The sequence below is a fragment of the Salmo salar genome, chromosome ssa03 (assembly GCF_905237065.1).
Source record: "Salmo salar chromosome ssa03, Ssal_v3.1, whole genome shotgun sequence".
NCBI classification, from domain to species: domain Eukaryota; kingdom Metazoa; phylum Chordata; class Actinopteri; order Salmoniformes; family Salmonidae; genus Salmo; species Salmo salar.
Window position 1 is genome coordinate 25,774,680 of NC_059444.1, and position 72,089 is coordinate 25,846,768.

The 72,089-nt window shown below is 41.6% G+C and overlaps 1 protein-coding gene across 1 annotated transcript; it reads right to left on the reverse strand.

Moving 5' to 3' along the window:
* Positions 1–30,082: 30,082 nt before the first annotated feature.
* LOC106599349 (cadherin-6) lies at positions 30,083–55,441 on the reverse strand. Its single transcript, XM_014190544.2, has 12 exons — positions 55,298–55,441; positions 46,790–47,125; positions 39,734–40,028; positions 39,398–39,517; positions 38,339–38,512; positions 37,248–37,435; positions 36,799–37,055; positions 35,569–35,705; positions 35,272–35,393; positions 34,497–34,614; positions 33,743–33,994; positions 30,083–32,539 (listed from the first exon to the last, which is right to left on the reverse strand). Exons 2-12 carry the CDS (start codon positions 47,006–47,008, stop codon positions 32,040–32,042), a joined length of 2,382 nt encoding a protein of 793 aa, XP_014046019.1. The 5' UTR covers positions 47,009–47,125; positions 55,298–55,441; the 3' UTR covers positions 30,083–32,039.
* Between the last annotated feature and the right edge of the window lie 16,648 nt (positions 55,442–72,089).

The following is a 72,089-nucleotide window of genomic DNA, read 5'->3' on the forward strand; positions in this document are numbered from 1 at the left end:
GCTGTCGTGTCTTTGGCATCATTAAACTGAAGACTGTTATTTTATCAAATCAATTCTCTTCAATTCTTATTACTTGATTAAACTAATCATGTAACTGTAATTAACTAGGAAGTCGGGGCACCAAGGAAAATATTCAGATTATAAAGTTATAATTTTCCTAATATAACTATCAGATATTTTAATATCTGATCAATTAGTCTTCTAATTAATTAATTATTCTTTACCTCACGTTAGTCTAATTCCAAACGTCGTAAATTGTTAGTTATCTGCATGAACCCAGTCTTCACTATGAATCATCCATACATCAATTGTCTCAATCATTTATTTATTAACTAACTAAATAATCACAGAAATGCACATACAAACAAACAAAGTAGATATGGTTACAAGGAAATGATAGGGGATGTGCCCTAGTGGGCTAAACCGGTATTACGGTTTGGTGGACAAAAGGGAAGTGGGGGTCATGACGTTGGCCTGTGGGTAAGGTTTATGACCCCCCATAAATACCTTTCTCCCTTCCCCTCTCTCTGACCCTACTGAAGGACTGTTGAATAGCCTTTGTTAAATATAGAGAGTCTGGGAGCATCAAACAAATGGGGAAAAGGAACCATATTTTGTTAATAAAACCAGTTGGAAATATGCGTTGGAACTTAATGAGTATGGATGTCAGTTTGGTTGTCATCTGAGACATTATGACTGATGACAGGACGACATAAACTGTACCTGGGAAAGTCTACATATTCTAGTTATCAAATTCACATGGAATTGTTGTGCAAGTTAAATGTTTGATATTGAAACTGTTTGTTAAAAGATTAAATGTAATTTTAGCTTCCAAATGAAAGAATTGGGTTTTCATAAGGAAAGTGCCCTGCTTAATCAGTGGCACCTGTGAAGAGACAGGGGTTATAAACGATGAAACACACCCTTCTCCCCTCGCCACTATATAAGACAATGACACAATGTAACCAGCGTTCCACTATGTGAGGTCTGCAGCCTCTGCGTTAAAAGGACACACATGTCAAGTACAGAACTAAGCCAACCTCGGCGTGAGCTTTGGTTGTGAATGGTATGAACTTTGAACTTATTCACTACAGAAGTGATACTTCCTAGCCGTTGAGTTAGCAGCGGCCGCTGTAGACGTGGGCTAGGAAAGGACGGATGACGGATCCAGTCTAACACACGACGAAGATACCACAACGTATCCAATTTACCACCAGAGACATTCTTCCGAGGACAGGAAGATTTCTGTTGGCCAACCCGGCCTACTATCTACAACCAATCTACCGAAGCGCAGCTCAGAGTAAATATTTATTGCATTTTCCTTTTCCAAATGGGCGGTAATTTAGAATGCATAAAATTCTGTATTTACGATAGCATAGCTGCTGTTTCTTTTGTTCCTCAGTCTTCCCGCTCTTTCATAAAATCCCAACCCCCTTTCTTTGTGTAACAAGCCGCCATGTCGGCTCCGTCCACCAGGGTGGTTTTCTGTATGACATAATTTGCATTCTGTGTATATGTATTTCTGTGTGATTAGTTTAGGTATTTGGTAAATAAATAATTAAACCCAATTTTGCATTGCTGATTCAACTTGTTAGACAGGGTTCGTGCAGATAACCAAGAATTTACAACTTTCATTATGAGACTGAAAATAAGAGGAGGATTAATATTGATGGCTATCGATGTGAAATATTACTACGTTTTTAAGAGTTTCTTCGGAAGATAACGGCTCTATAAACACTCTTCCGTGGTGTCCCGACTTTCTAGTTAATCACATTTACATGATTAGCTAATCAGGTGATATTAATTACAGAGAAAGGATTTTATAGGATAGCATGTCATATCACTTAATCCGGCATAGCCAAAGACACGACATGGGTGTAGACTGAGAAAGGCGGGAATTATGCAAATGAGTCACTACACGCTTGATAATTATATTCATTGAAATGCTAATCCTTTGCACATGAACAATATATATATTTTTACGCTCAGTGTGTCGTCGTGATCTCTGTTGGAATCGTCTGTCTTTCTGTTGGAAAGTTTGTCCGCCTTCTCTCTCTCTCTTCTGTGGTTAGAATGGATAGTTCAGAGTCCCATTCAGAAATGTTCTTATAGAATAGATGTTTCAGCGGTTGTCGGTCCTCGCATTCACAGGTACATCATTTCTAGCTGCAGACTAGTAATTAGTATCGAAGAGTAGCTCTTATTCTGTCGGATCGATAGTCTCAGAGTTTAACCACGTGGTATGGTTAAAAGATTCAGCAACCATTACAACCTTAGCTCCCTCAATGGTCAAGGTTTTCATGGTCTCTACTCAAACCTTAGCTCCCTCTGTGATCGAGGTACTGGTCTACTAGGAAATTCCCAAGGTGGGTGTTATATCCAGAACCGTAGGAATGGGCTGTCCCATGATGCCAGATCAATGTCTGTGCTCAAGGGGCGGACCTATGACTTAGTTAACCCTTTCACATGTACCATCACACGGGTGTGATCGTTCTACAGTGGTCCCTGAAGCGTACGATCACACCCCGTGTGATTAGAACACTCATTTAGAATGCTCTTTTAGAACGGCCAGTTTCGAATGACACAACAATGAGTATTTGAGCTGGCCACACTTTTTTCAGAAACTATTTACACAAATACAGTCCTTACAAAGTTATGTCCAGAATGTGAGCAGTTTATTTTTGGATACAATGTTCAGATATTCACAGAAGTATCTATAGCATAACACAATCATCCTAACCGGAAAAGTGTAGGCTACATTTGTCCTAGCGCTAACTGAGGAAAGATTGACGCAACACAAGCGGTCATATTTTCTAACTCTCGGCGGACATAAACTACACTATGAATTAGCTAATAGCAATTACTATGTATAATTAATCACATCACGGGTGAGCTCACCGTTGATCAAAATAATTGAGTAAAACACTTTCTAGAAATCGAAAGTAATCCGGCGATTAGTTTCAGCGCGCAGCCATGCTTTTTTACCTCACAGAAACCAAAGATAATAAGAGAAGACAAGATTAGTTTGGTCTGTTTATAGTATGCATGTTGAAGGGGTGTGTCGTCTACCATCGTTCACATCCCACATTCACTTCCTGAAGTTCTCAAAAAATGAGTGAACCCTTACTCACCTCATTTTGTTATAGCATCTTTGGTCCGACAGACGATCAAGTGAAACCCAGAATGCATTGTATGTCAACAAACATAGCTCCACACACATAGCTGGAATTAGCTTAGCTCTTCATAATCAGTACAACCTTCAAAACATTATTTTACACATACTATGTGCCCATTACAATCTATGCAAAAATCGAGCCATTCTGAGCCATTCAGTGTTGTTGTTTATGTATGTAGCTAATGAGCTAAGCTGTAGCATTAGCAATGTCTTTCAAAAGGAGACAACTCAGAAATGCAGAAATTCTGGAGATTAAAAAAAAATTCTGACAATGAGTCTGAGTATGAAAGTCAGGAATCAGATTCTGACAGTGACAGAGGACCCCTTGTCTGAGGACCCCTTGTCCACTGACAAAGTCCCAGTTCCCTTTCAAGATGCTGGTGGTGATGGAGGCAGACCGATAGTGGATGAAGTACAGGAGTTCTGTGGTAGCTGGAAGGTTGTCAGCCATTTCACCCCTCCTGGCCCTGCTGTTTGTGTTGATGAGTCCCAGTCTGGAGTGCAACGCCCCTTGCCATTTCCATCTGAGGCAGAGTGCTTCAAGTTGTTTCTGACAGAGGAGTTGGTGGGAGACATAGTAGAGGAGACCAATTGCTATGCCTTGGAGCTACAGGAGAAGAGAGAGCCAGGAATGGGGGGACAACCACAATTAGTGAAATGTATACCTTCCTGGTGACAGTCCTTCTCATGGGGATAGTAAAGAAGAACTCCCTAAGAGAATACTGGAGCAGAGATCCTATGTTTGCAACTCCCTTCTTTGCCCCTTCTTTCCCAAGACTGCTTTCTAGTTCTGCTGCTATGACTGCATTTCATCAACAATGCTACTGCCATCCTAAATGACCCGTTATACAAAATAAGAAATGTTAACAGCTGGCAGTAAAGTGCCATGACAAACGAGACGTCCATGTCCTCTCCACTGTCCATACAGCAACCATGTCGGCCACAGGGAAGGTGGACCACCTGACGGGAGAGAGAAACAAACAAACCAGACAGAGAAACATCAAACCAGACTGCGTGCTTGACTATAACCTCAAAATGGGGGCAGTGGATAAGGCTGACATGATAAACAGCTTTGTGGAATGCACTCAGAAAATGACCAAGTGGTATAAGATATTTTTCCATTTTTCCAGGCTAGCTTCAAAATACAACATGCCAGTACTTCTGACGCATTTACCATTGTTTTTCAGAGCTAATAGAAGAATCTAACTGGCTACATAAGCACGATTGAATATAACACCATAAATGGTGAGTAACATGAGTAACGTTACCTCGCGTGTCCACGGTTATAAGGAATATACACAAATATATTGTGCTCCATACACACAGTGAGCTACAGTAGAAACGGTATAACACAACACACAAACTATTATAACGTAATAAGACACTTACTTTGATAGAAACGCAGTCTGGATTTGAAGATGGGTGTCTGTAGTGATGCCTCTAGCACTGAGACGTACTGCCACTTGGGAGTCATAAGGCCAAGGTAGCTTCAAAATACAACACATGCTAATACTTCCCTGATGCAATTAGCATTGTTTTCCAGAGTTAATAGAAGAATGTAGCTAGCTACATAAGCATTGAGTATAACACCATAAATGTTATGAAATGAGTAACGTTACATCGCGTGTCCGCGGTTATAAGGAATATACACAAAAACATTATGCTACAGTAGAAACGACATAAAACACGACATTCAGAAACTATTATAACGTAATAAGGCACTTACTTTGATAGAAACGCACACATTTCCAAAGTTATTATTGGTAACGAAAACAACTTTGATTGCGATGCAGGCAACAAACATAAAATATGGACACGTGTATGCAGGACGGCGGATGAGTAAATGTCTGCAGACTTGAACTGCACAAACAATTGAGAAGTGTTTTGGGGAATTTTGTCCGGGTCAGAAATGTCCAAAAAATGTATTGGTCCGCAAAAGTAAAAATGACTACTTTTATGTGAATGAATGAGTAGGAACACACCTCAATTCAAACTGTTATTAGAAAATAAAAAACTTGTTAGAAAATTATTTAAAATTGACAAGTTGAAAACAGACTATAAATAAAAACAGTCTGCTTTGTTTTGAGGGCAGCGTATATTAAATGTACTGTTAAGTAACAATCACATTCTGGAATGGAGAGAACGTTCTAACATCACGTGCATAAATAAACTCACGCTGGGGCGACCGTTAGAGATATTTGGAACTCACGCATGAAAGGGTTAAACTCCAAAGGGAATGGGAGTTTCCTTCATTAAACAGTTTAAAATCACATTACATAATTTCACAAAGTTTCATCTTTACTCATTCATTTTATACAACAATTAGATGCAAGCCTCACAACTGAGACTCTTGTATAAACAGAGTTATGGTAATGTGGCTGTATTCTCTCTCATGAGTTTCATTAACATTAAACAAAATGGACTGGTCGTAGCTGGATTCTCCCCCGACCGTGTACACATTCTCCAAAACATGGACATTGTTCAGTTCTCAAGTTCTGTGACGTGGAAGAGGTTCCTTTGTTCTCCTGTGAAACTCACTCTCTCTATACTGCGTGGCCATGAGGAGAGAGACTCTTCTAGGAATTTATGACCTGCGATAACAGAGCCTGGGTGTAGGGGGAAGAGAGAGGTGGTGAGAGAGAGAGAGAGAGAGAGAGAAGGGGATGGTGCTCGCTGTACCCAAAGGGGGCCACGTCATGACACTGCATACTGTCATCTGATGTTAAAAAGGTGGTGCCTGAATCCGAAGAGCCTGTCCTGGAACTGACTGACAAGTTTGTCCTCAGTCGTCGTCACTTCCCTCTTCACTGTGTTGTTGGTCCTCTGTTCTTCAGCTCTCAACTGACTGTTGCGTCAAGGCAAGTTCTTTGTTTGATGGGGGTTTCACAAGGATATGAGTGGTATGGTGGCACTTCTTACAGTCACAACACACACTGGCTTTAGACTTGGTGTTGCACACACTGGCATCTGCCATCTTCTCAAGATTTGTGGACAATAAAATCCCACGGCTGTAAAGGCAATTAGCCATGAATTGGAGAATCTCATGGGTTTTACATCTGCACATCTCAGTCAGCTTTTGTTGGCGCCACAACCCAAAATGGCCTAAATGTGCAGAATGTTTTGGGGGGGAGATTTGAGTCTTGACTTTCTAAAAGGAACTTCCTTTGTAGATTTTTCATTGTGTCTGTCAGCAACCTTTTTTTGCATCTTCTTTTTATTTGGGGTAACAGTTTGTTTCTTCCCTGTAGTCATGCGACTCACATCATCCCTAAAAAATACGATTTTCACACTCTTCTTGGATTCAGCAGTTGCCCGATTTATCTTCGTCCACACAAACACTACAAAGATCTCCATCAAATCCAGCCCTGTTTTTTTTTTTACCGAGAATAGTCTGAGCGAGTCTTTGCAGTTGGTACTTCTTCACTATTTTCCCAATAGTTACTCTTATGCCTCTCCTTTTCTGGTGTTGTGATATTTCGTTCTAATGTCTTCGACTAATGATGAGTACAGGTTATTTTAACCTGTTGGGTCTAGGGGGCAGCATTTGCACGTCTGGATAAAAAAAATGTACCCGATTTAATCTGGTTACTAATCCTACCCAGTAACTAGAATATGCATATACTTATTATATATGGATAGAAAACACTCTAAAGTTTCCAAAACTGTTTGAATGGTGTCTGTGAGTATAACAGAACTCATTTGGCAGGCAAAACCCTGAGACATTTTCTGACAGGAAGTGGATACCTGATGTGTTGTATTGACTTTAAACCTATCCCATTGAAAAACACAGGGGTTTAGGAATATTTTGGCACTTCCTATTGCTTCCACTAGATGTCACCAGCCTTTACAAAGTGTTTTGAGTCTTCTGGAGGGAGATCTGACCGAACAAGAGCCATGGAACGGTGATGTCCCATTAGACACCTGGCGCGCTACTTCATGTTGGGTACCCTCGTTCCAATACGTTATAAAAGACTATGCATTCGTCCACCTTGAATATTATTCATGTTCTGGTTAAAAAAGGCCCTAATGATTTATGCTATACAACGTTTGACATGTTTGAACGAACGGAAATATTTTTTTCCCCTCGTTCATGACGAGAAGTCCGGCTGGCTTACATCATGTGCTAACGAGACGGAGATTTTTGGACATAAATGATGAGCTTTTTTGAACAAAACTACATTCGTTATGGACCTGTGATACCTGGAAGTGACATCTGATGAAGAGAATCAAAGGTAATGGATTATTTACATAGTATTTTCGATTTTAGATCTCCCCAACATGACGTCTAGTCTGTATCGCAACGCGTATTTTTCTGGGCACAGTGCTCAGATTATTGCAAAGTGTGATTTCCCAGTAAGGTTATTTTTAAATCTGGCAAGTTGATTGCGTTCAAAAGATGTAAATCTATAATTCTTTAAATGACAATATAATATTTTACCAATGTTTTCTAATTTTAATTATTTAATTTGTGACGCTGACTTGACTGCCGGTTATTGGAGGGAAACGATTTCCTCAACATCAATGCCATAGTAAAACGCTGTTTTTGTATATAAATATGAACTTGATAGAACTAAAAATGCATGCATTGTCTAACATAATGTCCTAGGAGTGTCATCTGATGGAGATTGTAAAAGGTTAGTGTATCATTTTAGCTGGTTTTATGGTTTTGGTGACCCTGTCTTTGACTTGACAAAACATTACACACAACTCTTGTAAATGTACTGTCCTAACATACTCTAAATTTATGCTTTCGCCGTAAAACCTTTTTGAAATCGTAAAACGTGGTTAGATTAAGGAGATGTTTATCTTTCAAATGGTGTAACATAGTTGTATTTTTGAAAAATTTGAATTTTGACATTTATTTGGATTCAAATTTGCCGCTCTTGAAATGCACCTGCTGTTGATGGAGTGCACCACGGGTGGCACGCTAGCGTCCCACCTAGCCCCAAGAGGTAGTTAGATGGACAGGATGATGTCTCAGCATGGCATTCACTTTTGAGCGAGGATATTTGGAGTTCTCCTTAGTGCGTTGGAATCTTTTTTGCATTTTTCCTTTTCTTCTTGGCTTGAAATTTATTTTAGTATTTTTAGTAATTTCTTTTACTTTTAACCACCAATTGGTAGTTAGAGTCTTGTCCCATCGCTGCAACTCCCCTACGGACTCGGGAGAGGCAAAGGTCAAGAGCCATGCGTCCTCCGAAACACGACCCTGCCAAGCCATACTGCTTCTTGAGACACTGCTTGCTTAACCCGGATGCCAGCCGCACCAATGTGTGGGAGGAAACACCTTCCAGCTGGTGATAGGGGTCAGCTTGCAGGCGCCCAGCCCGCCACAATGGGTCGCTAGAGCACGATTGTACAAGGAAATCCCTGCCAGCCAAACCGTCCCCTAACCCGGACAATTGTGCGCCGCCTTATGGGTCTCCCTGTCATGGCAGGCTGGGTCTGTAGTTACGCCTCAAGCACTGCGATGCAATGCCTTAGACCGCTGCGCCACTCCAGAGGCCGGCTTGAAGTTTCTTGACTTCTTTCATGAGCCTTTTCTTTGTATTGTCTTTCTTTGACCTTGATGTCTTTGCCTAAAACACAGTAAGCACTATTAGTATTATCAGTAAACAAATCCAATATTTATTTATTTTTTATTATTATTATATATTTTTTTTACCTTTATTTGCTTTGCTACTCGGGTGCCTCAATAAATCAATCACCCAATCAGTTAATCAATATGTCAGTTATAAAATCAATCAATCAATAAACCAATCAAACAAACAAACAAATAGCATGCGTATGTTTAGTAATACAGAATAGAGCACAAATATTGTGAAATGTTGTGAACACAACTCAAATAGATCCTGACTAATAAAGCATCAAAGTGCCCTACTTCAAGCTTGCTCTAAGCTTGAGGGCCTTGGCATTGGGTCATGTTCAGGAAGTGGGGGATTGATGGGGGAGGTGTAAAAGATGCCCCGACTGTTGCTCTGGCTTTTACTTCTCTCTTTGTCTCTCTCCATTTTTTCCTTAGAACACACTTCTCTCTCTCTCACTGACATCTGCTATCCTCTTCTTTTTCCCTGTCTCTCTGTCTCTCTCTCTTGCTCAAGGTACTTTTGTCTTCTCTCTGGGTCTGCATCATGGCGTGCTCGGTAACGCCGCTGCATTTCAGCAGCGCTGAGTGGTGGTGCCATTCCTTAACAAATGCATGTAACCATTTAAATGTCTTTGTTTTATTTATGTATGTGTGTATGTGTGTGTGTGTGTGTGTGTGTGTGTGTGTGTGTGTGTGTGTGTGTGTGTGTGTGTGTGTGTGTGTGTGTGTGTGTGTGTGTGTGTGTGTGTGTGTGTGTGTGTGTGTGTGTGTGTAACATTATAGAGTGCTGTGAAACATATTTTCCCCCTTTCAGATTTTTTCAACTTTTGCATATATTTTTATATTGAATGTTATCAGAGGATCAACCGAAACCTAATATTAGATAAAGGGAACCTGAGTTTACAAAATAAATAAATAAATGGATTCTAATTTAATGTATTTAATTAACAAAGTTATGCAACACCCAATTCCCCTATCTGAAGAAGTATTTGCCGCCTTACACTCAATAACTGGTTGTGCCACCTTTAACTGCAATGACTGTGCAGGAATGTTGGCCCACTCTTGCATGCAGAACTGCTCGGCGACATTTGTGGGTTCTCTAGCATGAACTGCTCATTTCAAGTCCTGCCACAACATCTCAATGGGGATTATGTCTGGACTTTGACTATCCAAAACTTCAAATGTTTTGCTTTTTACCCATTTTCATGTAGACTTGATTGTGTGTTTTGGATCATTGTCTTGCTGCATGACCCAGCTGTGCTTCAGCTTCAGCTCACAGACGGATGGCCTGACATTCTCCTGTAGAACTCTCTGAACTCTCAGCAGAATTCTTGGTTCCTTCTATTATGGCAAGACTTCCAGGTCCTGAGGCAGCAAAGCATCCCCAAACCATCACACTACCACCACCATGCTTGACCATTGGTATGAGGTTCTTACTGTGGAATGTGCTTGATTTTCGCCAAACATAAATGGGACCCATCTCATTCAAAAAGTTGACTCAAGTTTGCCAAAAAGCACCTAGAAGCACCTGGATGATCAAATCAAATCAAAGTATATTTGTCACGTGCGCCGAATAAAACAGGTGTAGACCTTACAGTGAAATGCTTACTTACAGGCTCTAACCAACAGTTCAAAAAATGTATTAGGTGAACAATAGGTAAGTAAAGAAATAAAAACAACAGTAAAAAGACAGTGAAAAAGAACAGTAGCGAGGCTATATACAGGCACCGGTTAGTCGGGCTGATTGAGGTAGTATGTACATGTAGATATGGTTAAAGTGTCTATGCATATATGATAAACAGAGAGTAGCAGTAGCATAAAAGAGGGGTTGGCGGGTGATGGGTGGCGGGACACAATGCAGATAGCTCGGTTAGCCAATGTGTGGAGGCACTGGTTGGTCGGGCCAATTGAGGTAGTATGTACATGCATGTATAGTTAAAGTGACTATGCATATATAATAAACAGAGAGTAGCAGCAGTGTAAAAGAGGGGTTGGGGGGGGGGCACACAATGCAAATAATCCAGGTAGCCATTTGATTAACTAACTGTTCAGGAGTCTTATGGCTTGGGGGTAAAATCTGTTGAGAAGCCTTTTTGTCCTAGACTTGGCACTCTGGTACCGCTTGCCATGCGGTAGTAGAGAGAACAGTCTATAACTGAGGTGGCTGGGGTCTTTGACAATTTTTAGGGCCTTCCTCTGACACCGCCTGGTATAGAGGTCCTGGATGGCAGGTAGCTTAGCCCCAGTGATGTTCTGGGACGTACGCGCTACCCTCTGTAGTGCCTTGTGGTCGGAGGCCGTACCAGGCAGTGATGCAACCAGTCAGGATGCTCTCAATGTTGCAGTTGTAGAAACGTTTGAGGATCGGAGGACCCATGGCAAATCTTTTTATTTTCCTGAGGGGGAATAGGCTTTGTCGGGCCCTCTTCACGACTGTCTTGGTGTGTGTGGACCATTCTAGTTTGTTTGTGAGACACCAAGGAACTTGATACTCTCAACCTGCTCCACTACAGCCCCGTCGATGAGAATAGGGGCGTGCTCGGTCCTCCTTTTCCTGTAGTCCACAATCATCTCCTTAGTCTTGGTTACGTTGAGGGATAGGTTGTTATTCTGGCACCACCTGGCCAGGTCTCTGACCTCCTCCCTATAGGCTGTCTCATCGTTGTCAGTGATCAGGCCTACCACTGTTGTGTCGTCTGCAAACTTAATGATGGTGTTAGAGTCATGCCTGGCCATGCAGTCATGGGTGAACAGGGAGTACAGGAGGGGACTGAGCACGCACCCCTGAGGGGCTCCAGTGCTGAGGATCAGCGTGGCAGATGTGTTGCTACCTACCCTCACCACCTCGGGGCGGCCCGTCAGGAAGTCCAGGATCCATTTGCAGAAGGAGGTGTTTAGTCCCAGGATCCTTAGCTTAGTGATGAGCATGAAGACTCTTGGAAGAATGATCTATGGACAGAGTCAAAAGTATAACTTTTTGGACAACATGGGTCCCATTATGCCTGGCGAAAACCAAAACACTGCATTCCACAGTAAGAACCTTATACCAGCGGTCAAGCATGGTGGTGGTGTAGTGTGATGGTTTGGGGATGGTTTGCTGCCTCAGGACCTGGATGACTTCTGCTCTGTATCAGAGAATTCTACAGGAGAATGTCAGGCCCACTCAAATGGCTAAAATGCAACAAATTTGACGTTTTGGAATGGCCTAGTAAAAGTCCAGACCTAATCCCAATTGAGATATTGTGGCAGGAACTGAAACGAGCAGTTCATGCTTGAAAACCCACAAATGTCGCTGAGTTACAGCAGTTCTGCATGGAAGGCTGGGCAAAAATTCCCCCACAGCAACGTGAGAGACGGATCAACAACTCAGGAAGCATTTGAGTCATTGCAGCTAAAGGTGGCACACACCAGTTATTGAATGTCATTTTTCACACGGGGCAATGGGTGTGCATTTTATAAGATGAATGAAACGGTACAAGGGCTCCCGAGTGGCGCATCGGTCTAAGTCACTGCAACTCAGTGCAATAAGCGTCACTGCAGTCCCATAGGGCGGCGTACTGCTGGCCCTAGCGTCGTCTGGGTTTGGCAGGGGTAGACAATCATTGTAAATAAGAATTTGTTCTTAACTGACTTGCCTAGTTAAGTAAGGGTTACATGCACACTACTGTTCAAAAGTTTGGGGTCACTGAGAAATGTGCTTGTTTTTTAATTAAAATAACATCAAATTGATCAGCGATACAGTGTAGACATTCTTAATGTTGTAAATGACGACTGTAGCTGGAAACGGCTGATTTTTAATGGAATATCTACATAGGCGTACAGAGGCCCATTATCAGCAAACATCACTCCAGGTAGTCACCTGGAAATGTGTTACAGGTGACTACCTCATGAAGCTGGTTGAGAGAATGCCAAGAGTTCAAAGCTGTAATCAAGGCAAAGGGTGGCTACTGTAAAGAATCTCAAATATAAAATGAATTTTGATTTGTGTAACACTTTTTTGGTTACTACATGATTCCATATGTGTTATTTCATAGTTTTGATGTCTTCACTATTATTCTACAATGTAGAAAATAATAGTAAAAATAAAGAAAACCCTGGAATGAGTAGATATGTCCAAACGTTACTGGTACTGTATATACAGTGCATTCGGAAAGTATTCAGACTCTTTGACTTTTTCCACATTTTGTTACGTTATAGCCTCATTCTAAAATGTATTAAATGTTTTTTTTTCTTCATCAATCTACACACAATACTCCATAATTACGAGCCTTGTTGGTTAAGCCACAGAAAAAGGAAGCAACCTTCCCACTAGCCATGATTGGCAGATATGTTGAGCGGCCTGGACATGCCGAGTTCGGAGTTCAGATTGGTCTGCCATATAGATGGCTTCTATATGTTTGAGCTGGTCAGTCTGTGTTGGTAATCCTATCGAACGCAGTTATTTTTTAAGTGTGTCGTGTAGTGGAGCTGCATACAGTGGGGGAAAAAAGTATTTGATCCCCTGCTGATTTTGTACGTTTGCCCACTGACAAAGAAATGGTCAGTCTATAATTTTAATGATAGGTTTATTTGAATAGTGAGAGACAGAATAATAACAAAAAAATCCATAAAAACGCATGTCAAAAATGTTATAAATTGATTTGCATTTTAATGAGGGAAATAAGTATTTGACTCCTCTGCAAAACATGACTTAGTACTTGGTGGCAAAACCCTTGTTGGCAATCACAGAGGTCAGTCGTTTCTTGTAGTTGTCCACCAGGTTCACACACATCTCAGGAGGGATTTTGTCCCACTCCTCTTTGCAGATCTTCTCCAAGTCATTACGGTTTCAAGGCTGACGTTTGGCAACTCGAACCTTCAGCTCCCTCCACAGATTTTCTATGGGATTAAGGTCTGGAGACTGGCTAGGCCACTCCAGGACCTTAATGTGCTTCTTCTTGAGCCACTCCTTTGTTGCCTTGGCCGTGTGTTTTGGGTCATTGTCATGCTGGAATACCCATCCACGACCCATTTTCAATGTCCTGGCTGAGGGAAGGAGGTTCTCACCCACGATTTGACGGTACATGGCCCCGTCCATCGTCCCTTTGATGCGGTGAAGTTGTCCTTGTCCTTAGCATAAAAACACCCCCAAAGCATGTTTCCACCTCCTTGTTTGACGGTGGGGATGGTGTTCTTGGGGTCATAGGCAGCATTCCTCCTCCTCCAAACACGGCAGGTTGAGTTGATGCCAAAGAGCTCCATTTTGGTCTCATCTGACCACAACACTTTCACCTAGTTGTCCTCTGAATCATTCAGATGTTCATTGGCAAACTTCAGACGGGCATGTATATGTGCTTTCTTGAGCAGGGGGACCTCACGGGCGCTGCAGGATTTCAGTCCTTCACGGCGTAGTGTGTTACCAATTGTTTTCTTGGTGACTATAGTCCCAGCTGCCTTGACATCATTGACAAGATCCTCCCATGTAGTTCTGGGCTGATTCCTCACCGTTCTCATGATCATTGCAACTCCACGAGGTGAGATCTTGCATGGAGCCCCAGGCCATTGCTTCTGTGGACAGGTGTCTTTTATACAGGTAACAAGCTGAGATTAGGAGCACTCCCTTTAAGAGTGTGCTCCTAATCTCAGCTCGTTACCTGTATAAAAGACACCTGGCAGCCAGAAATCTTTCTGATTGAGAGGGGTTCAAATACTTATTTCCCTCATTAAAATGCAAATCAATTTAGAACATTTTTGACATGCGTTTTTGTGGATTTTTTGGTTGTTATTCTGTCTCTCACTGTTCAAATAAACCTACCATTAAAATTATAGACTGATCATTTCTTTGTCAGTGGGCAAACGTCCAAAAATCAGCAAGGGATCAAATACTTTTTTCCCTCACTGTAAGTGTTGCTCTCCACTTACGGGAGGATCAATTTTTGAACTCAGTGGAATTAGAGTGTGATAGCTAAAGAGATGGAGAAAACACCTGTCTCTGGATTACATCTTCAAACTAGGGGCAACCGTGGCATGGCATCAGTGACAGGGAGTCGCGTCCATCATGCATGATGATGTATATGGGTAGGATAGTCTAGCATTAGCTAGCTACATTTTCTGATATTACACGTTTCCAATTTTGACAGAAAATGGTTTCATTTTAAGCTAAAGTGTACTGCTAGTTAGCTGGCTGACTCCCTAGCTAACATTACTGTATGTGCATGACATTATTATTTGTATCCCAGAACCATTTGCTTTGCTAGTTAGAGCCTAATGTTAGCTAGCTAACATTGAACCTGGTTGGTTAGCTCCCAGCAGATTCATGCAGGGTAGTAGCAACATGATTTGGCACTATGTTCATTGTTGTTTAACTCGCTAACGTTAGCTGGCTGGCTTGTTAGCTAACATTACGTGACGTGTGATCTTACACGTTGTTTACCTAGCTACATGTCTTAAGCTAAAGTGTACTGTTAGCTAGCTAGCTAACGTTAGGCGGCTGGCTCCCTAGCTAATGTTACATGTATGAGGTTATGTTAGCTAGCTTACATTGAATCTGGTTGGTTAGCTCCCAGTAGATTCATGCAGGGTAGTAACGACATGATTTGGCCCTCTGTTCATTGTTGTTTAACTAGCTAACGTTAGCTGGCTGGCTCATTAGCTAACGTTACTTGACATGTGTGATCTTACACATTGTTTACCTAGCTAGCTACATGTCTTAAGCTAAAGTGTACAACACACGTTGAATATGGCCGCTGTCAGTAAACGTAGGCAAAAAATCGTAATGAAATTGTTGCCAGCTCATTGTCTAGAGGTAAACAAATCATTGGCCAGAGCGTCAAGTGTGCGCTCTGAATGCTCCGAGAGCGAAACGAGATGGGTGGGGCTAAAGCTTAAGAGGGTGTGAATGATGCTGAATGGGTGTAGACAAAGAAGAGCTCTTCACAAGATACCAAAACATTCAAAGGCCATTTTCTCAAAGTGAGTTTACAAGTTTATCAAGTTTCAAAGCAGAATAACTTTCCCATTGTTTCTCAAATGCAGTGTATGGTATACCATTTTCTAGCTCCGAGATACTTGAATCCAATTTATTTTTGCTACATAAGACCGAATCCAGGTGGTGAGTCACATTTACATATGTATTCAGACACATTGTTGAAGCACCTTTGGCATTGATTACAGCCTCAAGTCTTCTTGGGTATGACACAACAAGCTTGGCACACATGTATTTGGGGAGTTTCTCCCATTCTTCTCTGCATAGCCTCTCAAGCTCTGTCAGGTTGGATGGGGAGTGTCGCTGCACAGCTATTTTCAGGTATCTCCAGAGATGTTCGATCGGGTTCACGTCCAGGCTCTGGCTGGGCCCCTCAAGGACATTGAGATTCCTGCGTTGTCTTGGCTGTGTGCTTAGAGTCGTTGGAAGGTGAACCTATGCCCCAGTCTGAGGTCCTGAGCACTCTGGAGCAGGTTTTCATCAAGGATCTCTCTGTAATTTGCTCTGTTCATCTTTCCCTCGATCCTGATTAGTCTTCCAGGCCCTGCCACCGAAAAACATCCCCACAGCATGATGCTGCCACCACCATGCTTCACCGTAGGGATAATGCCAGGTTTCCTTCCGACGTGACACTTGGCATTCAGGCCAAAGAGTTCAATCTTGGTTTCATCAGACCAGAAAATCTTGTTTCCCATGGTCTGAGAGTACTTTAGCTGCCTTTTGGCAAACTCCAAGCAGGCTGTCATGTGCCTTTACTGGGGAGTGGCTTCCGTTTGGCCACTCTACTATAAAGGCCTGATTGGTGGAGTTCTGCAGAGATGGTTGTCCTTATGGAAGGTTCTCCCATCTCCACAGAGGAACTGGAGCTCTGTCAGTGTGACCATCGGCCCTTCTCCCCCGATTGCTCAGTTTGGCCGGGCGGCCAGTTCTAGGAAGATTCTTAGTGGTTCCAAACTTCTTCCATTTAAGAATGATGGAGGCCACTGTGGGGACCTTAAATGCTCCAGAAGTTTTTTGGTACCCTTCTCCAGATCTGTGCCTCGACACAATCCTGCCTCGGAGCTCTACGGACAATTCCTTCGACCTCATGGCTTGGTTTTTGCTCTGGCATGCACTGTCAACAGTGGGACCTTTTATAGACAGATGTGGGCCTTTCCAAATCATGTCCAATCACTTGAATTTACCACAGGTGGACTCCAATCAAGTAGTAGAAACATCTCAAGGATCAATAGAAACAGAATGCACCTGAGTTCAATTTCGTGTCTCGTAGCAAATGTTCTAAATACTTATGTAAATAAGCATTTCTGTTTTTGATTATTAATACATTAGCAAAAATGTCTAAATACCTGTTTTCACTTTGTTATTATGGGCTATTGTCTGTAGATTGAGGGGGAAAAAAACAATTGAATCAATATTATAATACGTCTGTAAAGTAACAACATTTGGAAAAAGTCAAGGGTTCTGAATATTTTCCGAATGCACTGTACTCCTGAAACAGTAGGGCTATAATTAATGTTTGCAGTGCAGCTTGCAATTTCTCCCAGCAGTGACTAAAGTTAGCTGAAGTTGGTAGTGGCTGTTTTAAGAAAAAAAAAAATTTCTCCTGGCCCATAGACTACTTTCAGGGTGAGGAACCATCTAACATTAATGAGAGTACACGGTCTCTGTACCATTCCTACTGAAGGGAATAATTCAGTGGCAAATCTAAATGTGAGACAGTGTTCGTCACCCAGCTAGCACATTTGGTTCCTTGGATGTTGTGGGAACGTACATTTTTCATTTCGCATTGGTTCTGGGAACGAAGCCATACATTTCCTGACCGGTAAAACTTATATTTTCAAACATTCTGAGGACGGAAGTGAACATTTTTCCTGTTCTAGGAACGTTAATGTTTAGATTGCAGGGAGGTTCTGAGAACGTTTTAGGATGGTTCCCTGAAAGTTTTCCTGGGAGATTTTATTAACGTTCTGAGAATGGAAATTATAGGTATTTGGAAGTTTTTGAATAAGTTTCTAAACTTTCATTGAATGTTTCAATAACACTTTTAATAACACTGCTAGTTTAGTTTGGGTGAAGGGTGCAATATACAGAAATCCCTCTGCCATTTCCTGGTTGCTAAAATTTGAATAGTTTTCCTAATCACTTTATGCGACTAAACAAGCAAGTGCAGAGAATCATTATACTATTTAAACCGCTGTGAAATATGTTTTCAATATCCCAAAATATTGTATTTTCAGCTGTTTGAAGCTGTGGATTAAACTGAAAGTAAAAGATGTAAAAACAACACTTAAGAATGGGAATCATAGAAATAGCACACATAAAACAGATCTACAACTTCTTAGACTTCCTTTCAATGAGAATGACAGATCTTTAACTCACATTTCTATGTGAATTTGGTCAAGTCGCCCAAAAAGTTACATATTGCAGCTTTAACTGTTTTGAACTCCAAGCACAGACAGAAATTCAATTTCTTAGGCATTAATCATGCAAACACATTTCTGTTTTATTGTGGCACACTGTCTCGAACGTATGCTCTTTTGTTGTCAAACCATGAAATTAGTCTACTGCACCACCAGGATGGAGCTAGCATGTCATGGTTTTTTAACTCATACAAAGGTGTTCACTTTAGTCTATTCAAACAAACTCCATTTCAAAGGAAACAAGCACTCATTAAGATCAGGTGTAGCCAATTAGTGGGCCATGAGAACCATGAGGAAACCTGCAGAAAATGTTATGCTTCTGTACTGAAATTCCCACAGAAGAACATTGTTTCTTAAAATTCTCTGAAAGTTCTGAGAACATGTCTTTCAATAGAACCGTGAAGAAACCTGCAGAAAAAGTTATGCTGAAGCACTGAAATCCCCACCTAAGAAACATATGGTTCTCAGAATATGATGTGCTAGCTTGGTATCCTGTACCATTCCCACAACATTGTTGGAAGGTTGTATGCAAAAGAACACTAGGACAACCACACTCTCACCAAGCTCTATGTGCTAGCTGGGCAACTTCGCGTGGCATTAAGGAGCTCTCTCTAGGCAGTCCGTTTCATCTTATCCTCGCCCGAACGCTTTCTTCTCCACACTTGTCTGAACTATTGAACCTTTTATAGACCTTTGTTCTCCGCAAAGCATATTCACTACATTGTACTCTGCTAAGTAATTCATTTCCATTTCTGTCTGGAACATGAAAGTGGGAAAAAGTTAATTCTTGCTTCTTTTTTATGTCCCTAATTTCCATATGCGGTTGATGTATGGATTATGGTGTGCTATGTGCTCTCATGCAGTAGATGGTGGTGTTCTGTGTGCCATTCTAAGTTTTTCTCAAATAAAGAGAGCAGAAAAAGCATTATTTGATTCAATGAATGTTATTATTTTCAGTGCTCTGTGAACAGCGCTCATGTATCGGATTTGTGGTGGACTATCAGAGTGGATAAAAGGCTTGAGTTCTACAGTGCAGTCATGTGCGTTCTCCTGGACTCAGTTGTAGAAATAGCAGCATATAGAACTGTACTTGGGTCATTCTTGGTGGTTAATTTTGACAGGATACAGCGTCACAGAACATTCACTAATCTCTCCACCACAGGACATTGAATTATCTGCTGAAGGACACTCTTGGTGAGGACACATCCTGTCAACTGGTTTAATAAACCGTCACAAACACAATGCACCCAACTTCGTCATCATGCTGCATGTTAAATTGACACTTCAATACTATGAGTATTGGAAATTAATTTTAATTTAATTTACAACCCAACTGCCCTCAATGTTAGTCCTAGTCAAAGCAACAGTAGGCAGTGTGATGGTGGGATATATGAGAAAAGAGTGAATTTGGCACAATATTTTCCTGAGATTAACATAATTCTAGAAAAAAGAATAATAATCATTATTTGACCGGTCATGGCTTAATATAATTTCAGAAGAAAAATGTGCTTTAAGATGCTTCTTTCACTGTAGTGCACAGTATCATCAACAGCAATTGCATCCCTATTTCATACTACAGTATCAATATGTGCGGAGGATGGGTGATCCTGCAATCTCAACATAACGTCACCCCCAGGGGTAAGTGCCCCAGGGTAGTCCGGCCCTGTCTTTAAAGCATCGTTAAGTCATGCAGTGGGGAAGATTGGAGACGTCGTACCCTTGTAAACAGCTGTTTAGCCTCTGGCTACATCACCCTTGGCTATCTGCTCTGGTGGAAGTTATTTCTATTCTCTGTATGTGCAGAGAGCTAAACTGTTGAATTCTCCTATTCTTCTCTTGCAATAGTCTAGGCTGCATTATTCATTTTCAAATAGATTCTCAGGAAGACTAGTAAGTGTTTTTAGATGGCAGTGGTACTATACAAGATGTGTTAGATAGGCTATATTTTTTACCATAATATGAGCTCTTATTCTTTCCTGTTCAAGATAGTTTAGGCCTATATTGATCAAGTGCTCTCTTGTGATCTCTCTAGCTCAGTGCTCAATATAGACATCTATAGGAAATATTCATATTCAATCATGTTTTTATACAGCTACATAACTGTCCGCAATTGTTATATCAAGTTAATACAGTATCTGTGATAATGTCCTTGAACAAGACATTTCGTATCAAGATGGCTGCCCTTCATACATATAGTCTCAGGGATTTGCCGTAGCCTTCCCTCCCTCAACTACACATGAAAGTTCAGACCACAATTTCTCTCATGTTAATGCAGCTAGGCCAGCTGTTTTCATACTGTGCGTTAGGGTGATGGGATGATCGATTGTAAAAAGATGAAAACAGTGGAGCATGTAGAACTGCCAGTTTGGTCCCTGAGGGACATGGGGTGGCACAGCGAAATGCCACACCTAGACAGGTTGCGATTTATGCCACATTGGAGTGTGTGGATGTGTGGATGTATGTGTGTTCCTGTGTCTGTCTGTGTTGTTGTGTCTTTCTTAGTCTTTGTGTATGTACTGGATGTGTACAGCAGAACTGTAAAGATTTGATTAGATTTTTATTTCACCTTTATTTTACCAGGTAAGCTAGTTGAGAACAAGTTCTCATTTACAACTGCGACCTTGCCAAGATAAAGCAAAGCAGTTCGACACATACAACAACACAGAGTTACACATGGAATAAACAAACATTCAGTCAATAATACAGTAGAAAAAGTCTATATACATTGTGTGCAAATGAGGTAAGATAAGGGAGGTAAGACAATAAATAGGCCATGGTGGCGAAGTAATTACAATATAGCAATTAAACACTGGAGTGAATATGCATTGTTATCAGCCCCACTCCCTACCCACCTCCCTCCCAACTCACTGAAGATTGATATGTACCTAGCTGCCCAGCTGGAGCAGATACACCCCATGCTCTGCTCGGGTGACAGATCCAATCCATAACACACAGGGCATAATTTACACTTACAGTATTGACCCATCAGATCCCCCTCAACTGAAGCATGATTAAGGTGTTCAAAGACCAGGGCAGGGCTCTCACAGGGAACAGCTGGGAGGTAATCTTTGTTTGGTCTCTCTCTCTCTCTCTAACCTAATCTGGTGGACTCTCTTTCGCTTTCTTTTTAATTTTCTCTCTTTATCTCCCTCCCTCTCTCTCTCTCCTCTCTCTCTGTCAGTGCCATGTTGGCTCCCAGACAGATAGATTTGTCCCCCTTATATTTCACTGTTCCCAACCCCATGTTGTTCACATTTGAGCTGCCTGTGGAGCTCTCTCCTGTATCGTCAATCAAACACTTCACCCTAATCTTTAGACCATGGATGGGCAGGATTTGAACACAGACATTTTTCACTGCCTACCAAACAACATGACATTTATTTTTCAGTTTTAAGGATCAAAGACAGACATGTAGTTTTAGTCTTTCTTCCGAGGCAGACAGTCATGGTCAGAGGGAAAGGAAGTCTGGGATTGACTATAATACAGGTGTACGATCATCATATGGTCACTCTTTTGTTGATGAGAATTTTCCTGCACTGCAGAAAATGCAGATGAGCTTCATTACCTAAATTCACTAAAAAATCACGCTTAAACACGGTTACTGGATGTTAACAGTATTTCACTTTTCATGGAGCAGACTTTCAGCCAGCTAATAGCCTAGCGGTTAAGAGCTTTCGGCCAGTAAACGGAAAGTTGCTGGTTCGAATCCCTGAGCTTGCAAAGTGGAAAAATGTGCAATTCTTCTCTTGAGCAAAGCTGTTAACCCCCAACAATTCTCTGGGTGCTGATGATGTTAGTTAAGGCAGCCTCCTGCACCTCTCTGATTAAGAGGGGTTGGGTTAAATGTGGAAGACACATTTCAGTTGAATGCATTCAGTTATGCAACTGACTAGAAATCTCCTTAAGCAACAATATGGACTAAGCATTCAAATCATGTTGCTGCAGGATCATTTTGCTGTGAGAAAATAGGTCAAATTAAGGTGCTACACCTATACATACTGCCTCAATGCTCCAGACTCCACTTCAACTCTCCAATCTGCCACCCACTACCCTGTTTCTCTTACTGAGACTGTGTTGAGTGCTGGCACTCACCCATTAAATAAAATTGCAATTCATGTTGCAACCATTTCTATTCTAAAGCATATTCAGAACAGTTTCCAGGCAGCCGACCAACCCCATCATCACACATCACATAGAAATCCATCATTTGCATCTAACTGAAGCACATTTCTTGTCAAAGGGGACCCTTAAGTGGATGCTTTACCATTCCAAGCCACTAGACTCGAGAAATGTATTTTTATGTTATATTACAAATATGCAAATATATGCACGCAACAAATATGACCAATCACTCTAAACTAATAATGAAAGGCACAGGCACTATGTTGATGGAACGTTCCATCTTGGAACTCTGGAGTATTTTGTTTATTTATTTTATTCAACCTTTATTTCACTAGGCAAGTCAGATAAGAACAAATTCTTCTTTTACAATGACGGCCTACCCCGGCCAAACACTCCCCTAACCCGAACGACGCTGGGCCAATTGTGTGCCGCCCTATGGGAGCTCAAAACAACATCTTATACTGTGAATTATACATACAAATAGAAATGTTAATCAAGATTACCATCCTCTCTCTAGATCTCCCAGTCCTTTATCTCTCCTCCGCTCTGCAGCACTTCTTCTTTGACCAGCAGATCACACTGGCCTGTAGCAAGTTTGGGATATCATGAAGAGCATGCAGTTCAAGACGGCAGAATTCAACTGTTATTCTAAATTCTCAAAAAAATGTGCGCTGAGTTCCACTTTGTGAACTAGAATGTGTTGTTTGTGGCACCATGCCTCATGTCCCTCCCTTGGTGTTTGATGGTTGAATGTCCCTCTGTAAGATCAGACCCCCCTTCCTGAAACCTTGATCAGGCTGCCTATCATTCCAGATGAGAATATATCCTGACTTTGATCTGCTTGCTCCTGAGACTCCGTCCACAACTTTGATCTATTCCCTGTTAACGGCACAGACAATTGTAGACGACAGCATCCCTTCCAGGGTAGAGGGAGGAGAAGTGAAGAGACTGAGCCAGCTATGCAGTATAGTAGTATAGAGGGAGGAATGAAAAGAGCAGGAGTAGAATGGAGGTGAATGGTAAACGCTCTCTAGAGTCAGATAAAACTGAGAAAGGGCTAGGTTGTGGTGATAAATTGGCATTCTGCTCCAGCTCCCCCTCAGGTTGATCTCTCTATATCCCTCACATCCATATTCTTTATGGTTTTTTGTCGTGCTGGAGGAGGAACGGCCTACTCATCTTCACTCGGCCTCCATAGGTGAGAATTGGTGGCTCCTCTGAGAATAGAGCTGCATTTCACAACATTCTCTTTACTCTTACTTTCAACCCCTATGAGTTGGCTTGTTGCTATACAAAATGTCTGAAAATAGGAATTTGTCGTTTTGATATTCAAGGAAACAACATGATCTAATTGACAACATTATCTAAATAACACATTTAGTGTAAATTATGCTTAGTTGTGTTTACCCACTTGGTGGAAACAATGTAAAGCAATAGTATTTACTGTACATTCCTAATTAGCAAGCTAGAGTATGACTACCCCTTTGTAAATGAATAGGCCTACTTGTCTCTTTTCATTCATCATTCTGTTGTTAGACCTCTCTCACATCTCTCATTCTATTTTTAATATCCATTAGAAAGACCTGATTGAATGTCTGTATTGTAGATTTTTGAATAGGGTTATTCACCTTTTATTCTCCAAGCAGGTACTCTGTGCTAATCAATCACCTGTCTCTTAAAACTCAACTGAATGGATGTGCAAACGAGAATATAGAGGGATTTTTCATGGTAAAGGGGCTTTTAATCAGGCAAAACATTTTCAGTCCAACATCTTAGAATTCCCCATATGTGGGACCTGCAGCTGGAAAGCATCATAACATGGAACCTATCCAATAACTCCTACGACTCCTCTATCCCAGAGGATAGGAGAGGTATTCTAGATCAAAGTCACCCAGGAATTAAGACTTTGGTTCCACTTCTCTCCCATCACAACCTTCCAACCCAACCCACACTCCCTTCTGGACCTGGAACTTGCCTCATCCCAAAGATTGGGTTTAGCGTTTGCACCCTTCTCCAAAAACAACAGACAAAATATATGTATATATATATTTTTTTTTTGTTGCTCTACCTCCCCACAGCTCAGAGAAAAATGTGGTTACTTTTTGAATGTTCAGATTCATAAATTTTGGGCTGACATTTTTAATGATATCTCTTTCATCTGGGGAGTTTTCATGTTATGTTTTTTAATCTATTATTCTCTCTGTTGCATCACATGCCTCCTAATGATCTTGTTCGTCTTTGGAGAGGGAAAATTCGAATATACTGCCTTATTCAACTAGATTTCATTAGTGAATATGGGACAGTCATATTGATGAAAGGTTTTAATTCCTTGTTGGTCATGGTGGCAAACCAACTATGTTAAATCAACACCTATAGAGACGGGTAGAGATACATTAAAAGTTATATGAATTCTAAAAACATCACATGCCATCAGGATTAGCCAGAAAGAAAGAAGTCTAGGTTCTGAGGCCCTTCTAACCTTTATATATCACATCCTCCATCTTGTCAACAGTTGAAGAGGAGGCCAAAGGATTATGTCCTTGAGAGTTACCCATAATGCCACTGGTCAGGAAGTACCTGATGGCCTACTCTCGACGGCCCTTAAAGGTAAGAACACAAGCATCTTCAGAAGCAGCTGAATAAAGCCCTCCGCGTCCCACGTTGAGGGTCCTCACGGAAGACACTGACTGAAGAGGCCAAGGAGGTCATCAGCTCTCCAGAGTTTTGAGACAGAGAAAAGCTATGTTCGGTCTGGGGGTTTGGTTGAAGTACCTGGAAGAATTCTTAAAGGATGGACAAAGAGGGACTTTAGTTTGGTGCCAATAGGTGTTTGCTGCTTTCTCAGAGAGTGCACGCAGTGAGAGGGAGAAATGTGCTCTGACTTGGGGCCTTGGCATGTATGTTACCACCATTTGAGCGTTTTGCAAAGTTAATTTTAATCCTCCAGTGAATATTTTCCTATCCAGATTATACTAGTTTGGTTTGTTTGAATATTACTAACCATGCCAACAAAAGAAAACAACATTGCTATGTGACTAGTGTCGCTTACCATTAAATCAGGTGTTGTTTTAATGCAAAAAGGGTCATACCACAGTATGCCAATTATGATCAATTTCCATCTCACATTAAAGCTTATGTCAAATTTATGTTTAGAGTGAGTGACCTGCAGTTGGAATGTATGATCGCTAGTCTATTTATACTGGGTCACAAGTAAGTGTAATACATTTTGTTCCCAACAACTAATCCGGCTAAATTAAGCTTTAACACTAGAAAAGCCGAGATGCTAAACAAATTTAACAAATTAAATGTTGATCTATTACCCTTACAGCCAATAGTTGATGGTAGGTGCCTAAAGATGGTTGTAGTGGATTGCTACATTAAGATTTGCCTCCTTTAACAAATGGAGGATAAATTATAAAATAGGTTGCTAGGCAGGTTAAAGAGGGCCCCTACATCTTAATCAATGAAGCTCTTGTCATGAGGATCAGTTAAGTGGCCCTAATGGCCACACATGCTCTAACTTAAAAAGGCCGTGTCTCCTGAAAAAGATTAGCAATCCTGTTTGGGCCCGGCGTTCAATATGTTTTTTTTTAGAATTGTTCTCCCATTGAGAGAGAAGGTTCTATTTGTAGACCAACCATACAGAAAATGTGACACTTTCTCTCCTTACTTTCTCAGAGTTCAGAATCCAATTACAAAATAACTTTGTTACAGTAAATGGGGGTAAAATGTAACTTTATGTATATAAGTTGCTGTGTTTTCCAGTTACACATTAAGCGAGAACAAAAGTAATTCAATCAACAGTGTCTTTCCACGTATTGACTCATTGATTAGCAATTTCATTAATCTGCTAATTGATTAACATGGTTTTTATCAATGAAACATAGTCAGGAATAAGTATAAAAAGGGAAGAGCAGCTTCCAACTTGAGAAATAACTAATGGAAATGGAGTCTCAGCTTTTAGATATCCCTCTGGAATATGGAGTGGGCTGCTCGCTATTCGTGTGGATGCCTTTTGAGGCTGTGACCCCTTCCATATCTCCTCTAAGTACCCTGTGATCTGTGCTCATCCCTTTCTCTTCATTGAATTATACATATAGAGTATAAGTGTGTCATCTGTGCCATTACTGTACTGAGCTAAAATAGCAATAGCATTAGTGTTATTTTGACAGAACTGTTAAGACCAAAAATTCATTTTACTGTGCCACATTCTGGTTTTGTTTGGCAATATCTCTGTATTATCATAGAGAGAGAGAATGTTCTATGCAGACTTAAAGGAAATGAAGAGAAAAACAAAGACACAATGATGTATCAATGCTGAGGACACGTTTCTCTTGTATCATCAAATTAATGAATATTTATGACTAAATAGTAAAAGCCTCAGACTTTGTACTGAGGCCAACAAGGTTACCTTTGTGAAAGATGGTCCGTGGCAAACATGCCAATTATTTCTTTTAGGATTGGTCTATGTGGAAAGTCCATCTTCCAACCCATTGGAGAAAGATGTTAGCACATTTAATGTGTTTAGTTTGATGGCGAAGCCTGATCTGTTCAGACAGAAAATTGTGTTTGCTCAGTGATCTTGAAATAGTTCAAAAGTTGAAGAAGCACCTCCAATGGCACTTCAGTGGTTAATCCACACACACCAAACTATGTTTATATTGATTTGTCCCCGTTTTACCCATTTATTATCTGCTCCGGCACACATTCACAACACAACACAATACATGGCCACCAACCTGCTCTCACACACAGATGAACTTCAAAAGGAGCCCAAGATGGAGTGTTTGCTGCTTCTTAAAATGGTGTAGACAAATACAGTCAGTGTCTCAGGGTTCCCTGGATGTTAACACACTGCAGTCAGTGGCTGCATGTTCGGCTAAACAAGTGCTAAGCCTTGACAGTATTCTTGTCATGCCACTACATGTACACAAATGGGAAGAAAAAAAACACTGCAAAGTGCTCGACAACCCATGCCAGACAATATTCTGAGAACCTAAAGCCATGCGTCCAACCCTGGGAGTTTATAATCTTATTCCACATAGATCTGGGTCCCAGTAACCCTAATCCAGCTTCGCGATGGTTGACTCTATGTCAAAGTTTGAAAGTCTGAAGGTCAACAGAATTGGATTTTACTACACCTCTCTATTTGGAACTCAATCAGTATGTTATGCTTACCAAAACTCAGGATGTTATGCTTACCAAAACACAATGGAAATTCATACCAATCAAAGCTGTTTTGTAACTACTTTCAATGATTTGATAGATTCAGTAACATCTAGGAGACCCAATCTTTTATCAAACGTGACATGCCATCCCGCTCTTCAATTTGGTGTAATCACCAAACCTTACTTGTTTCATTTAATCAGAATGCACAGACAGATTTGATTTTATCTCATTTCAAAGCTGAGTGAAATAAAAAGCAGTGTGAAATTGAGGAGAAAGACTGTTGAGACAGTGGTGTTTTAGAGAAAGAAAGGCATAACCGATATTAATTAAAGTAATCCATCAAATGTAGCCAACATGACAGTGCCTAACAATCCCTCTCCTTGGATGAGCTTCCATCCATAAGCTCCTGGCGAGTGATAACTGTGTCAGTCATAGAATTGAAATGCTCCTCTCTCCTCTCCCTGAGTCCTATTTCGATTTATCTTTGCAAAGTCACGCCATTATTTTGCAGCTGTGACAATACAATGCATAATGGATTTCATTGTGAGTTGTTTAAAAGCTAAACTGGTCACAGGCGGCTTAATCTGAGGCTCACTCGAATGAGAGTGAAACACCAAAACATATACAGCTTTCTCTGGTCAAAATTTAATGTGAACAAGATGTGTTATAAATGCAAAATAGATCTAACTTTTTAAAATGTTTTAGTCTTCCTAACAAAGCCAAAATATGAGCAGAGCAACCATGCTGAACACAGTTAAAATACGTTCTAAATAGCCTTTTGAAGAAAAAAAGCACTTTACCAACAGTCAAAGCACTTTATCACTATTTAAACCCCCCAAAATAAACCTCCTACTGTGTAAAACCTCACTGTACGGTATTAGTTTATTATTCTATGTTTCAGAAGGCCCGTTGGTACCAAAACATTCTGCCAGTCCTATTGAGACTGGCGATTAATAGAAAACAACAATGGATCCCATAGTTTGCCACCACACAGAAGTCACTTCAATAGTAGTCTCCTTTCATTCAAGAAAAAAGAAAGAATTCGATGGCAAACCATTGACCGTACGTGTGTGAGGATCTGAGGACTGCATAAAGAAATCAAGCACCTAAACACTTCACTACTTTGTTAATCAATTTGAAATGAACAATTTGGTGTAAGGTGATGGCTCCTCCTAGAGTTCTGATGAGAATTATGCAAAGTGAACTTGCAAAATCTAGTGATCTGGCACTTGTTCATAAGTTCAGATGTCATGTACCTCCATGTACAGCGATGGCATAGTCACATGGTCCCACCCTCTAGCATCCTATCCAAAGAGAAAGACATGAACCTGACTCTATGCTGTCCATATACAAATGTATTCATTATTGCACCAAAGCCTCTAATACTTTCATCTCCAAATAAGTATATGGCATTGATTCCATCTATATAGATATCCAGTTGTCAGGAAAAAACACAAGGTGATTCTTTATATAAAAAAGAGGTATAGTGCTATAATGCCTTTGAGATTAAATGCATTCAGGTCACAAATCAGAGAGACATGAGAGAGAGAGGGAGGGTTCAGCATTTATCCTCGCATGACAGTCCCGTTAAAGATTAACAGAGAAGAAATGGCTAGGCCTAATAAAACTGGACTGGCAATGCACTGTTCTTTTACCAATGCAAAGTTACATCTCTTAGCACTAATGTCGGTGCTAATGTGATATGGTGGCTAGAGTTGATGTGCTTTTGGCCAGCTCATTGTGTTGCATGATATTTAGCTGGTGGAAACTGATGTGGGTCTCTCTCTCCTTTTAGTTACTGGCAGGTTGCAAATGCCTTGAGCTCCTATGGACAGTAGGGAAATGGGTTTTGAAACATTTCTATTAAAGCATCGCTCAACATGTATGAACATGTAATCTAAAATGTAATCTACGTAATCCACAAAAGTCTTTATTTATCATGAGAGGACCATAAACAATAACTAGTAATGCTGCATACTACAAGAAAGGTCCAAATCTCACCTTTCTGTTAAAAATTGTTATGCATTACTGAGGTGTAGTCACTTTCGAGGAGACAAGCTCAAGTACACAGTACAAATATAATACAAATATTAAATATCCTTATACCTGTAAAATACATATTTGTATGTTTAGTGTTAGAGAACATTTGCATATTCTATGAAGGTCTCTCTTGATCAAAACATCTGCCCCCCATCATATTAATCTTGTCCATCTATGACAAACAGAAACAGTGCTTTTTGTTTAAAATCAATGGATTATTTTAGATTAATGGCTATAAATCGATCTCTGTACTACAGTGACGAAACCACTCTCTCCTGCTGCGCTACGATGTAAGGATTGCAGGCATGTGCTTTGTCAGTGGCTGTGATGTAGGGTTCAGCCAGGAGTTGATTAACAGTCGGAAGAGCGATTGAAATGGTAGGAGGGACATCACAGCTTCAAGTGGTTACAGATTTCCCATCCTACATCACACAGGCACAACAAATAGACGACTGTGTCCGTGGGAAGCAGGGCTATTCATTTCGATCTACGGTGTCCACAGATCAATTTATTATAAAAAATATTGGTCGAAACCCGGACCAGAACCATGCAGGTCCCCTAAACAGGGGACTTTACAGCTAAGAGGTGATAATGAAATAAAATCATTTATTTTGTAGTTTACTGGAAAAGTTTATTATGATAAAATTGGACAATTGGTAATACATCATAATATAACATGTACTGTAGCCGTAGTATCAACATACAATTGTACACCTCCAAAAGACATCAAAAACAGTGATATTGGCTGGACGCTTGTGTTTCAAGAACATTAATTCAGCATGTGTCCTATAAATATATATATATTTTTTAAATCACAATATAAAAAGCAAAGTAATACATCATGAACATCCGCTACGCTCCCAAATCACTGCAACAAAGCACTGTTTCAACCACAGTATTTACCATTATTTAGTCAAACAATTTTACTGACAAAAGTCCTGATGTCAAATCAGAATGATGTAGCCCAAACAAAACACATCATTATCCGCCAAACTTTTAATGTTGAAGCACAGATCAGCTGTAATTGATCCTTTGGATCCCGTCTTTGCTTCTTTAATGTTTAAGTTGTTTTGGAGTGACTGCTTATGTTCGCTTAGCTATTTAGTGTGATGAGTTCAGAGTGAAAAGCATTACCATCCAATATTGGCACAGAGAGAACAGAACAATTAGCCAACACATTATGGCTAAATGAAATATATTTACTTCAGATGCTTTTTGTAGTTTTGGTTCATTTCAAAGGTGTTAGTTCATTCTTAATGTAAATGCTTTCTCTCTGTAGGTATGAACTGTATTATGAACACAGAAAGGTAGACTATCTGTTCTTCACTGCAACATCCTTCTCTGCAGTTGCTTCAAAATGACCTTTTCAATGGCTTTTTAAGATCCATATTTAATAATAACATGAAGTAATCTTTCCCCACCTACAGATAAAACTCCCTGTACTTTGTGACAGCACTTCCAATCCAATGCTGAATCTACATGTTGTTTTAGCTAATCAAATGCATGACTTGGATATTGTGTTTAAGAATGATTGTTTTCCTTGGTAAGTACTGTTATGTAAGATAATATGAATGACATGTTCATTCACCTTGAAGGCTTTTTTGTGCTAACTTGATGTAAGTAAGCCACATGTGTGTGTATATTGTTGGAACAATCGCGTCTAATATGACAATGATTGATTGATGATGATTGACTGATGATGGATTATGCTAATGTTGTCAGATGTTGCTGAAATTCACTGTAAATCTTGGTGCATCGTTCCTCATTTCCCTCCATTTCTTCAGTTATCATCATGTACAGAGATAGATACATACAGTTCTTGTGTCAAATCACGTCTTCAGAGAGTTGCTCTAAGATAGTGAACTGTCTGTGTAACAGAAGGCTTGATAGAGGAATAGAGCATATGTACAGAGTGGCTGTCCATTCTTCAGTTCCGTAAACATTCATGAAGCAATGTTTTATTTTGGTGCTGGGCTTTCCTTCCTTTTTAAGAATTTGGACTTTTCAAAAAAAGGTATGAAGAATATCTTAAGATATGTTCAATTCCAGTTCCTTGTTCCTGGAAAAGCAAAGTTCCATTTCACTAAAACACACAAATATACCAAGTACAACATACTGCACTTCAGTAACAGTACAGAGGAACTAAAGGAGATATCACTTAAGAATACACAGAAGTATTCAGAGAAATGTGTAATCAGTGTTGTATTTCCTTCCAATGCAGCATAGAGAGACAGACGTAAACAGAAATGAAAAATAAATGTATCTTTTTATAGTTTTTTTTGACACTGAACTCCGGCTCTTAACTTCAACTGAGGGACTAAAGTTCATCCTCTCTTCAAAGGTCGGCCTTGCAGTAAAAAAAATCCACACAGCTGCACAGTCTCTGTCTGGTCTGGCCATCAGAAAGGACTATGGCCTACTGAGTTGGAAGGAATAAAAGGGCACTTTGTAAAAAACTTGGGCTGCAACATTTATCCTCTTTTCTGAGAAGACAGATTACAGTCAGTCATAGTTCATAGGTCATCCTCCTAGCTCCCACCCAGAAACAGTTCAGGTGGTGTGTTAGGATTCACGGTCGCTGTCCTCAGCCCCGTACATGTCAGCCAGTTTCCTAAAGCGGGGCCCCCAGTCACTGAGATAGTTGTAGTCCTGGTCCCCTTCAGAGGATGCTGACCCCAAGGAGCTCAGAGACTCAGCCACTGAGCCGGTTCCCTCATAGGCATATGTGGCCAGAGAGTCATAAGGGGGGGCAGTGGGGTTACTATCGTTATCCTGCACCCGCTGGTTTATGAAGTCCCGGACGTCTGCGTTGTCCCGCGACGGGATGGCTGTCCGTCTGATAGGGGGGTACAGAGTGCCCGAAGGGATGATGTCCCGCCTCTGCTTACTCTCCTCGATGGCCTCGGGGTTACGCAGAGCCCCGATGTCGAAAGCCTGGGTGTCCTCCTCTCCGCCCCCCTCGTCATTGTAGCTGACCACGTTGTCTCGCACGTCCTCTTTAGAGATGATCAGAGGCTCCTTCTTCTTCTGCCTCTTCAGAGCAGCAAACAGCACTATGATCACTGAGAGATAAACAGGGAGAAAGAGTCAGACAGGGACAGAGACAGAGATGGACACATAGAGAAAGAGGGAGAGATGGAGAGTCAGCGTTAGAGAGAGGTTTGCTGTTCAGGGCTGGGGGATTTCATATTATCTTGCTGCTCATGCTGCAGTGAACACTGCATTAGAACACGGCCTGCTTCATGCATCCACAGCCCAGTAACAATTTAGAAACGACTGCAGTAGAGATGCTGAAAAATGTTTTAATTCCAACATCGCAATGAGATTGCAACTACTAACTTATAAATAACCAAGAATAGTGCCACATTTTAAAGCTGCCATATGTAACTTTTTAGGCGACCCGACCAAATATAGAAATGTAAGTAATAGATATGTCATTCTCATTGAATGCAAGTCTAATAAGTAATAGATCTGATCTATGTGTGCTATTTCTATGCTTCCCGTTCTCAAGTTTCGTTGTTGCGTCTTTGAATTTTGTTTTTGTAGACCAGCTTCAAACAGCTGAAAATACAATATTTTTGTTTATTGTAAATATATTTCAGAGTGGTTTAGATGGTACAATGATTCTCTACACTATACAATGCTTATTTTGTCACATAGCCTCATTTCAGTTTAACTATTAGTATTTTAGAAACTACGAAATGTTGGATAGATTTCTGCATATTGCACCTTTAAATAATTGCATTTCCATTACACTGTATATGTAGTTAATGGTGCTGAAGTAATATATTGGGGTAATTGCATTCCATGTTTTATTAAAGTAACTCCTGGTGTATAAAAGGTTAATTTTACTGCCAGTCCTGTTGAATTACTATCCTGTCCACAATCTCAATCCCCTCAGACTTGTTTTGATCCTCTATATATAACACTTTTACTGTAGACAGCCAAGAGTGAAATAGGCTATCTACTGGGAAATGTAGGGCTTTTCTTAGAAGCGCCTGTGTGTGTGTGTGTGTGTGTGTGTGTGTGTGTGTGTGTGTGTGTGTGTGTGTGTGTGTGTGTGTGTGTGTGTGTGTGTGTGTGTGTGTGTGTGTGTGTGATATACAGAAGGGGCAAATTGAATTACACTATAACCTGTGGAATTTCTTATTAAAGACATATTTTCCAAACAGTTTGCATACATTAATATGAATGACTAAATTGGAGATGGAGATGCGTCAGAGACTGACGGACCGACACACAGAAAGACAGACAGCTATGCTCACTGAGGAGGATGATGACACACAGCAGGATAGCCACCAGGGCCCCGGTGCTGAGTCCAGCTGAGCTGGTCTGGGCCTCGGCGTTGCACAGTTCCATGTTGCCCTCGCGGTCGCAGGTGCACACGCGCACCGTCAGCGTCCCCGTGCTGCTCTGCATGGGGAAGTCCCCGTCCGTGATCACCACAGGAACCAGGTAGATGCTCTTGTGCAGTTGGCTGTAGCTGGAGCGCCGGGTTAGGACGCCAGCTGTGTTATCTAGGGAGGGAAACAACATACAGTACCAGTCAAAAGTTTGGACACCTACTCATTCAAGGGTTTTTCTTTATTTTTACTATTTTCTACATTGTAGAATAATAGTGAAGACAGCAAAACTATGAAATAACACATATGGAATGTATAACTCAAAAAGTGTTAAACAAATCAAAATATATTTTATATTCTTCAAAGTAGCCACCCTTTGCCTTGATGACAGCTTTGCACACTCTTGGCATTCTCTCAACCAGCTTCACCTGGAATGCTTCTCTAAAATGTCTTGAAAGAGTTCCCATATATGTTGAGCACTTGTTGGCTGCTTTTCCTTCACTCTGCAGTCCAACTAATCCCAAACCATCTTAATTGGGTTGAGGTCGGGTAATTGTGGAGGCCAGGTCATCTGATGCAGCACTTCATCACTCTCCTTCTTGGTCTTCTTCACTATAATATCAGGTGATGACTGGTGTGATAGAGACCCCAAAATATCCTACAGTACAGTACTCACCGCCATTGTCTTTGACTGTGAAGTTGCCTCTGTAAGCCCCCTCCATAGCCAGACTGAAAAAGAACTTGTGTCCACCCACCGGGTCATCTGCATCCACAGCACTCACCGTCTGGATCTTCTGTTTACGGGATAAACAAACAGATTGATAAAAAACAAACAAACAATCTGTGTGCTCTCAGATAGCAAAAACAGTTTGGTTCCCCTGGTTTGTGACATCAGAGGAAAAATTGGAGGCTAAACTTCTAGGATATAGACCATCTATATAGACCAAACAGATTGATATGTTTATTTAATCGCTGGCGTAAATAACCATTGTGGAAGATATATTGTGGATGATTTTATTGAGTCCTCTCAAGGGATCTTGCTTGGTAAACAGGAGCACAGCAAACACAAACACCTCAGTGAATTTATGATTATGAATAATGACAGAAGGATGAAAGGCGAGGGAGTAGAGGAGAAGGCGTGTGCTGGGCACCTATTTAAACATGCCCTTGATGTGTGACAGCTACTGTCACCTGCCTTGTGCTGCCATGATAGATTATCTCATCAGCCGCCTCACAAAGTAGACCCTGGAGACCAATCGCTACCCCAGAGGACTGCAGTACTCATCACAATGCTTTATCACCATTTACATACATGGGTATTCCTGGGCATATACTGTACCTATTGTAGCACCTCTAGATGTCACTAGGATATGGACGTAATTATAGCAGCTAGAATATTCAAATCATGTTATTCTATCATGGGACGTAAGTGGAGGATCCGTGTTCTGTACCTGCCCAGCCTTAGTCTTTTCACAAACAAATGTCTCGTAGAAAGAGGCGAACTTGGGTGCGTTGTCGTTGACATCTAGAAGACGGACATAAACAGGCACCCAACTGGTCTGCAGAGGTTTGTCTGTGTGTAGAAAACATACACATCACAACAATGTATAATAATTGCAATAAATAATTATGCATGATTTTAGTTTTTTTATGTTTCAACAAAGGACAGAATATAATCATTGAACTCCATAGCCTTGGTAGAATTGTTTGTATTGTGAATTCATGTGCATGATAAAGCTAAGACTTACTGAACTCTGTTGCGATAACAGAAATGTTGTGCCAGGCAGCTTCTTCTCGGTCAAGAGGTCTTATGATAAATATGGACCCATTCCCAGAATGCACGTTGAAAAGCCTGTCTAGATCAGTACGACGATCAATGGAGTACCTGTAAAATAGGCATACAAATATCGATATAAGAACAAATAAAAGCATGGAGTATTTTCTTCCATTCCCCTTGTCACGACTTCTGCCGAAGTCGATGCCCGTCCTTGTTCGGGTGGTGCTCGGCGGTCGACATCACCGGTCTTCTAGCCATCATTGATCAGTTTTTCATTTTCCATTGGTTTTGTCTTGTCTTCCTACACACCTGGTTCCAATCCCATTCATTACATGTTGTGTATTTAACCCTCTGTTTCCCCTCATGTCCTTGTCAGTGATTGTTTGTATGTTATGTACTCGTGTATGTTGTATCGGTGTGCGATGGGTTATTTTTACCCATGTTATTTTTGTACGTTGGTTTTAGAGTTAGTTTTTGTTAATAAAACTACTCCAGTTTAACCAAGTTGATTTCTCCTGCGCCTGACTTCCCTGCCACCTACACACACGACTATGACACCCCTACAACCTCTACTGCTGCACTTGACAACCCTTTGCACGGAATTAGTCTTTCCTGCCCTCTCTGTGTATTCACAAAATTATTCTGAATACTGCACACCCTGGGGATCTGCCCTAAACAGCCAATGGGACTTAAATCACTCTATTTTCCTCCCTTTCTTCTTTACCCTGACTGGCCTGGAAGGAAAACAGCCCTGAACAGAGGCACAGAACAGACCAGCCCCATCAGTTTGATCATCCAGCGGATTACGCAATGATCTAATTAAATGTATCCTGGAATGCCCTTTCAGTGTATTTCCATGAGGAGTGGTAATTAAGGGACTTTGGACATTGATAAGAACTCACTAAAAAAGTGTGTGTGTGTGTGTGTGTGGAGATAAACAAAACACACAGCTTGTCCTTCACTCATTAGTCTTTCTATGGACACAACGTATTCTCGACTCCAAATTTAATGAGATGGCAAATTCAACTCTAATCCTTCTACATTTAAAAAAAAATACTGTAACACAACCTTTAACACTCATCAAATGACCCCTGATACAAATGATTATAACCAATCTCCCCATGACCTTGGTGTGGGTGGTACGTACAGGAGAACTGAATGGGTGGGCTGGAGGGGAAAACAAAGCAGTGCTCTAACTAACCTGACTGGACTGTTGTATCCATCCGGGTCCATAGCCCTGACAGACCCTACTGCAGTACCCATGGCTGCATCCTCCTTCACCTCCATCACGTAGCTGGCTTTCTCAAACAGAGGAGGCTCATCCACATCTTCTATGCCGATCCTAACTGTGGCCATGTCCTTGGTGGGTAGGTACCCCAGGAAGCGAGTGTCCAAGGTCTGAGTGTTCTGTACCTGGATCTCCAGTGTGTAGGATCGGGTCTTTTCATAGTCCAATGGCTGCAGGGACAGGGACACAGTAGAACATAAAAGATGACTCATGTTTTGTAATGATGCAGTACAAATGTATTTTGATAAAAGCGTTTCTGATGGTCTAATGACCTCAGGCCTATCCCGGGCTGATAATAGGGTATATATGCCCTATAGTTTTGGCTGACTATCTTTGTCATTCACAGGGATAACAGATATTACCTTTAGAACAGTAATGATGCCTTCCTGTGAGTCTTTGTCCGTGATGACATCGAACATGTCCAAGCCATCCCCACTGACAACACTGTAGTACATCTCCGCATTCTTCCCAAGGTCTTTATCTACTGCGTTGATTCTCCCAACTGGGATTCCAGTTTTTATAGACTCTGGAACGCTGAACTGATATATACCTGGAATCCCAAACAGACACACATACTGTATGTAAATCAACGGATGTTCTAACAAATTAAACTTTGAGATACTTCATATTAGACTATTTGCATTTGTAGCATTCACTCCCATTTCACCATTTGTGTCACTAATTATGTTGGAGAGTATAAGGAAAGTGTCTTAACGAAACGGAGCCAAGACAGCCTGGAACCATGAACAGAATTGCATAAGCTTGTGACAAATAGAAGAGGTTGTTTGTCTTCCTCTGGCATGGTGAGTGAGTGTTTTTTTTGGTGCCAGCTTCTCCTCAACACTACCATGTTTCTGATGCTAACACATTTAACAATTCAGATTGTTAGTGAGCCTGTGAGCCTGTATCACTACCCTGCAGCAGTGTTAGTGGTGAATTAACCTTGTGCTCATGGTGACCAATTAGACAGTTTCTGTTTCCCCTAGCATGGTGCTGACTGGGGGTGTAAGCCCCCTGCTGTAAGGTGTCATCAACTGACAAGGTGGAGAGAGAGATGTGAGAAGGCATATCTCACACTGTGTGTGTATCAGAAGTTTCTTCCCCTTTAGTTATCCACCATCCAACCACTGGACTTTAACAGAATAGCAATGAAGAAAGCAATCTGTCAAAGTCAAACAGATTCCGGGATGTTTCTCATTTGTGTGTGTGCGTGTGTGAGAGCATGAGAGAGAGAGAGACACTCAGTATTACGCTGCTCATCTAATCAGGATTATCAAGATGATTCACTTCGTGGGACCCGGCATTGCAATTTAATCACAGCTAACCCTATATAAGACGGACACACTTCCACACACAGTACACTGACACTACCACTTATACTAGGACTACTATGAATACTTCAACCACCAGTATAATTCCAGTCATTGTGCCTCACTCTTAGTCTTCTACTCACTCTGAGAGAAGCGTGGGGGGTTGTCGTTGACGTCGGTCAGGGTGATATTGACTGTGGTGGTTCCAGTTAAGCCTCCCCTTTGGCCCGCCATATCCTTGGCCTCAATCACCACCTGGTAGTGCTCCCGCTTCTCCCGGTCCATCTCTCCAGGCCCCAGGGCTGTCCTGATGATACCTGAGGACAAACCAGAAGAATACAATATTCATGTGTCATATAATATAATGAGATGTATTGTTAATGAGTTAGCTAAGAACATTTATCCTTCTCTGGTCCTGTAGGGATTGCTCAAGGTGCCACCATGCCAAACAGACTTAAGTGATGTGGGTATAGCTAGAGTGACCTAATTTATGTACATGTCCTTTATTTAAATACTGCATCAGAAACTACTGTAGTTACAACTACCAATGGGAATAATGTAACTAATAACTGTTAGAAAAGAAGCACCTCTTGCAAAGAAATGGTCACCACAACCGTTTCACATGGCTAAGACCTTGTGCTTGGATTTAATGAGAAACATTTAATACTGGTATGTAACCTAATTATTTTTATGGAACAGTAAAAAATGGCAACCACCCCGACCTTCCATTAGATAGCACACAAGACCATCTGGCCTGGCTCGTTTTGTTTCTGTGAATGGGTTCTATCATCTGCAATATGACTGTTTTCAGATAAACTCTCAGAAACATCTCTTTTTTTCCAAAGCTTGGGATTTCATGTCCTCTGGTGTGATGGGGACATCATCTTCCATGTCACATCAGGGATAAACCATATCGTTGTTAAGCCACACAATAATCTGCCAGTTGGAGGCTTTTATTGTTTCCATTTGTTTAAACACAGAACGAGTGACAGGATGTTCCAGAGTGCACATTAGAAATTATTAAATGTTTCAGTGTACTTTGGAAAATGCACAGGGGGCTGAGAGAATAGCAATGGCTCTGTCAGTCTGACTCTGAACATTACATTACCGTCTCTCTCTCTCTTCATTGTAGTAATAATTGCTTTGAGGAATAAAAGAGCATTGCTGGTGGTTCAAACAAACAAACAGACGGACAGACAGACCTGTGTTTGGGTCCACAGAGAAGTATGGGTGCCCCTGGCTGATACTGTATCGTAGTTTAGCGCTGTTCCCGTACATGCTGTCATCTGCATCCGTGGCTGTTACCTGGGTGACTGAAGTACCTGAGAACGGAAGATAATAGCTGAGGATGAATATGAACTCACATCAACTGTCAAAACCATTCATGGTTCAAAGAAAAGCAAACAAAATATTTGACACTTTAAGGCACCATTGACCTTGAAATGTTACTTATCTTTAATCATCAAAGGTTAAAACATAAATTGAAAGGTCATGACCTTGTCATGTCAAAAGTCAAATTAAAGTGAAAGAGCACATACCTATATTAGACCTCTCAGGTGCACTGGCAGTGTAAAGTTCCTTTGCGAATTTAGGCTCATTGTCATTGATATCGTGAAGTTTAACGATGAACTCTGTCTCAGGCTCCAGTTTCAGGCCTGTGTTCTTGTTGACCACGGTGGCTCGGAGGGTATAGAAGGCCTTCTCCTCTCTGTCCAGTCTCTTATTGGCATGGAGGTCACCATTGTTTTCATCAATAGTAAATATGTCTCCAGCCCCGTCCCCGGTTAGAATGTACTTCAGGGTTCCATCCCCCTTGTCAATGTCAGATTGAAGCTGCCATAGAAAATCAAAAGCATAGTCAACATATTTGTCTCCTTGGAGAAATGGGGCCTGAACTCAGCAAGGCAAATACCAGATGTATACTACAGATGTAGGATCTTAATTTCATCACTCTTTTGTTGCTGAGAATTTTCCTGCACGGCAGGAAATGCAAACTTGTAGTGTATTCAAGGTTTAAAAAGTCTTCTGAAGTCTAATTTCAACTTTAAAATGTAAGACTTGATTTGCCCTAGCGGAAAATCTATCAACCCCTACAAAAATGTTAAATGAATTATAATCAACGAACGAAGATCTGTTTCGGATCAAAACGTTGTCAATAAATCGGTGAATTGGGAGCTTTAACAGTGTGCAGGCCTTCATGTTCTATACTATTAATTATAATCTACATAAAACATTTTTTTTTACCTTTATTTAACTACGCAAGTCAGTAAAGAACAAATTCTTATTTTCAACGACGGCCTAGGAACAGTGGGTTATCTTGCTTGTTCAAAATGACAGATTTTTTTACCTTGTCAGCTCAGGGATTCAATCTTGCGACCTTTCAGTTACAAGTCCAACACTCTAACCACTAGGCTACCTGACGCCCCATAATAATGAACATTTCCTGTTGCTGCAGGATTGCGTTCAACAGACCTAGGGTTTATTCCATATAAATATTGAAGTCCATTTAGGGATTGGACTAGCACGCCAATGGGGAAACTCCCTATCTAATTTAACAGACAGGAATGAACATGGAATTGACCCCAACTCAGCTAGTAAAACACCAACAGATTTACAGTTTGCATTAGATGGTGTGACAGTTGATGGGTTGTGAGGAGGAGTGTGAGAGACAGGTAGGGTAGGTGACGGGTGCTGATGGTGAGTGACTCATTCTGTCTTTCCTTAATACGGTCTTGCTTTGCTGACAACGTCTTGATTTGTATTAGGACTAAAAATCTAAAAAGTAACGCTCCGGTTTCTCTGTACCACCATACCTGGCTTATAAAGGTTATATGTTATTTAGTACACACATTTAATACCTACCCATTTATCTGTCAAACAGTATATTATCTACCTCTCCAGGTCCCTTTGTCTATCTAAACTGCTAGAGATTATACAGTAGTACACCAATCCAAACAGAGATTCACTGAATTAATTAGTGAACATCCCAGTGCACTCTCAATGCCCTCTTATCACTGTCATTGAAAACACACAGCAAGCCAGGTAATTGTCAAAGTACAAGGCAGTCTCAGAACATGCACACTTGAATGAAGCAGGAGTTGACAATGATCGAGGGAAAGAAAGGAGAGAGTCTTTGAAAACGAAGAAAGCCAAGATGGTATGAAGCCTAGATATGACAAAGGATGAATGATTGACGCCTCCCACAGATGTCTTAGAAAATCACCTAAATCCAACATGTAACACATAATACCTGCAATTCCCCTCTGAGCACATATGTTTCTCTCATCTCTTATTCCCATGCCTCTGAGTAGACATTATGCAAATTTGAGCAATGGGCATAGAATGGGGCTTTATTCTCTACCATGCTCAGTGTGTGTCCCATCTTTACTGCATCACACGTATACGCATTTCAACAGTGCTATAATTATGTTGGTGGTACACCTAAGCACATAGGCGGTGTTCCATAAGGCTAAGGGAAGCTAAGCTTCTCCTGAAGTAAATTGAATTAAATGGCAAAATGTAAGACCAAAATTGGCTAAAGAAAATTGTGATAAATAGAAAAGTTTAATTTAAGGACCAAAAATTTTTTTACAGCTGCACCATACAGGTTGCAAAATAGTTCGGAGGAGATTTTCGATGTACCGATTCCATAGCACATGGTTTATGAACTGATACATAAAATGACGCCAGACTCAAAACAAGTTTTTCAATTAAAATTATTATACAAAATTATTGCAACCAATAGAATGTTATATATATGGGGGAAACAATCATCCCAGCTCTGCAGATTTTGCTGCGAAGAGACAGAATCATTAGATCACTTGTTTTGGTACTGCCCTTAAGTAGCTTGTTTTTGGTCACAGGTTCAGGAATGGCTGAAAAAATGCAACATTTACTTGGAGTTAACTCTGTTGGGTGATTTGAAAAGTCATAGTAAATTGATCAATGTAATAATACTCTTAGCAAATGTGTTTATCTTTAACCATTGTGTAGTGATCGGGTCTGTGGGACCCATTTTCAGTGTTTACGAAAATAAAAATGATACAATGAATTATATTTTAAACCTGAGACTCATTGGCCTTGGCTCATTTTCTGTGAAGAACATGTAAAATAACATACTTTCACTGTGCACCCCCCTACACATTTATATTACATAAGTGGATTTCGGGTCCACTGGACCCGAGGGTAATAAAAGTGTGGAAAAGTGTGTGTGTGTGTAGGTGAAAACAAGTCAAAATGAAACAAAAAGGTTTGCTGTGTGCCTTCACTCTGTCTTCCTCCTCCCTGGGACCTGCTGTTTCAACACAGCACCAATAACCTGTCTGTCTCCCTGCCTGTCTGCCTGTCTCCCGCTTTTCTCGCACTCTTTACCCTTTGTAGTGTGTGAAACTACACAATGTCTTGCGGGACCTGCAAAATGTTATTACAATACATTATGTTGATACATTGTAAAGAATTCTGTATTTTCCCACACTCTACCAAGGCCAGGTGCAAATTGGGGGAGGGACACAACAAATAAATAGCTTTGCTTGTGTGGCTCTTTACCACAATCAATCAGTATGGCAAAAATAATATCTGCTCAGAGGGCCTTAGAAATTATTTTGCAGAGAGAAAAACTAGTGTGGAAGGAGCGTCTTCCACTTTGGAAGATGAAGAATTTTCCAAATATGAGGATCATGTCTCTGTCAATTTGGAATCTGACAGTGAGTTGGAAGAAGAGGATGAGATTGACCCTCAGCCAGCCCCAGGACCAGCCATCAGCAGCCAGCCCTAGGACCAGCCCGTCAGCTACCAGCTAATCAGCAGCCTGCAGGAAGAGAAATATGGATGTCAACAAAATGGTGAAATTGAATGGTCTTGTTGCCCAAGGAATGAGCCCAAGGAGGCCTACAAACCTGACTCAGTTACACCAGCTCTGTCAGGAGGAATGGGCCAAAATTCACCCAACTTATTGTTGGAAGCTTGTGGAAGGCTACTCAAAACGTTTGACCCAAGTTAAACAATTTAAAGGCAATGCTACCAAATACTAATTTAGTGTATGTAAACTTCTGACCCACTGTGAATGTGATGAAAGAAATAAAAGCTGAGAGAGGCCCAGCCAGGCATATCGCAAAATTTCAAAATATAATTGCAGGAAAACAGTTTGGAAACCAAATGCCTATTGCTTTAGAGAGAAGACAATGAAAAGACTCTAATCTGTCATTTAGTTATCAAAATGATCAACTTAATTGAGCGAATGGTAGCCTATTTTATTGGCACCCGCGGAGCATCGGCCATATCCCCGGTGATTGCGCATATTCACTGTCTTTATTATTGGGTCAGTGCCATTTGAAAGTTTGTTCTTGGACAATAATTTCCTCCTCCAGGTTAGATCATATTTTATTTGTGTCTCCCTTTTCTGTAAACCTATTAGATAGTTGCAGACAACGTCATTTTTATTGATCTGTTTGTCAGTTTCAGCAGAGTACAGCCTACCCTGTAATTAAAAAGATTCTGCTAATGTCTCCAGTCATATACATTTGATTTAACCTTTACTTTGATAGAGAGCCAATACTGACACCAAGGTCTCTGATATACTGTGCATTTGGAAAGTATTCAGACTCCTTGACTTTTTCCACATTTTGTTACGTTACCTTATTCTAAAATGGATTAAATAGTTTTTTTCCCCATATCAATCTACACTCAATACCACATAATGACAAAGCCAAAACAGGTTTTTAGAAATGTTGGCAAATTTATGAAGACTACAAAACTTAAATATCACATTTACATAAGTATTCAGACCTTTTACTCAGTACTTTGTTGAAACACCTTTGGCAGCAATCACAGCCTCAAGTCTTCTTGGGTATGATGCTACAAACTTGGCACACCTGTATTTGGGGAGTTTCTCCCATTCTTCTCTGCAGATCCTCTCGAGCTCTGTCATGTTGGATGGGGAGCGTCACTGCACAGCTATTTTCAGGTCCGGGCTCTGGCTGGGCCACTCAAGGACATTCAGAGACTTGTCCTGAAGCCACTCCTGCGTTGTCTTGCCTGTGTACTTAGGGTCGTTGTCCTGTTGGAAGGTGAACCTTCGCCCCAGTCTGAGGTCCTTAGCGCTCTGAAACAGGTTTTTTGTTAAGGATCTCTCTGTACTTTGCTCCGTTCATCTTTCCCTCGATCCTGACTAGTCTCCCAGTACCTGCAGCTGAAAAACATCCCCACTGCATGATGCTGCCACCACCAATCTTCACCGTAGGGATGGTGCAAAGTTTCCTCCAGATGTGATGCTTGGCATTCAGGCCAAAGAGTTCAATCTTGGTTTCACCAGACCAGAGAATCTTGATTCTGATGGTCTGAGAGTCCTTTAGGTGCATTTTGGCAAACTCCAAGCGGGCTGTCATGTATCTTTTACTAAGGAATGGCTCCCGTCTGGCCACTTTACCATAAAGGCCTGATTGGTGGAGTGCTGCAGAGATGGTTGTCCATCTGGAACTCTGGAGCTCTGTCAGTGTGACTATCGGGTTCTTGGTCAGCTCCCTGACCAAGGCCCTTCTCCCACGATTGCTCAGTTTGGCCGGGTGGCCAGCGCTAGGAAGAGTCTTGGTGGTTCCAAACTTCTTCCATTTAAGAATGATGGAGGCCACTGTGTTCTTGAGGACCTTCAATGCTGCAGAAATCTTTGGTACCCTTCCCCAGATCTGTGCCTCGAAAGAATCCTGTCTCGGAGCTCTATGGACAATTCCTTCAACCTCATTGCTTGATTTTTGCTCTGACATGCATTGTTAACTGTGGGACCTTATATAGACAGGTGTGTGCCTTTACAAATCATGTCCAATCACAGGTGGACCTGTTTTTTCTTTGTCGTTATGCGGTATTATGTGTAGATTGATGAGGAAAAATGTGTATTTAATCCATTTTAGAATTAGGCTGTAATGTAACAAACTATGGAAAACGTCAAGGGGTCTGAATACTTTCCACGTGCACTGTAGCCTAGGCCTACTCCACTATGCACTGCAACAGTCTTTTTTGCAAACAGTGATTGAGTTATATTATTAGCCTAAATTTTGACTATCCAATTTACTCATCACATTAGTAATAGTAAGCTATCTTACTTACAAGTCTGGAAATGTGATGATGCATGGAATGCTTTATTATAACGGTTAATTTTTATGGTGACTCACGCGCGGTCTTAGCCTGAACATCTATAACACACAACAAGGCTGTTCAGTTCCGTCAGAGAGGACAGAACAGTCAACATCACATGTGACAGATAACATCTTATTATATGCATGGCAGCACAGAGCCAGGCTTGGTGGAGAAAAAGAGGGACCTGACAAGGTGAATCATTTTCTACAAGGCATATGGAAATAATCCACCATACTGCGTTGCTCCACTCCCCAGGGCTCCACAGAGTAACCTAATGCAAGACTGGTGGTGGTGGCTTTCTCTCCTCTCTCCCTATCTCACTCTCTTTCTCGTTCTCTCTCCCACTCTGCGTGTGCCCTTTTTTCTCTCCATCCTTGATCCTCTCCCTGCATGCTCTGTGAAGCTGGGTCTCGCTGTAAGAGCCTGGAGGGTTACAGGGTACAACAGGGTACTACAGGGTACATGGCCTCAGTAGCTCCAGTATTTCTTCTATCTCTAGTCTTCTAAAACAGGCCCCCTGCAGTGCTGCAGGCATCTCCACATCTACCTACTCCACAATACTACTTCTGATTCATGGCTCTATCTATTGTCTTCTGAGATCTGAGGTAAAGGTGGCAATGCATGCTGTTGTTGTACATCAGAATATCCCAATCCTCGTGGGGGGATATAGTCTCAGGTTTATCTGGCCTGAGACATTGATATTAGGTTTGGGTGGTCTCCAGATTTTCATACCGTTCCTGTACCATACCGGGGTATATGGTATTACCGGCAGTGCACACACGGGGTGTTATTTTAATATGTTTTTTTTTTTACACACAAAACAAATGTAGGCAGCAGGGATCTTGATCCATGAGGGGATTGATTGTCTCTGCTGTAATCAAGAAGCTTGATCTTGCAAGATAGCCACTTATCTAGCAAGTTAGCAAACCAAATGCATAGCAGGAGCCCTGAGCATAGATAGATAACTTGGTCAAACTTTATGTGGATAGTCTGGATTTTCCTTCTCTAGATGCTCTACAGATGGTCATACTATCAACAAACTATCTGTTGATTAGCAACTAAAGTTAAGGTAAGGAGTAAGTAGATAGTTAGTTAAAATGTTACTGATAGTCTGTAGAGCATCTACAGATGGACTATCCAAATAAAGTGTTACCGTTAAGCAGTGGTGTAGCAGCATCCCCGCAGCCAAGCTTTAATGGTCCCCTAACCCCCCAAAAATGTCAAATAAATTGACAATTTTTGTACGGTTTTTAAAATCTTACCGCCGGTATTTCAAAATACCCCAGCATACGTTATATACAGTATACCGCCCAAGCCTAATTGGCATTTGATGCTCTGGGAGATTTCTCAATATTCATATTATCTTTGTGTCAAGGCCGGAATTCAACAGTTGCAGACAGTGGAGTTTTCCCCACACACTGAAGTGCATGGCAACAATAAAACAAAAGGAAGGCTAATGGACATACCTTGCCAATGTACTGCTTATCACTCCCAGTGTACTCTTCCTGTAGAAAGAACTGGTTCCACATCCATCCTCGTTTGAAACGTTTCAGTAGCTTCCCTCCCTTTGCTCCGTCTCTGTCCTCCTCTCCTCCCATCTCTAACACAGTCTTCCTGCTAATAGACGTGGAGTTCACATAAAGGGACAAGCACGCCCATATCATGGTCAGCAAACAAGTCCTCATGGTGGAATTGTGGTATTTGCACAGAACGCCAATCCTCTATCTGCGCTGGTTTTTACGTCCTTTAAGGGAGCTGGGCTTCACCCTCATAGTCCTCTTCCTTGATGGCTGTGTAGAAACCTTGTGGAGGGCAAGATGAGAAACAATTATAGGGACAAATTTTCACTCTGGAGATCATTTTGTTTCCCATTGAGTTTTTTCCCCGTCCAATTTCCATCCATTTTGAAAAGAGGGGGTATCATGATGTGAATACAGATAGTACAAACAATGCATGAAAACAAACAGACAATCGAATAATGCTATTGAAAACCTTAATTGAAAAAACTGGAATGCCTTTGATTTCAATAAGCCTTTAACACAGAAAAAACTAAAAGGGGTTTGCACACTAATCAATTAATCGATAGTCCACATCCACATGAACTGCTCTATTTTAGAGAACAGAACACTTACAGAGCCAATATGTCACTTATTGTAGTGTCCTTTTCTGTATCTACTGTGAACACTATCTGCATTGGTGTTATACAACCTAATAACATGCCATGCTGACCAGATGAAATATAAACCACACACAGACAGAAGCATCCTGCTACCAGCAATCATCAGCTGCTTCACTCGTCAAGCCATGCCTCGGCCCCTTTTCTACTTATCAAGGAAATTGCCAACGTGATTGCAGTGGAAAGGGGGGGTAGTGCAGATGTATTTTCTATTCAGTGCATTTCTGTTTCCCCCTCTACGACGTGTGATCTACAGTGCCGGTGCTGGCATTAAATGTGTGCCTACTCATCAGCATAGAAAGCTAAGGATCAACACTGCTTCACTGACGGTGACAGGGATGGATGCAGAGGCCATGAATCAGTTAAAAGACATAATTAAGATGGGCGGATTAACTCCTGCAATCATGTCGTTGCTTTTCTACTGCTGCCATTCAACCTTTCAACCTCTCTTCCATTAGGGCCATTATGCCTGCTTTATGAATTAGACTAATTGAATAAGGTACCAACAGATACTAAAGTGTATTGATTTGCTGTCAGAATCAGTCTGGTTAAAAGGACCCCAGGGGGTTGTAATTGTGTGCTAGGGTACTGGGGACCGTGGGCTGGGGGTTCTTACTATAAGTTCAGTTGAGGGGATTAATCCCTGTGTATATCAGTGTGGAAGTGAGGCCTAGAAAACTGCAAAGTAGAGTAGTGGGACTAGCCTAGTGAAGCACATTAGTCAAGGCCCCAGACCAGCCGGGAGCCATTTGCCTCAGCTTTGTGACCTGTTAAATCCCCTGACAGTCTCTCGCTGGGGGAAGTCACCTGGATCTAGAATGTTTTTTTTACATACTATATCAGAGGACACAGACACATAGCTTCCCATACATTCCCACTACAACATGTCTGCTAATTCATTGACAGGTCCTGCTGAGAGACAAGGGTCCATGCAGTACAGCCTGAATATCAACTTGTGTGAGATGAAAGAACAAGCCACTGGTTAAGATTCACTGGAGCCTACCTCTGTACGTTAATAAAATAACACATTAAAACCATCCAAAGGCTGCTCAATATTACTAAACATTAAGCTGAATAATCATTATATTAATAACACATCATATTTATTTCAGTCTGTATTCTGGATTTGATACATACAATATCTATCTAAATGCATCCAATATACATTACCATATAGATTAGTATTACATTCATAATACAGACTCAGAAATACACAGGGGAAAAGTCAATCTTCTATTCTGGACAACATGCCATCTCATGTCACTGCAACACAAACCTACTAGACCATCTAGTATGACCTTCAGGTGGCACGACACTCGTTCTCTCCCTGCTGCCTTTAAAGCCTTGCATTTCATGGCAGGGAGATTTAAAGTGTAGGAGGGCTGTGCTGTAGGGTGTTGAAGAGTAGGGCGGGGTAGGGGGGTTAGAGGGGGTCTGACAGGCTGTGGGGAGTCAGCGGGGAGGCGGGTGGAGAGCGAGGACCAATAGACTAGCAACACCTGTGGGGGTGACAGGAGTGAAGAGCTGGGCTTAAGATTGTGTCATGTGGTGGGGGTGAGAACCCAGCACAGCAGCTCAGCCCCTTCTGTTCTGCCACCCTGCAGACAGCCTCAGCTACTGCCTTAGCCTCAGCCACAGCGAGCCTGATGAGACTGCCTCAGCCACTGCCACAGCGAGCCTGATGAGACTGCCTCAGCCACTGCCACAGCGAGCCTGATGAGACTGCCTCAGCCACTGCCTCAGCGAGCCTGATGACACTGCCTCAGCCACTACCTTAGCGAGCCAGATGAGACTGCCTTAGCCACTGCCTCAGCGAGCCTGATGAGACTGCCTCAGCCACTGCCTCAGCCACTGCCACAGCGAGCCTGATGAGACTGCCTCAGCCACTGCCTCAGCGAGCCTGATGAGACTGCCTTAGCCACTGCCTCAGCGAGCCTGATGAGACTGCCTCAGCCACTGCCTCAGCGAGCCTGATGAGACTGCCTTAGCCACTGCCTCAGCGAGCCTGATGAGACTGCCTCAGCGAGCCTGATGAGACTGCCTCAGCCACTGCCTCAGCGAGCCTGATGAGACTGCTTAGCACTGTGCGATCTGAATGAGACTGCCTCAGCCACTGCCTCAGCGAGCCTGATGAGACTGCCTTAGCCACTGCCTCAGCGATCCTGATGAGACTGCCTCAGCGAGCCTGATGAGACTGCCTCAGCCACAGCCTAATGAGTCCCACAGGAGCAATTAGAGGTGAAGAAAGGAGAATGTCAGCCCTGGGCTGCCTGTGTGTGAGGAGGGAGAGGGAGAAGGCGGTCAACAGGTGAAAGAACTGCTACAACAACAGGGCAGAGCAGCCTTATAAAGGCACCTAATGGGTTCCTGTGTCACAGAAACATGCACACTGTCTGCAGACTGCTAATGAATAAGTCATGGAGGTGGAACTATCAGCTGTTGACTAACTTTTGGAACAGTTTTAATGTGTACTGTATTACAAAAGCGTATGAATTTGGTATGGTACAGCAGCTAAGGCTGATATAAAATAATAGAAGCACACTAAAAGCACCCAAGGCCAGAAAAACATGTTTTTCTATATCTATTCCACAGTATCCAACTTCGCTATAAAAAAGGTATGTCTGGAAGGTAAATTGCATTTGGGTGGTGGATGTTAGGAGGGGGGCTGCTATCAGGTTGCCACCACTCGGAGCGATAGGCAACCAAGCAGCTGACTGTCATTCCCCAGGGACCAGTAGGCCATCAATACCTATTGATCTGTCTGTTTAGGGAGGGGAGTCTGTCTAGACTATAGACTTCATGATGCCATATTATCTATCACTTTTCTTGGCTCTGCTTGTAACACTCTTTGACTTGTCTGCTCTAAATGATAAAGATTTCCTCCTCTCAGGTAACATCTGTTATTTCTTTGTTTTGTACCGTTGAAAACAAAAACAATGAGTGAAATTAAATGATGAATGATAACCTGACATATCTTATTCAATATAGCAACCCGCCCTTCAGAAAGAAAACGGACCCTATTTGCATTGAGCAGTCTGATTTGTGCTTGTACAACTATTATGGTGCATTCTCAGAGTAGAGAAGACTGTCACCCAACATGGGTGCTAATCCCTGCTCCCATCTCCCATCACTTACAAGGGTCCCAGTCCCTCCCCACTCCCACTATAATCTCCCAAGCAAAATGTGTGCACTAATCTTAACAAGAGGAGATAATAGATGTTGAGTGTGTGCGTTTTCCTGAATGGAACTGCCATGTGCCCCAACACAATTACTGTCAAGGAGCGTCGGTCGCTGTCATGCTCATACCAGATGGGACCTCTTAATTACGTAACCAGAAAAGAGGCATGATGTGATTTGGAGGCAATGCTCATTACATTGTGCCACCTCTGATTCTGTATGTATTGGTCCTGTTTCCATCATTGTCTTTGAATGGCGGGACACATGTCAGTTCCACACCATTGTACCTACAGAAGCTCTTCATACATGATTGCATTTTGAGGACAAATAAATTCCCCTCAAACATAGATGTCGGCTAACAGTTTTCCAGATAAATACATTTGTGTGTGTTTGTGTTGTTTAGACCTCCCAAAGCTGTTTTGTTTCCTCAATCATCCATGCGTGTGTAGTGGTTCATTGCTTTAGTGTTGGATACTAAAGAAGATGACACCTTCTTAACCTGTGTGTGTCTTTCATTTATGGCGTCTTCGTCAATGGCGCTTCCTGTGTAACCCACTGTATCCCAGTGTGTGTTGTGGGTGGCTGTTTGGGTTCCTCCTTGGAGGAGGAGAATGCGTGAGAACGGCAGCTTTATGGTCTGCTTGTGCAAAGACCCAGCAGGAGTCTTCAAGTCAGAGCTTTCCTCCGCCATTGTGGCCAGGAACTGGAATGTGGCTGCCTCTCTATTACAATGCAAATGTGCCAGCGTCTGGTGGAGCTACTGTTTGTGTGTGTGTGTGTGTGTGTGTGTGTGTGTGTGTGTGTGTGTGTGTGTGTGTGTGTGTAGAGAGAGGGCCTCCCACTGCGCACACACTGGTTGAATCAACGTTGTTTCCACGTCGTTTCACTGTTTCAAATGACATTGAACCAACGTGGAATAGACATTGAATTGACGTCTGTGCCCAGTAGGCTTGTTCTATGGCCGTGTTCCAGCTTCTCTAATGAACCATAAAGGAATCATGACACTGCTAGCCATTGCCATAACCATAGGAAAACAATTAGATAATATTAGATAATATTATCTAATTCAAAACCACTGTCCATATTCAACCAACTCCTACTTTCCTCATGCAAGAGAAGAATTTGGCTGGGAGTTGGGCCGAAGAGATATTCAATATTTCAAGTCTAAAATGTTTGACCTTCCACTCCCTGTTCCATGTTAACAGTAAACACCCACACATGTCAGAAGGGGGAGCAGCATTAAGACGAATCCCCTGGGAGAAAGCAGTGCAGTGGGAAGAGGGCAGGGTCAAGCACTGGATGACCCCCAGAGGTCAACATGTGTCATCATGGTTAAGATGTATGTGAAAGAAGCACTGGCCATCTTAAGTTATGCCACAGGTTTGGTCAATAAACTACTTGATGTTAGGCCTAACTGTATACACAGCTAAACGTCTTGCAAATGGTCAATAGGAGAGCAAATACCTCTATTGCCTCAGTTAACACATAGCAGATGATGGATACAAGGGTTAAACTATAGCATAAAATAAACATTTAAACATTGCTTTTCATTTTTACCAACAAATTCTCCTTCTTTCCCACAATTCTTAAATTCAATAATTGAAATGGCAGATGCAAAGTGTTTCTGAAAACTAAGCTGCCGTTCTAATAGAGCGACTGGGTCCATTAGCAATTATGTTTCAAACTAGCTTTCCTACATCAATGCCCTCTTTTCAAATCTCTTTCTGTGAAGTATTTTCACCTTCAATTAAGCTTGACAAAGCCTGAGAACTAACCAAACAAATAAAGCTAACATTTCTAATGGAAAGAAGAGATTGTGTGTGGGTATGACACCAGCGTGCGTGTTAGCCTCAGGGTGGGGATTCTGCACTGGGAAGAAATAAACAATCTATTAGCTTTAACAGGGAAAGAGCTCCTCTCTATTTCAAACACCAAACTCACATTTACAGCCAATCCTTCAATGATACAAAATAAGGCCTGTGGCAAAGAACACTTGTACTAGAGGTTGCAACTCTCAATCAATAACAAATCGATGGGCTTGTTTTCATAGTTGGTAGTACACCAACCTATCTGAAAATAATACATTCATTCCTATGCCTTCACGGATCTTTGAAGACTATTTATTGTATTTTTGTGTGTGTTAAATGTAGTGTTTTCAGTCCATTGATAGATTATCATGGGAATGTAAGTTGTTATTTTAGACTCTTTTTGTCCTTGTTATTCCAGGTACAGTAGTGTTAAAAAACAAAAAGAGATTTAATGACAACATTAGGCCTTGTTATAGACATGCGGACTGCTGATAAGGCTCCCTCTCAAGTAAGCTATAATTGCCATGGCTGTCAAACAGTGCATGAAAATGTTTGAAAAGGGGCTTAAGTTGTCTTCGAAAGACAATTTAATACTTCTATTCCAGGCAGAAGAGCCGATTTGTTGTCAAAAGTAATTGTTCATTTGAATATAACAATTCAGCAACTCATTATAGCTCTGCCTATGCTATTCAATGGCTTGGATATAGTACATTGTTCTCTCAGAAGACCAGTATTCATGGCGTCATCCCAAATTTCAGGAGTTTGATCTATAAAAATATCACAAACACCTTTATAGGTAAGTTCCTGTGTAACTGACGACAGACCTGTGCTTGTCAATGCAATCCAACCTCTCGCTAGCTTGACAAACACATGGGACAATGGCCCATTGTCAAATGAGGTGACACACAAGCTAATTAGCATACAACACTATTTACAAACTCTAGTGACATTTGCATACAGACCTCAAATAATTCAGTTCGATTATACTGTTTGACAAATGTGAGTGCACTCGGATTGCGTTGTGGTAAAATGAAACTGCTGACGGATGATGTGAATAAAGAATAGGTCTTCTGAGAATACAGTGGGTGGCATGTACTATTCACACTCACTCTCAATAACACTTTTAGACATGTAAGATGAAAGTAGTTAAGAAAAAGGCTATTCCAAGAGACAGATAGGTGTGTACTGTGTGATCAATAAACCCATATGGGAACATCCGTTCCTGTGTGCATGTTCCTCTGTGACCACATGAGGGCACAATTAAAGAGATGTGTGAATTTTCCAAATGAGACTCAATTGGAACACCTCACATAGTGGACATAGAAATGAATCCTAATTCCCCATAGTGAAGGGTCACATAATTGTTTTAATCTAGGTTTAAGACAGTAGGATAACCAATCCTTTTCTACTGGAGTAATCAGTGGAAAGCAGTTTGTTCCAAAGGTCACAGTGACCTGGGTGGGAACTGGGAAACTAGCTTAGAGCTGGGCTTTGTATAGTACTGGAGACACTCAGAATGTTGAATGTTGGGTATATTTACAACATCCACACAACAGGTCATTTATAAGATAATCATCATCAACCAACAGTATTGCAAGCTTCTTACAACAGCATTACAGTATTTCAGGCTACTAACATTCAGAGAAAATTATTTAGACCCATTGCCTGTCTTGGTACAGTCGGCTATGAAGTACTATGTGCTCAAGAAGGTGTGTTAATAATCAGTCATACTTACACTTTCTTATTCATGAATACACACCACAAAAATGTTTGACTAATTTGAACAGGCTAATTGGTCTTTAACACAATTATTTATTTATTTTAGTCATTAAAAATGCTATTTGGCAACCACCTGGAATTCATGGGTTAAATACATTCTAATTATTGCTGTGAAAAATAAAGGGCGATGTTTTGCCTGTATTTTCATTTTTTACATAATTGATCATTCACAAACTCCTGGGGCATGCTCTGCACGTAGGACATAGCCGTCTGAGAACGGTAAGATACAGGTGTCTTGCCTCAGCTCTGTACTAACGGGTAGACTAGACTTGGATTTAGGGTAACACCCACATCTACATTAGAGTATGTCCAGGTCCACAGCAATAAAGCGCCAGTGTCTAAACAATAAATAAAACAGAACACACCAAGCATTTGTAATAGGACATACAAAAAGGTTTACACTGTTGGCTATGAGTGCTTTACCACTAATACAATGCCAATATAAACAGTAACCTACAGTAGTCTACTATATCATGAAACTTTCCATTACCATTCAACAAACATGGCCATCATAATCGATTTAATCTAAAAAAAATAAACAAAAATCTATTTTACAAGGGAGCCTTGATTTAATTCCCTGACATGTAACATGAAATAGGAACCCACACCTTGAGCCACCGGTGCCAAACAACACTATCACCAAAGACATAATTGCCACCAAAGATAAAAAATAAAATAGATAACTTTAAATCGGATTAAATGAAGGGGTCTGATTGTATCATGACAGACTATTCAGGGAACATGAAAATATGCAGCTTTTTCGACACATAGCAAGTGCATTTTTATTTTCAAGAAAACATTCAAGTTTTAGCCTGATAAGATCAATTAGACCAATTTATGAGATAGTGTAGCTATAAAGTATCAAATGAAAGCAACTTTGTTGAAGTTATCAGCTATTTTTTTTAACAAACTGGAGGAAGCGCAGTTTACCGAACAATTTAACACATTAAAGTGCTCGTCTATTGTAAAAGACCGTCAAAAAGACAATATTTTACGACCGCTATTTCAGTTAAATAAAACACATTGACACTTACCACGGTTTGACGTAGCAGAAAGTTCAATCAATGTGCGCCTGTGTGAATCCGTTGTATGCGACCGACACACTGAACACGGAGTGGTCTCTCTCTCTCTCTCTCTGGCTCATGATGAGCATCTCTCCCTCTGGAAGTTGTCGGACCTTAGCTGCTTCTGATTGGGTGTCACGCGCTGGTCCACGATTAAAGGGACAGGCTGAGGTGAAAATTACGAATTCATCACCGATATTTATGAGGGGTTTTTACAACCTATTTTCGACAAGGGCACATATTTTCCCTCTGAGCCATTTTAACAGGATACTGTTCTTCTCCTGCCTTTCAAAGCTGATTAACATCTGAAAATAAGATAATATTCCACTGAACCACTGAAACAATTAAACATACAAAGATAGCTTGACAATGCTTTGATAATGTTTTGAGAGCATTTTAATAATGCATTTTAATAATGCAGTTTGTTATTGTCCTGTGCCTATATCTATACAGCTGCTACCACTAAGTTTAGCCACTTAAATGTCAGATATCCCACACTATGCACTATTTTCCACTTGCCTTAAATCAAGCTGTCTTGATCCACATAGACTGGGGTTGTTGGTTATGAAATGTTGTAATGAGAGGAAAATGTCAGCATTTGTGAGGCACTGGGTGGGTGGTTGAGGAAGGCACCTGAGCACTGTCACTGTCTGACGGTTAGAATGGCTAAAGGGTCATAGGGATGTGCTTCTCACTCTGACAGCGGCTTCATCACAGCTTCCATGTGATGTCCGGGGTATCAAGCTCTGTAACTCTGTTAATCTTTGAGGAGGAAGGATTCCCTCTGGTGACCTAGACACACATTCCTGTTGTCACATTAACCTTTTCTCTGAAGTATTTGATTAATATATCATTATACACACACCAAACAATCAAGATGTAACTACCTGGTAATACAATGTTACTTTTGTTATAACTTTGTTACTACACAGGAATGAGAACAACGGAATGTAGTGTTACCTGAGAAAATGGGAATATGGGCTCCCGATTGGCGCAGCGGTCTAAGGCACTGCATCTCTACAGTCCCTGGTTCGAATCCAGGCTGTATCACATCTGGACATGATTGGGACTCCCATAGGGTGGCGCACAATTGGCCCAGTGGGTTTGGCCGGGGTAGGCCATCAATTAAATACATTCTAAAAACAGGTTCAGCATCTGGTTCGACCGTGATCTTTGAACCAGGGGCTCGGGACGCGCATACTCAGGCTGACTGGCTATCGTTCAGGCAAATGAGAAATAAGTGCACTCAGGCTATCAGGTAAGGCCAAAGTTAGTTACTTTAAGGAGCAGTTCTCTCTCTGTGGGTCTAACCCCAATAAGTTCTGGAAAATGGTTAATGACCTGGAGAATAAACCTTCCTCCTCACAGCTGCCCATGTCCCTTAATGTTGATGATGTGGTTGTTAATGACAAGAACCACATGGCTGAGCTCTTCAATCACCACCTCATTAAGTCAGGATTCCTATTTGACTCAGCCATGCCTCCTTGCCCATTCAACATTTCCTCATCTCCCACCACTTCTAATGTGACTATCCCAGATGCTTTTCTCTCTTTGTCCCCTGCCTCGCTACAAAGTTTCTCCCTGTAGGCAGTCACTGAGTCCGAGGTGCTAAAGGAGCTCCTTAAACTTGACCCAAAAGAAAACATCTGGGTCAGATGGTTTAGACCCTTTCTTCTTTAAGGTTTCTGCCCCTATCATCGCCAAACATATCTCTAACCTTTTTAACCTGTCTCTCCTCTCTGGGGAGGTTCCCATTGCTTGGAAGGCAGCCATGGTTCGTCCTTTATTTAAATGGGGAGATCAAGCTGATCCTAACTGTTATAGGCCTATTTCTATTTTGCCCTGTTTATGAAAAGTGTTGGAAAAACTTGTCAACATTCAACTGACTGGCTTTCTTGATGTCCGTGGTATTCTCTCAGCTATGCAATCTGGTTTCCGCTCAGGTTAAGGATGTGTCACTGCAAACTTAAAGGTCCTCAATGATGTCACCATTGCCCTTGATTCTAAGCAATATTGTGCCGCTATTTTCGTTGACTTGGCCAAAGCTTTTGACACGGTAGAACGTTCCATTCTTGTGGGCCAGCTAAGGGGTATTGGTGTCTCTGAGGGGTCTTTGGGCTGGTTTGCTAACTACTTCTCTCAAAGAGTGCATTGTATAAAGTCAGAAAATCTGCTGTCTCAGCCACTGCCTGTCACCAAGGGAGTACACCAAGGCTCGATCCTAGGCCCCACGCTCTTCTAATTTACATCAACAACATAACTCAGGCAGTAGGAAGCTCTCTCATCCATTTATATGCAGATGATACAGACTTATACTCAGCTGGCCCCTCCCCGGATGTTGTGTTAAATGCTCTACAACAAAGCTTTCTTAGTGTCCAACAAGCTTTCTCTGTCCTTAACCTTGTTCTGAACACCTCCAAAACAAAGGTAATGTGGTTTGGTAAGAAGAATGCCCCTCCTCCCACAGGTGTTATTACTACCTCTGAGGGTTTAGAGCTTGAGGTAGTCACCTCATACAGGTACTTGGGAGTATGGCTAGACGGTGCACTGTCCTTCTCTCAGTACATATCAAAGCTGCAGGCTAAAGTTAAATCTAGACTTGGTTTCCTCTATGGTAATCGCTCCTCTTTCACCTCAGCTACCAATCTAACCCTGATTCAGATCGCCATCCTACCCATGAAAGATTACGGAGACAATTTATAGATTGGCAGGCAAGGGTGCTCTTCGGTGGCTAGATGTTCATTACCATTCGGCCATCAGATTTGCCACCAATACTCCTTATAGGACACATCACTGCACTCTATACTCGTGTAAACTGGTCATCTCTTTATACCTGTCGCAAGACCCACCGGTTGATGCTTATTTATAAAACCCTCTTAGGCCTCACTCCCCCCTATCTGAGATATCTACTGCAGCCCTCATCCTCCACATACAACATCCGTTCTGCCAGTCACATTCTGTTAAAGGTCCCCAAAGCACACACATCCCTGGGTCACTCCTCTTTTCAGTTTGCTGCAGCAAGCGACTGGAACGAGCTGCAACAAACACTCAAACTGGACAGTTTTATCTCAATCTCTTCATTCAAAGACTCAATCACAGACACTCTTACTGACAATTGTGGCTGCTTTGTGTGATGTATTGTTGTCTCTACTTTCTTGCCCTTTGTGTTGTTGTCTGTGCCCAATAATCTTTGTACCATGTTTTGACCTGCTACCATGTTGTGTTGCTACCATGTTGTTGTTATGTTGTGTTGCTACCATGCTGTGTTGTCATGTGTTGCTGCCTTGCTATGTTGTTGTCTTAGGTCTCTCTTTATGTAGATTTCTGTTGTCTCTCTTGTTGTGATGTGTGTTTTGTCCTATATTTATACTGTATTCATGTTTTTATTTTTAATTCCAGGCCCCTGTCCCTGGGGGTAGGCCGTCATTGTAAATAAGAATCTGTTATTAACTGACTTGCCTAGTTAAATAAAAGGTTACATAACAAGTAAAAATATGCTACTTGGTGTTATGTGAGAATATGTTACCTAGTGTTATCTGAAAATATGTTACCTAGTGTTATCTGAGAATATGTTACCTAGTGTTATCTGAGAATGTTACCTAGTGTTATCTGAGAATATGTTACCTAGTGTTATCTGAGAATATGTTACCTAGTGTTATCTGAAAATATGTTACCTAGTGTTATCTGAAAATATGTTACCTAGTGTTATCTGAAAATATGTTAGAAGTGTGACATGTGAGGTGAATGCAGAGATAGGAGGCAAGCCTCACAGTGACCCTGCCTGGATAACTTGTAAAATAAATCCATCTAAAACAAAGTGAACATTTTATTGTTTTATTGCTTCAACAGTCACACGTGTACTCAATGATCATGTAGCAGATCGATAATACACATAACCAGTTGATATAACAATTCCCTTCCAGCTAGCCTACCCAATGGTGGAGTCCCAAATGGTAACATATTCCCTATATAGTGCACTACTTATGACCAGAGCCCTATTTGGCCCTGGTGAAAAGTACTGCACTATATAAGGAAGAGGGTGCTATTTGAAACACATCAATGTCTTTCTAATTAGGATGCCCACCACAGGCTCTGGCAGAGCCAGGCTAATATATTACATTGTTGAATGGATAGTCTGAAGTCAGAGCACACCCCTACTGATCCCTACCCCCAGGCCCACAGACTGGCTCTTCAAAACCCCTCTCTGGTCCATGCCCCAGCGCACTGTGGAGAATCAACAGTTATCGTCTCAACAGGAAATGGCAGTGCCAGTAGATTACGAATAGTGGGGCCATACTTGGAAACATTAGAAACATTTTAAGTTTAGCATCAGCCAACTAAAATCGTTGACATAGTTACACGTGATCAAAAGCTTGAATTTGGAAACCTTAAACATAAACTTGAATTTGGACGTTTAAACATATCCTTCTGGTGGCCAAGTTGACCATAAAAAATGCCATTTGTTTGTGGATGAAGTTTAAAATCGTTGATAATCTGATGCGAAATTTGTTACAGGAAATAATCACTGCCACCTGGTGAGATTAGCATAGGGCTAAATGTGCCAGGTTATAAACCCAGCGAAAAAAGAAATGTCCTCTCATTGTCAACTGCGTTTATTTTCAGCAAACTAAACATGTGTAAATATTTGTATGAACATAACAAGATTCAACAACTGAGACATAAACTGAACAAGTTCCACAGACATGTGACTAACATAAATGGAATAATGTGTCCCTGAACTAAGGGGGGGGGGTCAAAATCTAAAATAACAGTCAGTATCTGGTGTGGCAACCAACTGCATTAAGTACTGCAGTGCATCTCCTTCTCATGGACTGCACCAGATTTGCCAGTTCTTGCGGTGAGATGTTACCCCACTCTTCCACCAAGGCACCTGCAAGTTCCCGGACATTTCTGTGGGGAATGGCCCTAGCCCTCAACCTCCGATCCAACAGGTCCCAGACGTGCTCAATGGGATTGAGATCTGGGCTCTTCGCTGGCCTTGGCAGAACACTGACATCCCTGTCTTGCAGGAAATCACACACAGAACGAGCAGTATGGCTGGTGGCATTGTCATGCTGGAGGGTCATGTCAGGATGAGCCTGCAGGAAGGGTACCACATGAGGGAGGAGGATGTCTTCCCTGTAATGCACAGCGTTGAGATTGCCTGCAATGACAACAAGCTCAGTCCGATGATGCTGTGACACACCGTCCCAGACCATGACGGACCCTCCACCTCCAAATCGATCCAGCCTCTCTCAGCCTATTGCGGACAGTCTGAGCACCGATGGAGGGATTGTGCATACCTGGTGTAACTCTGGCAGTTGTTGTTGCCATCCTGTACCTGTCCCGCAGGTGTGATGTTCGGATGTACCGATCCTGTGCAGGTGTTGTTACACATGGTCTGCCACTGCGAGGATGGTCAGCTGTCCGTCCTGTCTCCTTGTAGCGCGGTCTTAAGCGTCTCACAGTAGGGACATTGCAGTTTATTGCCCTGGCCACATATGCATCACTCAAGCCTCCTTGCAGCATGCCTAAGGCACGTTCACGCAGATGAGCAGGGACCCTGGGCATCTTTCTTTTGTTTTTTCTTCAGAGTCAGTAGAAAGGCCTCTTTAGTGTCCTAAGTTTTCATATCTGTGACCTTAATTGCCGACCGTCTGTAAGCTGTTAGTGTCTTAACGACCGTTCCACAGGTGCATGTTCATTAATTGTTTATGGTTCATTGAACAAGCATGGGAAACAGTGTTTAAACCTTTCCATGAAGATCTATGAAGATATTTGGATTTTTACGAATTCTCTTTCAAACACAGGGTCCTGAAAAAGGGACGTTTCTTTTCTTGCTGAGTTTGTAATGGGAACAGCTAACATCTAGCCTTTGATCACGTGTACTACTTTTAATTGGCTGATGCTTGAACTTAAACTAACATTTAGTAGATTTTTTGTATGTGATTTAATCTTGATGTGACCTAAATGCATTATTTGATATGTCTGAGGCACATTCTGATAACACAGAATTTCTTAAATCAAAGAAGTCGTTGTGGTGGGTGAGTTCAGAAAAGCTGCATGTACCAAAATATATGTTTTTTAAACCCTAAAAGTGGGAGTCACTGGCTCTTGAACTGTTACACCACACACACACACACACACAGACATACGGATGGCTGAACAACAGTTGGGCTGGTGGAACGTTAATAGATGCGTACACCATGGTATTAACATACTGGCTAGGCCAGAGCCTTCTCATGCATTTATAAACTCGAGAAAGTATGTTGAATGGCTTGAGTTGACTTCAAATGTTTATCAATGAATTCACAAAGCAGCATATTACAGTCTCAATTAAGCCATCAGCCAGTATATCCAGACTAATTAAGGATATACACATTATACAGGTAATTATTAAGTAATCACAGATATGCTCCTCTAAGTTGTGTCCTAAATACACTACATGACCAAAAGTATGTGGACAGCTGCTCGTCGAACATCTCATTCCAAAATCATGGGCATTAATATGGAGTTGGTCCCCCCTTTGCTGCAATAACATCCCCCACTCTTCTGGGAAGGCTTCCCACTAGATGTTGGAACATTGCTGCGGGGACTTGCTTCCATTCAGCCACAAGAGCATTAGTCAGGTCAGGCACTGATGTTGGGTCGATTGGGCCTGGCTCGCAGTTGGCATTCCAATTCATCCCAAAAGTGTTCGATGGGGTTGAGGTCAGGGCTCTGTGCAGGCCAGTCAAGTTCTTCCACACCAATCTCGACAAACCATTTCTCTATGGACCTTGTTTTGTGAACGGGGCATTGTCCCGGTGAAACAGGAAAGGGCCTTCCCCAAACTGTTGCCACAAAGAAGCACAGAAACATCTAGAATGTCATTGTATGCTGTAGCGTTAAGATTTCCCTTCACTTGAACTAAGGGGCTTAGTCCGAACCATGAAAAACAGCCCCAGACCATTATTACTCCACCACCTAACTTTACAGTTGGCACTATGCATTTGGGTAGGTAGCGTTCTCATGGCATCCGCCAAGCCCAGATTCGCCTGTCGGACTGCCAGATGGTGAAGCATGATTCATCACTCCTGAGAATGCATTTCTACTGCTCCAGTGTCGAATGGTGGCGAGATTTCACCCTCTCCAGCCGACGCTTGGCATTGCAGATGGTGATCTTAGGTTTGTGTGCAGCTGTTCTTGTACAGTTCTTGTGCCGGAGTTGCTTCCAGAGGCAGTTTGGAACTCTGTAGTGAGTGTTGCAACCGAGGACAGATGATTTTTACATGCTTCAGCACTCGGCGGTCCCATTCTGTGGGCTTGTGTGGCCAACCACTTCGCGGCTGAGCCGTTGTTGCTCCTAGACGTTTCCACTTAATAAGTGAAAATGCCCGAGAAGCCGGTGTTTGGAGGATATATTGGCACGGGTGTTAGGCCCGAGACGGGTTACCAACATATCCAAATAATGATTGACATATTTTCATTTTAAACATTATTTTGATGAATTTATTCATACTATTTCATCCTGCCGCAAGATATAGTCCCGACACAAATCTACAGTTGCTACCTAAGCCGCCTGGTCGTTCGTTCTATCTGTTCGGTTGCCAGAGATGCGACCCAGTCGTTAAGTCTTTTTGTTCTGTATCTATGGACGCAACCCAGTCGTTTGTTCTGAATGTTCCATTGCCATACTGGCTGGCAACGTTCTTATCCCCTGCTTGCTAGCTCGCCAACTACAGCTGACTTACAGTCATGTTCAACACTGCAGCCAGAATAACAACAGTAGCTGCATTTGCATTTGTTTAATCTTTTTTCTAGTGACATTTATTTGGATACATTCATAACAACGAGCTAATGAGGCGCGATTTATCCTGGCATAGAAAATGTGCTCTCTCCTCAGGACACTGTTGTTCAGAGGAGCTAGCCAACAACACAGCTAACACAATCACTTCAAACTGAAGCTGGAAAGACTGCAAACTAGCTACACTTTGTTTCGTAACAAAAAATGTTTTATTGACATTTCTTTGTATATATCTATAAAAATGATGCCAGCTGATTCATGATTTCAACTGGCTGAGAAACGTTGCCTACCTTTCTGCCTCGTTCCGACTCCCGACACGTTCATTACTATGGGACACCAGGAGGTCGAATTTGAATATTGAAACAATGTTGCAAATGTCAAACAGATAGACAGCAAGGTTTATAAAGATCTCCGCTGTTGAAAACTAAATGTTAGTCTAAAAGAAATGTGAGATAATGTCTAGATGCTCTTTGTAGTGGAGATCAAGTTTATAAAGTGCCTGGCTGGGCTGATGAGACAGTGGATTGTGGACTCAGATGGAACAGAGTAAATAGGCATTTTAACATCATAGATTTAGCCGGTGGTAACTTGTGGAATAGACACCGGCTGGAATGCGGTTTTAACTTCCCTGGGCTAGGTGTGACGCTTGCGTCCCACCTACTCAACAGCCAGTGGAATCGCGTGGCGTGAAATCCAAATACCTCAAAAATGCTATAACTTCAATTTCTCAAACATATGACTATTTTACACCATTTTAAAGACAAGACTCTCGTTAATCTAACCACATTGTCCGATTTCAAAAAGGCTTTACAGCGAAAGCAAAACATTAGATTATGTCAGGAGAGTACCCTGCCAAAAATAATCACACAGCCATTTTCAAAGCAAGCATATATGTCACAAAAACCAAAACCACAGCTAAATGCAGCACTAACCTTTGATGATCTTCATCAGATGACACTCCTAGGACATTATGTTATACAATACATGCATGTTTTGTTCAATCAAGTTCATATTTATATCAAAAACCAGCTTTTTATATTAGCATGTGATGTTCAGAACTAGCATACCCACCGAAAACTTCCGGTGAATTTACTAAATTACTCATGATAAACGTTCACAAAATACATAACAATTATTTTAAGAATTATAGATACAGAACTCCTTTATGCAATCGCGGTGTCAGATTTTAAAATAGCTTTTCCGCGAAAGCACATTTTGCAATATTCTGAGTACATAGCTCGGCCATCACGGCTAGCTATTTTGACACCCACCAAGTTTGGGACTCACTAAACTCAGAATTACTATTAGAAAAATTGGATTACCTTTGCTGTTCTTCGTCAGAATGCACTCCCAGGACTTCTACTTCAACAACAAATGTTGATTTGGTTCCAAATAATCCATAGTTATATTCAAATAGCTCCGTTTTGTTTGTGCGTTGAGGTCACTATCCGAAGGGTGACGCGCGAGCGCATTTCGTGACAAAAAATGTCAAAATATTCCTTTACCGTACTTAGAAGCATGTCAAACGCTGTTGAAAATCAATTTTTATGCTATTTTTCTTGTAAAATAGCGATAATATTCCAACCGGGCAACGTTGTATTCATTCAAAGGCTGAAAGAAAAAAATGGAGAATTCTCGTGAACGCGCATCTCAGTCTCACTGTCCCCAGGCTGACCACTCACAAACTCTCCTGCTGTTCTTTGCCCAGAGACAGCAGACACCCCATTCCACTTTCTGGCGGCTTTAGAGAGCCAATGAGAGCCTTAGAAAGTGTCACGTTACAGCACAGATGCTGTATTTTCGATAGAGATGCAACAGAAGGACAACAAATTGTCAGACAGTGCACTTCCTGTATGAAATCTTCTCAGGTTTTGGCCTGCCAGATGAGTTCTGTTATACTCACAGACACAATTCAAACAGTTTTAGAAACTTTAGAGTGTTTTCTATCCAGATTTCTGGGCAAGAGTAGTAACCAGTTTAAATCGGGTACGTTTTTTAACTGGCCGTGCAAATACTGCCCCCTTGCCCCAACAGGATTAGACCCACCCGTTGTATAATTCAAAATAAAAGCATTTACAGTTGACCGGGGCATTTCAAGCAGGGCAGACATTTGACAAACTGACTTGTTGGAAAGGTGGAATCCTATGACGGTGCCATGTTGAAAGTCACTGAGCTCTTCAGTAAGGCCATTCTACTGCCAATGTTTGTCTATGGAGACTTCATGGCTGTGTGCTCGATTTTATACACCTGTCAGCAACGGGTGTGGCTGAAATAGCCGAATCCACAAATTTTAAGGGGTGTCCACATACTTTTGTATATATAGCGTATATTTAAGTGACCACCATGTTGACCTACTTATTAACCAAAGCCTGATGGTTTTAACTTAGATTACTGTGCTGATAGGGATACAATGGTAAACATGCAGTTATGAATAAGTGTTTGATAGTACACATGGGTCTTTCTATAAACTAGGATACCAGTGAGGATTTCCTATTCTGGACAACTTGTTACAGCTCTTGATAAGTCATTGATCATAATCTGCACATTCTTTTCATGTAATTTGTTAAGATATAATCATAGTTATATTCAATCAAATTCACGAGTTGATTTAAAACCTATGGATCTGTCCAAAACCACTAAATTAACGTAGCAATCAAAAAATAATGATTGCTGACATGGGACTATCAATGACTAACAAAACAAGAGAAAAACTTCTGATGAACCAAATTTCGAAATTGCACCTTGTGTATTCTGCTATTCTAACTCGCAACAGTAAACTGAGACCCAGACAGAGATCTTAGTCAGTCTCACTCAGATATCATATTTAAACTGCAAACATTTCTCTCCACCCTATGTGGGTATGCAGACCCGGTAGCAACTGCGGCCCCTCATGATGAGGTCAGATTTTTTGTGGCCCCCACCCCCATCAAAGTTGCCCATCCCTGATGTTGATCATCTGTTGTGGTCTGCTTGATATACATCAGGATCTCATTTAGATTTAACAGGGATAGCATCAAGGTAAATGGGTTTATGTTTTTGGGCCTCGGATTGGACACCCGAGTCTACTGTGCGCAATTGTATAGGACAGACTATTCCTATGAATTATTCGGGATATAATGACAACAAATGACATAGCCTAGAACCCTTATTCACAATATAAAAAATAATAATATTTTTATTTAACCTTTATTTAAATAGGCAAGTCAGTTTAGAACAAATTCTTATTTACAATGACAATGTCACGCCCTGACCATAGAGAGCCTTTTTATTCTTTATTTTGGTTAGGTCGGGGTGTGACTAGGGTGGGTAATCTAGGTTGTTTATTTCTATGTTGGCCTGGTATGGTTCCCAATCAGAGGCAGCTGTTTTTCGTTGTCTCTGATTGGGGATCATATTTAGGCAGCTATTTCCCCACTGTGTTTTGTGGGATCTTGTTTGTGTTTGGTTGCCTGTGTGCATGTCATGACTTCACGTTTCGTTGTTTCTTTATTGTTTTTGTGCATTTCACTCAATAAACATGTGGAACCCATATCATGCTGCGCTTTGGTCCGAATGTTATTACGACGATCGTGACAGAAGTTCCCACCAAACCAGGACCAAGCAGCGTGCCCAGGAGGAGAAGGTATCCTGGGCTTGGGAGGAGATCAAGGAGGAGAAGATATCCTGGACATGCGAGGAAATCATGGAGGGACACGAAAGCCTTCCTTGAGATAAGGGAGGTCAGCGACGACGCCGGGGTTTGCGGCCACAACGAAAGCCCAAAAAACAGCCCCAAAATGTTTCTTGGGGGGGCACACGGGGTGGTCGGCGGAGCCGAGGAGTGAACCAGAGCCAGTCAGGGAGAAGATGAAGAAATTGGAGGAGAGTGAACGGAGAGAGTTGTTGTGTTGGTGTATGATGCATGACATTTGCCCTAAGAAGCGTGTTATCAGTTTGATGCCACCTGAGTCAGCTCTCCGTACTTGTCCTGAGGAGCGTGCTATCAGTCTGGTAAAATCTGTGCCGGCTCCACACACCAGATCTCCAGTACGCCTCCCCAGCCCTGTACGTCCTGTGCCAGCTCTCCACACTCGCCTTGAGGAGCGCGTCATCTGTCCGGTACCATGTGTGCCGGCTCTACGCACCAGGTCTCCAGTGCGCCTCCACAGCCCAGTACGTCCTGTGCCAGCTCCCCGCACTCGCCGTGCGAAGTGTGTCATCATTCCGGTACAATTTGTGCCGGCTCTATGCACCAGGTCTCCAGTGCGCCTCCACAGCCCAGTACGTCCTGTGCCAACTCCTCGCACTCGCCCTGAACAGTGTGTCACCAGTCCGGTGCAACCTGTGCCGGTCCCATGCATCAGGCCTCCAGTGCGCCTCAGTCCGGTATGTCCTTCGCCTGCTCCACGCACTCGTCCTGAAGTGCGTGTCACCAGTCCGGTGCCCCCTGCACCGGTTCCACACATCAGGCCTCCAGTGCACCTCCCTAGTCCGGTACATCCTGTGCCTGCTCCTTGCACTCGCCCTGAAGTGCGTGTCACCAGTCCGGTGCCACCTGTACCGGCTCCACGCACTCGGCCTCCAGTGCGCAGTCACAGCCCAGAGCTTCCGGAGACGGTTCACAGTCCAGAGCTTCCGGCGACGGTCCCCAGTCCAGAGCTTCCGGCGACGGTCCCCAGTCCGGAACCTCCTGCGACGGTCCACAGTCCGGAACCTCCTGCGACGGTCCACAGTCCGGGAACCTCCTGCGACGGTCCACAGTCCGGGACCTCCTGCGACGGTCCACAGTCCGGGACCTCCTGCGACGGTCCACAGTCCGGGACCTCCTGCGACGGTCCACGGTCCAGAACCTCCAGCTCCAAATGCAAATCAATTTATAACATTTTTGACATGCGTTTTTCTGGATTTTTTTTTTGTTATTCTGTCTCTCACTGTTCAAATAAACCTACCATTAAAATTATAGACTGATCATTTCTTTGTCAGTGGGCAAACGTACAAAATCAGCAGGGGATCAAATACTTTTTTCCCCCACTGTAACATCTCTTTTCCAAGAGAGACATGCTCCAATAGCAGCAGGGGGAACAACGTTTCAGACAAAACAGCTTACATACACTAACACAACGTTAGACAAAACTATGGACACACATACAGTACAACAATTACATATTACGTCAAAGAAACACAAATGTCTTTACTAAGAAACAGCTGTCCTAAAGACAAATACACTCTTCTGTGAGATTGACATCAATCAAGTGTTTAAACTCCACCAACAAGACAAGATCATCAAATGTTTTAATTTTCAGGAGAGAATTCCAGGACCACGGAGCTGAGTAAATAAAAATATTTCTACCATGACCTGTTCTAATTCGTGGTAATGTTAAAAGCAAATGGGAATGGGACCGTAGTTGATCTGGTAATGAAATAAAATGACACATTTTGTTTTCTGTTACACCTGCAATTCTAAACAATACAAGGGGCTTGAAGTAGCCTACTTTAACTTAATTTTGGTGCTCAGATATTCAAGTACTGGAATAGGCCTACATTTGCTCAATTTGGGGCTTGAAAAGTCCTTGTAATTATAGTAGCCAATTTAAAGGTAACACTGCTCCCTTATAATTATCTGTGATATCATTTTTGATCAGTTTTTGTGAGAGATGTGGCCACTTTAGTTTGTTCCCCGACTCTTCATTTGAAAGGGGGTTGCGCTAATGTTTTGCGATAAACCACTTGCGGCTATTATGAGGAAGACAACATATAATGTTGGCTTCAACTTGGCTTTCCATACAAATCCTTACATTAAAAAAGGAACCTGGTTTTTGGTCACTTTCTCATTATAAAAACAGTGATGGTGAGATTCAAATGGTGAGATTAATGCTACCGGTATGCATGGTTTTACTCTGTGTGCCTGTGTCGGCCACATCATGCATGCATCCAATCTATTTAGTCAGGCAATGTCCACATTATTATATATTTTAGAATGTAATTATAACTTGTATATCAATGCATTGGCAAAGCCTAAAAAAAACATTATTATTAAAGTGGTAATGACCTACCTTTTTGACACTTTTGGCATGCTTTTTTATTGGGCCCTATGTACAATTATATAAATCATACAATTGTATTAGACTGAGGTCCTTAAAAATTACAAAAGTGTTTGAAAAAGTCCTTGAAAGTCATTGAATTTGACTTGCCTATGTCTGTATGAACCCTGCTTAAATGATGTATAGTCCTAGTCCTATGTTGTATACAGTTGGTGGAGTTATGGGTCAATTTGCATATATTCACTTTTATTCCTCTAAATACACATGTGAAACTGCATGAAAATCCTTTTCATTTTTGTTTCAAACCATTTAGAAATGTTGATCCCAATGTCACACATTGGCCCCATTATTTATAAAAACACCCACATACAATATGTCAACAGCCAAGATTTTTACTGACCTATTTAATATTGAAAATAACACTTGTATGCTAAGTTTATATGCTGCACAGACTGTTCATTATCTACTACTGCTATAAAACCATTCATACACCCAATGGTATGTTATCTCGGACAACTGTACACGTGAGGCTTTGGATATTTCCCTGTTTAAATAAGAAATAATATGTTTTACATCGAAATAAATAAATAAAAACATGAAAACTCAGTAATGATGTGTGAGTAGTAACAAAGAGGCTGTACAAACCAAGGTGTGGTCACAGAGATATTACATAATGTGGTCAAAATGGCTGTTGTTGCTTTTCTCAACCCAAAGGTCTGTTCTCCATGAATATTTTAGAGGATTCACCCTAAGATTAGGACAGCAAACCATAATCCGCCTTAAATCAGTAACAGCATATTGGCTAGGGTTTATGCTTTCTACCACCAAAGACAAGTCAAGGAGTATATCGTGTGATAAGGCTGAATAAGTAGCACAGATCTTGACAGGCACTCTATTTATGTACCATAATGAAGGCCTGCTGTAAATCTATACTGTATGTAGGCCTATGGAAACCTACACTCATATATCAGTAAACAGAGGATTGTTTTGAGTACACACCACCATTAGAACAACTCTGATGTTTTTTTTCAACTGTGTTTGAAGCATGGTATCAAAGCTGTATCCCCTCCAGAATTCCCCAGATAGTCATCGTTGAGGAGAGAGGCAGTGACTAGTGGGACTCGGTGACGAGTGGGACTTGCTGAGCGTGGATAATCGCTGGAACTGACCCAGCAGCCGGCTCCTCAGACAGAATGTGATTTCCACTGTCAGCAAGAGCAGTGGCCAGCAGCGACCTGGGGCGACATCACTACAGCAGGGGGAGAAATGTATTAGACACGCATCTCAATAGACTTTGTCATGTCACATTTACTAAGAGAATGCAGGGGTAAAACAGGGGCAGGGGAAGGCATTCTACAAAGGAAGAACAAGGTTAAGTAAACCTTGTTTAGGAATGTGTCAGCACTCTTTTTTGATAAAAACTGAGTCTCTGAGTCTGCGTGCAGCCACCCAGCAGTGGGTCTGTTTTGAGCCAGAGTAATATTCCTTTTCTGAGAAACTCAAGAGAGTTGATTTTCTTTCACAGTACATGCTCGATCTACTTGTCCAAAATTGTTTCATGTCCATGTTTTTTTAGACAGATGTTGATTGTTCAGGAGTTCTAAAATATACTCCTGTACCCATCAAACAAACCATTGGTGCCTTATAAAACTCCATTCTTTCCCCTCCTCATACTGCACAGACAGGGATTAATCGACCCCCCTCCACTGCCACAGATGGACTTTGTATGCCAGCCAACTGGTATTAAATCCTCTGTGTCATACTGTACTATTCATCAACACGTCTCCAAGCCTCTATCCATGAGAACTCACACCAGACCCACACCATGCTTACAATGGAACCAACACACAAACAAGAGGGGCTGTAGCTGTCGGCCTGTGGCATATTCAGCACTGTATAACACATTAGTAGGGTCTTTGAGTTTGCCCTCTGATGATAATTCTGAAATCTGGGGTTTTTGCCATTAATCTAGCTGCAATACTCTTTGCCAAGGGGATTACTGAGGGACAATTTCAAGAGGAACGAAAGATGTAATGCGCCGCCTAAGCCGCGGATCTATTAAAAGCCAAACGGTCCTGTCACTTAACACATAGGCCTTACTGCACAGTTGCCAAGTATTTCATAAATAAGTTGATGATGAATTTTCCTAAGAGAAAACAAGAACATTTCCCCACCCACCCCCCTTGTCCGTCAGATAAAAATCCCTTTCACAGTGCTGTGGTTTGGGGATTTAATGACATACAGTAAGACCCATGACCTGATGTAAAATCTGAACAGAACTGCAAGTAAACACATCCCAAAAATGTATTAATACAGTACAGCTTAGCAAAGGAAAATAGCTAAAGGAAAAAAACTATTTGAAAATTGACATTGCTTTGACACGTCCTCCTTTTAGAAATAGTATTCTGTAGGTTCTTTGAGGTGTTGATGGGGTGTAAATCTAAATCCATGGTATATAATCCCTTAACACGCCACCTTAATGGCCCCCCACTGAGCAGTTTAAAAACAGCAAGGCAATAATAGGCTACAATATGAGGCACCGCAAAGGACCACAGTTTACAATCCTAAGCGGAACAATGACTGGGAGAAGGACTCCAAATACAATGTTAGAGTTTTCAATTGATCGTCTAGCGGGATGTGAAGGCGACAGTTGTTTCTCAAATGAACCTTTTACTGCGGTGGGCTAAATCAGGGTCACACAGAGTGTTTCTTGGTAGTCTTAAGCAAATCTACTCTGAACAAAAGTATACACCTCACATGGTTATGGGCTTAAAAGACACCTGTGCCATGTCAGATATAGAGTTTGAAATGTATTCACTTTTGAGTTTGCATCCCAATATTACACTTTATATACATCATAGAGACTGAAATATAACAAAACCGTTTGACATAGAAACACCGGATTTTCTGCTTAAAAAAAATATGATGTTTCTTAAAATATTAATGACATTCCACC

What these genes read in the sequence shown, in the direction of transcription:
- LOC106599349 (XM_014190544.2), bottom strand. Translation starts at nt 47,008, where the DNA reads ATGAGGACTTGTTTGCTGACCATGATATGGGCGTGCTTGTCCCTTTAT. An exon ending in CCCCCCACGCTTCTCTCAGA is followed by an intron (nt 37,436 to 38,338) that starts GTGAGTAGAAGA and finishes TTGGGATTCCAG; the next exon opens with GTATATATCAGTTCAGCGTT. An exon ending in TGTTATCGCAACAGAGTTCA is followed by an intron (nt 35,394 to 35,568) that starts GTAAGTCTTAGC and finishes TTCTACACACAG; the next exon opens with ACAAACCTCTGCAGACCAGT.